At 39.3% G+C, this 72,089-nt stretch overlaps 4 pseudogenes; 3 read left to right on the forward strand and 1 right to left on the reverse strand.

Annotated features, from left to right (window-relative positions):
- Window positions 1-4,373: 4,373 nt before the first annotated feature.
- Window positions 4,374-8,250, forward strand: LOC130866870 (zinc finger protein 431-like; annotated as a pseudogene).
- A 6,649-nt stretch (window positions 8,251-14,899) lies between these two features.
- LOC130866871 (olfactory receptor 13J1-like) lies at window positions 14,900-15,774 on the forward strand (annotated as a pseudogene).
- Window positions 15,775-31,406: 15,632 nt separating this feature from the next.
- LOC130866872 (zinc finger protein 431-like) lies at window positions 31,407-36,489 on the reverse strand (annotated as a pseudogene).
- A 616-nt stretch (window positions 36,490-37,105) lies between these two features.
- LOC130866936 (protein L-Myc-like) lies at window positions 37,106-38,317 on the forward strand (annotated as a pseudogene).
- The last annotated feature ends 33,772 nt before the right edge of the window (window positions 38,318-72,089 follow it).

A 72,089-nucleotide genomic window follows, 5' to 3' on the forward strand; every position in this document is an offset into this window, starting at 1 on the left:
CAAGAAGACCTAATACCTATACTCCTTAATGTATTTCACAATATTGAAACAGAGAAGTCATTGCCAAATTCCTTTTATGAAGCTGAAGTTACTCTGATACCAAAACCACACAAAGACACAAACAAGAAAGAAAACTACAGGCCAATCTCACTCATGAACATCGATGCAAAAATCCTCAATAAAATACTGGCAAACCGAATCCAAGAACACATTAGAAAAATTATCCATTATGATCAAGTAGGCTTCATCCCAGAGATGCAGGGCTGGTTCAACATATGAAAATCTATCAATGTAATCCATCATATAAATAAACTGAAAGAAAAAAACCATATGATCATTTCATTAGATGCTGAAAAAGCATTTGACAAAATTCAACATCCCTTTATTATAAAGGTCTTAGAGAGATTAGGAATACAAGGGTCGTTCCTAAGTATAATAAAATCTATTTATGCAAGCCGTCAGCTAACATCAAATTAAATGGAGAGAAACTCAAAGCTATTCCACTAAAATCAGGAACACGACAAGGTTGTCCACTCTCTCCATACCTCTTTAATATAGTGCTTGAAATTCTAGCAATAGCAATAAGACAACATAAGGGGATCAAAGGGATTCAAATCGGAAAAGAAGAAGTTTCATTATTTGCAGACGATATGATAGTGTACATAAGCGATCCCAAAAACTCCAGCAAAGAACTCCTTCAGCTGATAAATACCTTTAGTAACGTTGCAGGATACAAGATCAATTCCAAAAAAATCAGTTGCCCTCCTATACACAAAGGATAAGGAAGCAGAGATGGAAATCAGAGAAGCATCACCCTACACGATAGCCACAAATAGCATAAAATAAATTGGGGTAACTCTAACCAAGGAAGTAAAGGATCTATTTGACAAGAACTTTAAGGCTATGAAGAAAGAAATTGAGGAGCATACCAGAAAATGGAAGGATCTTCCTTGCTCTTGGATTGGGAGGATCAACATAGTAAAAATGGCAATTATACCAAGGGCAATTTATAGATTCAATGCAATCCCCATTAAAATCCCATCAAAATTCTTCACAGATCTTGAGAGAACAATAATCAACTTTATATGGAGAAACAAAAACCCCAGGATAGCCAAAACAATCTTATATAATAAAGGATCATCTGGAGGCATTACCATCCCTGACCTCAAACTCTATTACAGAGCCTCAGTATTGAAAACAGTTTGGTATTGGCATAAAAACAGAGAAGTCGATCAATGGAACCGAGTAGAAGACCCTGATTTTAACCCACAAACATATGAATACCTGATTTTTGATAAAGGAGCTAAAAGTATTCAATGGAAAAAAGAGAGCATCTTCAACAAATGGTGCTGGCAGAACTGGTTGTCAACCTGTAGAAGAATGAAAATAGATCCATATCTATCACCATGCACAAAACTCAAGTCCAAATGGATAAAAGACCTCAATATTAGTCTGAACACACTGAACCTGATAGAAGAAAAAGTGGGAAGTACTCTACAACATATGGGTACAGGAGATCACTTCGTACGTTTATCCCCAGCAGCACAGACATTAATGACAACATTGAATAAATGGGACCTCCTGAAACTGAGTAGCTTCTGTAAAGCAAAGGACACTGTCACTAAGACAAAAAGGCAACCCACTGACTGGGAGAAGATCTTCACCAACCCTGCAACAGACAAAGGTCTGATCTCCAAAATATATAAAGAATTCAAGAAACTAGACTTTAAAATGCTAATGAACCCAATAAAAAAAAATGGGGCACTGATCTGAACAGAGAATTCTCAACAGAAGAAATTCAAATGGCCAAAAGACACTTAAGATCATGCTCAACCTCCTTAGCGATAAGGGAAATGCAAATTAAAACAACTTTGAGATACCATCTTACACCTGTCAGAATGGCTAAAATCAAAAACACCAATGATAGCCTTTGCTGGAGAGGTTGTGGAGAAAGGGGCACACTCATTCATTGCTGGTGGGACTGCAAACTTGTGCAACCACTTTGGAAATCAGTGTGGCGATTTCTCAGGAAATTTGGGATCAACCTACCCCAAGATCCAGTAATACCACTATTGGGAATATACCCAAGAGATGCCCCATCAAATGACAAAAGTATGTGTTCAACTATGTTCATAGCAGCATTGTTTGTAATAGCCAAAACCTGGAAACAACCTAGATGCCCTTCAATGGAGGAATGGATGAAGAAAGTGTGGAATATATACATATTAGAGTACTACTCAGCGGTAAAAAACAATGACTTCTCGAATTTTGCGTGCAAATGGATGGAAATAGAAAACACTATCCTGAGTGAGGTATCCCAGAACCAAAAAGAGGAACATGGGATGTACTCACTCATAATCGGTTTCTAGCCATAAATAAAGGACATTGAGCATATAATTTGTGATTCTAGAGAAGCTAAATAAGAAAGTGAGCCCAAAGAAAATCATATAGTCATCCGCCTGGAGAGGGGAAGTAGACAAGATTGCAAGGCAAAAACTGGGAACTTGTGGGTGAGGTGGCAAGGGGCAAAGGGGAAATGGGATGAGAAACATGAGAAGGGGAGGATGGGAGGAGCTCGGGGGATTGGGATGGTTGGGATATAGGAAGGGAGGATACGGGAGCAGCAAAGTATATATCCTAAGAGAGCCATCTTAGGGTTGGCAAGAAACTTGACTCTAGAGGGGTTAGCAGGTGTCCAGGGAGATGTCCCCAGCTGGTACATTGGGCAACTAAGGAGAGGGAACCTGAAATGACCCTATCCTATACTGATGAATATCTTACATATCACCTTAGAACCTTCATCTGGCAATGGATCGAGGTAGAGACAGACTCTCAATTTGGAGCAATGGTCTGAGCTCTTAAAGTCCAAATGAGGAGCAGAAGGAGGGAGAACATGAGCAAGGAAATCAGGACCACGAGGGATGCACCCACCCACTGTGACAGTGGAACTGATTTATTGTGAGCCCACCAAGGCCAGCTGGTCTGGGACTGAATAAGCATGGGTTGAAACTGGACTCTCTGAGCATGGCGGACAATGAAGGCTGACGAGAAGCCAAGGACAATGGCACTAGGTTTCGATCCTAATACATGAACTGGCTTTGTGGGAGCTTAGCCTGTTTAGATGCTCACCTTCCTGGACATAGATAGAAGACCTTCGTCTTCCCGCAGGGCAGAGAAGTTGGACTGCTCTTCAGTATCGAGAGGGAGGGGGAATGGTGTGGGGGGAGAAGAAGAGGAGTGGGGATAGGGGGAGGGGACTGGGGAGAGGGGGCAATATTTGGGAGGAGGGGAGGGAAATGGAAACGGGGAGCAGGTGGAAATTTTAATTAAAAGAGAATAAAAAAATAAAAATAAAGAAAAAAGAATAATCAGGTCCTTTAGATATATAAAGAACATAATTTGCATAGATAGGTAATCTTCAACCACTTCAAAGAGCTGTAAAATATGGAATATAAATAACTTAGTGCATTGTTGAAATGAGACATGATTACTACTGGTAGCATTGATCTATTTCCCAGAGAATGTTAAGCACCAAAGACACTCAGAGCTTGTTTTCTTGTTGTCAAAACTGACCTTTGGGAAAAGACATGGTCATGTCTCAACCACTGACAAGATACATGGTATCCAAATATGGATAAGTAAATCTGTGAAATCTTGACAAGACAGGGTAAGATGGTTTTGAAAAATTTCCTTCCTCTGAAAATGGTCTGTCAGTTATTCTAGGTCTTAGCCAAAGATCGTTTCTTCAGTGTTGTAAATGAGAATTTGGATGATTGCCCAGGTAGCCAGTTGTCTGTAATTTGTTGCACATTTTGAAAGTTGCTTGATTAAACTTTCTGCTTGCTCAAGTAATATTATGTCCTTTCTCAGATCTTCAATGGGGTTGAAGACTAGACAGTTACAGTTAATTTCCTCTCATGACTTGGCCAAGTTATTTATTATACAAGACTTAAACTAATTAGGATAGGATAATTATTGAATATATTGTTCTTCTTGTATATAGTTGTATACTGGGCTTAGAACTCTTCTTTAAACAAAAAGGGGAGGTGCTGTAGGAAGACTTACAGCCAGTAGTTTCCCACCCATTGGTGCATGGCCTCATATACTATATATGCCAATATAGAGCATAAGTCTGGCCTCTTTTCTGGCTGTGTGATTCGGTTTTTGATCTCTGTTCAAGCATATGATTCTGATTTATGAGTCTACCACTAAATAAATAAACATCTATTTCTCAATTCTGAGCAGGTGTTGAGTTTCTTTTAAGCATCATTCTTCAAGAATCATTAAATGTGAATCATTGCAATGACTAAATGCATTATTTCCATTGTTGACCATGAGCCAATAGTGACTGAGTTCAGAATGTACTTGACCGAATGAACAACCTCCCAGAAATGATCATGTATTTGAACAAATTTCTTTCCTTAGTGGTTTGCTTTCAATTTTCTGTGGATTTTTAGTGGAGAAGCCTTTCTAGATAAAATTCCTCATTGTATATTATGAGTCTCAATACCCTCAAGTAATTTCCTGACATTTAAATCTACCGTGTTGTGCTTGACATTAATCAGCCAACTTTCTACTTATACTGAAATGCTTTTACCATCATTATAGGCTCAATCTCTAAATCACACAAGGTATAGCAGAAACAGTTGTTGTTCAGTGCTCAGGAGTTTGGTAACCTAGTGTTTTAATTGTTTTGTTTGCTTATCTGAGTCATTTTGTGGCTATAAATTCCTGAAAGTAAAGGGAGGCATCATTCCTGGATCTATTTGTTTTTATGTTATTGGATGATGGCCCTGGAATGTAGGTATATTTTATGTCAAGTATATGCTGCTGTGCTGAGCTTCATGCTTATCTTGAATTTTAAATTTGACAGAGAGTATCACTCAGATTGCTAGGATGCCATTCCATGGATTGATAACATTAATACTGCCTGAGTATTTTGAGTCATTAAATTGCAGCTGTATGAACATCTTCTAGCTTGTTATGCTTGCTTTGATTTTTTTTAAATCAATATGACTGTTTTATATGTCTGCATGGATATGTACTATATAGATATCTGGTCATGAGGTGATCAAAAGATATCAGAAATCCTGACCCTGGAAAAATGGAAAGTTGTAATCCCCATAAGTATTGGCAAATGTGTCCACCTCCATTGAAGATCAGCAAGAGTGCTGTATTACTCTGCCCTCTCTGCAGCTCGGTGTTGATTATTTGTGACCAACATTTATATTTCTAATGCTTTCATCTGTCCACCTGTAACTGTTTTATACAGGCAGTTCTTTTTCTACAAAATGTTATTGATATTGCAGTTTATGTTAGGGTAATTCAGGTGTCAGATAGATGAATACAGACCAGGAGTGAAAACAATTCTTTGTAGAAACTTCAATAAAAGCTTTTCAGTTTTTCTATGGCATTGTTTGTTTCATTGACATTTGCAATGGAGACAGGGTCTTAATGTGTACTTCTACCACTTCTGGACCTGATTGCATAGACTTGACCGTCATTCATCTCAGAGACAAATATACCCACCTCTGTTTTCTGAGTGTTGTGGTTATAGGCAAAATACATCAATACACCATGTTTGTCCATCTATTTTTTCTTTCTGTAGTCATTAATTTTCTATATAAGTTTCTCATGCATACAATGTACTGTTTATCTTTTCTCTTTTTCTCTCCATGTGAATAGATATTGCTCTTATAAGGTAGTATCCTATACAAAGGATATAGAAATAACAGAATTGATTCTCCTTTTCAATTTCCTTCTAAATTGGCTGTCTAAGCCAGGCGATGGTGGCACATGCCTTTAATCCCAGCACTTGGGAGGCAGAGGCAGGCAGATCTCTGTGAGTTCGAGGCCAACCTGGTCTACAAAGGGAGTTCCAGGACAGGCTCCAAAGCTACAGAGAAACCCTGTCTCTAAAAACTGAAAAAACAAAACAAAACAATAAAGTGGCTGTCTATGTTATGGAATAATAATGGGGAACACCAGAATCATAAAACTATACTTTCACAGAAGTATGCATTTCACTGTCATGCTTACATTGTACACATGTGTGGCATATTTTTGAAGGCAGTGACCTATGATGATGTGCATATCAACTTCACTCAGGAAGAGTGGGATTTGCTGAATTCTTCTCAGAAAAATCTCTACAAAGATGTGATGATGGAGACCTACAGGAACCTCACTACTCTAGGTAAAAATGAATTTCCTTCATGTTTCAAAATATGGAGACAACTTTTCCTTGGTTTATGATTTTGTTCTGTAATTTGTTTTAGAGAAAGAAGAATGAGGTGAATAACACAGTCATAGTTCTTAGGTGCACTTAAGATAAGCTAATTGTTAAACAATTTTAAATAATATAACATAAATATTCTGTACTGTATTTTAGGATACATTTAAGAAGACCTTAACACTGAAGAACATTATCAGTGTTCTAGAAGACATGCAAGGTAATTTTCTTGTGCAAGTTCATAACAATTTCCCTTGAATAGTTTGTAATGTGTTCTGGAACTTTTAAACAAAAGCAACAGTGTAAATAAGCACAGCTTTAAATGCATTAATGGTTATTAAATTCTCACAAATCCATGTACCTCAATTTCATGTATGTGAATTGCATCTGCAAAGCCTTCATTTAAGAAAAAGTCTAGGTAGCAATGCCTAAACAGATATCACCATTTGATTCATAGCACCATGAGAGCTATGTTGTAGAACTGTTGGTTCATTTGTTTCATGACAGAAAATGTATACTTATTTCAGTGATGATAAGTATAGCCACAAAACTTTCTACTAATAGCCCAAGGTAAGCCTTTTATTACTCATATACTTTTGGTGACTGTGCTAAGTTTAATGCGAGCAGGTGAGTCAAGGGTCAAGGGGCAGTTGTTGTAGAGAAACCTTAATATCTATACCACAAGTCTGTGAAAGCCAAACCTTGAGGATTCATTGTGGAAATCTTTTATTCACTATTCTTCCATATATATCATATGTCACTCCTGACACAAGTGTATGAGCATAGGGTTATGGAAAGATTTAGCATACCACTCCTTAAGAACAGTTAAGAAAAAGTGTAGTTCCCATGTAGAGTGTACATATTCAATTTTATCCAAAAATACAAAGTTAATTTATATTCTACTATCATGGCTAATATATAAATACAAACTTACTTTACAAAAAAATGAGTTCTAGGTCTATACAAATACTTCCAGATGTCTAGTTCAATTACCATATGTATAATGATTCATAGTTTAGTAGAATTATGAAGTAGTAAAGTTGGTAAATTACTCAGTGTATGCAGTTCTCTTCAAAAATGTAAAAAATATCCTAGAAGAAATATAGGTATAGTTATACACCAAAAGATAAACCATGGTACAGTGGAATTTATCATCACAAATATTTTTCTTGATGCAAAATAACTCCTAATGAGAGAACAAAACATGATTTTAAACAAAGTTATAAAACCTTGATATTTGATTCCTTTTTATAATTGGAAAAATATGAAATTAATTCATATAGATATGAGGTTCAGCAGTGTATTGAATGTGGTAAAGCTTTTACATGTGTAAATTATCCTTGCAGGATTGAAAGAAATCAAACTGGAGAGAAGTTTTCAGTATATTCTCACTGTGGTAAAGTCTTATTTTATAACTCTTATCTCCTAAGGAATGAAAAACACATAGCGGAGAAAAATGCTGTGAAATTAAGCAATGGGATGAAGTCTTTTCTTATCACAATCATCTTGAAATGCATAAAAGAACACACACTGGAGAGAAACCCTATGAATATGGTCAAGATGATAAAGACTTTCTTCTTTATGAAACTCATCAAAGTCATAAACGAACACATACTGGAGAGAAACCTCATGAATGTAATCAGTGTGGTAAGGCCTTTGCACATCTCAGTCATCTTCAATTGCATAAAAGAACGCATACTGGAGAGAAACCCTATGAATGTAATGAGTGTGGTAAGGCCTTTACACAGACCATTGCTCTTCAATACCATAAAAGAACACATACTGGAGAGAAACCCTATGAATGTAATCAGTGTGGTAAGGCCTTTGCTCGACCCAGTAATCTTCAAATACATAAAAGAACACATACTGGAGAGAAACCCTACAAATGTAATCAGTGTGGTAAGGCTTTTGCTTGTCACAGTACTCTTCAAAACCATAAAAGAACACATACTGGAGAGAAACCCCATGAATGTAATCATTGTGGTAGGCTTTTGCTTGTCAAATTATTTTCAATTGCATAAAAGAACACATACTGGAGAGAAACCCTATGAATGTAATTACTGTGGTAAGGCCTTTGCTCACCACAGTGATCTTCAAAATCATAAGAGAACACATACTAGAGAGAAACCCTACAAATGTTACCAGTGTGGTAAGGCCTTTGCAGTTCAGAGTAATTTTGAAAGCCAAAAAATAACACATATTGGAGAGAAACCCTATGAATGGTATCAGTGTGGTAAAGCCTTTGGTCATCACAGTAATCATCAAAGCCATAAAAGAACACATACTGGAGAGAAACCCTATGAATGTATTCAGTGCGGTAACGCCTTTGCACAACACAGTAATCTTTAAAGCCATAAAAGAACACATACTGTAGAGAAACTCTATGAATGTAATCAATGTGGTAAGGCCTTTGCATATCAAAATAGTCTTCTCTGGCATAAAAGACAACATACTGGAAAGAAGGATACCCTATGACTGTTATCGATGTGGTAAGGCCTTTGCACAACAAGATTCTCTTCAAATATATAGAAGAACACATACTTGAAAGAAACCATATGAACGAAATCAGTGTGATAAGGCCTTTGCAGACCCATGTACTCTTTTTTTTTCCCATGTACTCTTAAAAGGCTTAAAAGGAATCATACTTTAGAGATACCTGTGATTGGAATCTGTGTAAATCCTTTTTTACAATCATCTCCAAATACATAATATGAGCCCTCCTGTAGAGAAATTCTGAAGTTAATTTGTATATTCTTCAAAAACATGAGAAAAAATCATACTTTAGTGTGACAAAACAAGGTCATTGGTTAAATAAGAAACTGCTTTTGGCCTGATAGGACAGAAAATTAGGTAGGCAGAGTAGACAGAAGAGAATGCTGGGAAGAAGGGAAGTGAGCTCAGATGCCATGCCACTGCTCTCCAGAGCAGACATGATGATGCAAGCTGCCAGGTCAGACATACTGAATCGTTCTTCGTAAAACTGGTGCTACACAGATTACTAAACATGGGTTAAGATAAGATGTGTTAGCCAGAAGAGGCTAGATATAATGGGCCAGGCAGTGTTTATATGAAACAGTTTGTGTGTTATTTCGCAGCATAAACTAGCAAGACGGCCAGGAGCCAAACAGCAAGAACGCAGCCCGCAGTTCCCTCAACAGTAGTGAAACTCTATATATTAATTCAGTGTCACAATGTTTTGTGCTTCATATAGGAGTAAGACTTTGTGTGTAATCATCTGAGAAAGCTTGTGCATATTATCATAATCTTTTGGACCTGAAGAAAAAACTGGGAGCTTATTTTAAATTGTTCTTTAATATGTTAAGCAACTTACAGTCAGTTAATCAAAATAAGGTTTTGTGTAGAAAAAAGTTTGATAGTGTGAACAATCTGTTTAAGCATCAGGATACCTCTTTTTATTTTAGTTTGAACCAGCAAAATAATGGATAAAACCTTATTGGTTACAGAAATGGTATTCCAACATTGGTTCTCTCTTTTTTTTTTTTTTTTTTTTTTTAGTTTTTTGAGACAGGGTTTTTCTGTAGCTTTGGAACCTGTCCTGGCACTAGCTCTTTTAGACCAGGCTGGCCTCGAACTCAGAGATCCGCCTGCCTCTGCCTCCCGAGTGCTGGGATTAAAGGCGTGCACCACGACCGCCTGGCCCAACATTGGTTCTCAAACCAGAGCCAAAGGAAAAACTTTGTCTCTCAATCTAGAACTAGATAAAGAAACAACATCTCCCTGAAAACAGCCAAAACATTAAAAAGGCCCCGTGAAAGAAACACAATTTGGCTCTCAAACCAGAACCATAAACTTCTAACAGTTTCAACAATGTGTTTAAGCTCCAAGGATAACATGAAGTGAAATATGAGAGGCATGAAGAGTCAAATTTTACTTTTATGCTTTGTATAAAAGTGCCCTTAGAAGTTGGGGTATAATTATGGTTATCAGGAGATTGGGAGTGGTCATCAGGAAGGTAGACAGAAACTGGTTATAATGAATATTTTTTGAAAAAGAAAGATGGCTAGAATTAATATGATGGAAACATCAGTCCTAGCAATAGCCACAAATATTATAAAATATTATGCAATAAATAACTAAAGTAGTGAAAGGACTTTAGAAAAAGAACATTAAATCTTTGAAGAAGACACCAGAGCATGGGAAGATGTCCCTTGCGCTTGTTATGTAGAAATCAACATAGTAAAAATGAAAACCTTTCCAAAAACCATCTACAGGCTCAATACCATTCCCATGTAAATATCAGAAAAATTCTTCACAGACCTCAAAATAAAAACACTCAACTTCATTTACGAAAGCCAAAACATGCAGGATAGCCAAAACAATCATATATAGAAAGTAATTTCTGAAGGCATTACATTTCCTGACTTCAGTCTACTATAGAGCTCCAGTACTGACGAGAGCCTGGTGTTCGCACAAAAGCAGATAGGAGGACCAGTGGAACTGATTCTAAGACCCAGATATCAATCCACTCACCTATTACACCTGATTTTTGACAAAGCACAAAAAATATAAAATGGAGAAAGAAAGCATATTTAACAAATGATGCTGGCATAACTGAATATCAATGTGGGGAAGAATGGAAGTAGATCCACATCTATCATCATGAACAAAACTCAAGCCCAAATGGAAGAAAGACCATAACATAAAGATAAACACACTGAACCACATAAAACAGAATATCAGAAGTACACGTGAACACATTGGTAAAGAAGACCACTTTCAAATTATAATCACAGAAGCACAGACACTGAGAAAAATCATAAATGAGATGTCCTGAAGCAAAAATTTCTGTAAATGAAAGGACATGATCAACAATACAAAACAGGCAGCCTATAGTATAGGAAAAGATATTCACCTACCCCACAATGGACAGAGGACTGATCTTCAAAACATACAAAGAAGTGAAAAAAATGGTCATCAAAAGAACAAAACATCCAATGAAAATGGAATACAGACCTAAATAAAAATCTTTCAACATATGAATCTAAAATGGCTGATAGATACTTAAGGAAATTTCCAAACTCCTTAGTCATTAGAGAAACAAAAATCAAAATAACTCTGAGATTCCCATTTACATCTGTAACAATAGGCAAGATCAAAACACTGATGGCAACTGGAGGGGATATGGCTGCTCCATTGCTGATGGGGTTACAAACTGAGTCAGCTACATTGGATATTAGTATGGTTATTCCTCAGAAAATTAGAAAGCCAACTGCCTGGTTGTGAGGCATGTATTTAATCTCTGCACTTGGAAGGCAGAGACAGATCTCTGTGACTTCAAGGCCAGCCTGGTCTACAAGAGCTAGTTCCAAGACAGGCCTCAAAGCTAAAAAGAAACTGTGTCTTGGAAAACCAAAAATTAAAAAAAAGTAATGAAAGAAAATTAGGAAACAACCTATCTTAAAACCCAGCAATACCACTTTGCATATGTACCCAATGGATGCTCAATCATACCACAAGGACAAGTGCTCAACTGTGTTCACAGCAACATTATTTGTTCAGAGCCATGACCTGAAAACATCCTCTCCACTGAAGAATGGACAAAGAAATGGTAGTATATTTACACAAGGGAGTACTACACAGTGGATAAAAACAGTTACATTGTGAAATTCCTGTGCAAATATATGGATCTAGAAAACATCATTAAAGAGTGAGTTAGCCAGGCGTTGGTGGCGCATGCCTTTAATCCCAGCACTCGGGAGGCAGAGGCAGGCAGATGTCTGTGAGTTCAAGGCCAGCCTGGTCTAAAAGATCTAGTTCCCTGACAGGAACCAAAAGCTACGGAGAACCTCTGTCTCGAAAATCCAAAAAAAAAAAAAAAAGAGTGAATTAACTCAGACCCAGAAAGAAAAATATAATGTGTGCTCACTCCTAAGTGACTTTTAGATGTAATAGAGGACATCCAGCCTACAATTCACAATGCCAGAGAACATAAACAAAGAGGAAACAAAGAGAGACATACATAAATCTATTCTATATAGGGCATAGAGAAAGACAATTTCTTAGTAAATTTGGAGCATGTGGATCATAGGAAAAGGAGAGGGGAGAGAAAGGGAGAGTAGTGGATAAATGTATAGTTGAATAAAAACACCGTTAAACTCTTGCTACACAGTAGTTATTGGGTGAAATAAACAAAGCGATAGTAAGAAATGAATAGCTGAAATTTGGAACTTTGCTTTATTTTGTACCTGAATAAAATAATTCCTCTTGCTAAGCCAAACTGATTTATGATATTTAATTAAAAACAATCCACTCATATTTTCCAAAAGTAAATTAAAGATTTGTACCATATCTCCCCATGTTCCTAAATCTATAATCATACATACACACAAACACATGAGAGAGAAGCGTTTGATTTCACTTAACATAACTGCATTCATTCTAAATTCAGCATTAAACACCGAGTTAATGTTTTTATGTTGTATTTTGAAGGCTGTACAAGTCAGAGTGACAAACCCTGAACTATGTGAGTACTAATTGAATCTTTAACTTTTGAAAATACCAAGTTAGAGTGTAAGAATATCTTGGGCTTTTATAGGTCCGATGAGAACCTACAAATGAATGGATCATGTATACAATAAATCTAGCAGCCAGAATCAAGAGTTGGAATCAAGAAAGTGACCACACACTTTACAGATTCATTTATAATATAAGAGACATGCCCAAGTGAATTGGTATCTTAAAGGCTTTTGCCTAAAGGAGCTCTCACAGCACCTACCCCTTTTGCTTAAATAAGAAATTCCAAACTCAATACAAAACTATGTATACAAGAAACAGATATCAAGTATAAAGTTAGAATGACAACCAGCATAATCCATATTAAACAAGGAATACATTCTAATGTTTTGATAAACATTTTATCCTAAGGAGTCTAAGATTGTAGTAGGAATGGCTTGATTAGATCGTAAGAGGATGGTCACTATGATTATCTGATCTTCAACCCCATCAAAGACCTGAGAAGAACAATATTACTTGAGTAGGTGGGTAGTGAAGTCTGACAAAATAACTTTGCATAAGTATTACAAATATTCTAAACAAAATAGGCATATATTCTATATAAGTTTAATTTGAATTTGTATCAATATACAAAATCTATACCAAGGTAAATTATCCATAAATAATAGCTCACAATTATTCTATTGTTCACTACTATTACTGTGAATAAGTAATCTACCTATTATCCCATTCAATTTTTCCTCTTTTTTGAGATCTCTGGGTATACATAATTTCACCCAACCCCCAACCCTATATGAATAGTAATCAACTCTTAAATGTTGTCCCTGACCGTGAAGACAAACTTTGTTGGGAGAGGGGATGGCATCTTCTAGAATTGCTTCCAGATGTCATGGGGGTGATGTTCTTTCTATAAGATATTATAATATAAAATGATGGTTAAATTTCAAGATTGCTGTTTTGGATAATTGCAAATGGTTTCTGAGTATTTGATAGGGTTGTTCTGAAGTTCTTATTTGGAATTCTGGCCAGAACATTGTAAGAAGGTGAACCATATCTGCAGCTTGTACCCATAAATCGGTCTCATATTAGTGCTATCAGCATCATGCCATCATATCAACCAGGTAGAGACATTGTTGGGCTCCAATATCTTCCTCTTGGAAGCTGTTCATTGTTGAAAATGTAAACATTGTTCATGTAGACATATTTTCAGTTAAGGATAAGATACAGAGAAAATGGGCATGAAGGAAAATAAAATATTCCTTTAAAATCTATCTTCTTTCTGTCCCAAACCAGAAAGCTGTTGACATGAGACAGAAACTCTGAATTTCTTTTAACATCATGCTTGGATTTAGAGAAGGATAGTCATAGTCTAAATCTAAAACCATTTCTGATTCTGAAGTAGAGATGTAAACACAAAGGAGACAACTTCTAAAGCTGTAGCCAATACAAAGCACCTAACAGATTATCTCTCTGGGGTTTGCCTCCTCACAGGTTTACAGGTCAGTAACTGCCCCCTTCCTGAGACACAAAGCATGCAGTGTGACAGCCAGAACCAAGAGACAGATCAGCTACTATTCCAGATAGTGAGAACAGTGCAAGCCATGGCTTAGAGGCTGCAGCAAAGTCAGCAGGATCTTTAGAGACATTCATCCCTGTGCCAGTAGAGCAGCAACAGCACACATCTGTCCTAAGCCAGAAACTCTGAAAAACACACTGTTTTGACAGTCTTCCAAATAATTCCAGTATGTGTGTAAGTTTTAGGACCTCTGATCCAGGCTATCAACTCTCAAATGCTGTTTGCAGGTCTCTTCTGGGGGATAGGACAAGAAGTGAAGTGGACGTAAGTTCAGATATGTTTGCAAGTGCATAGTCTACATTTCTTTTGGAGAGCTACCAGTAAACATTAGCCATTTAAAGGTTTCAAGAAGTCCTACAGTAAAGACCTTTATTTCTCCTTCAGCATTGGCTCTGTATGATTCTTCAGTCTGCCTATTCATACTTCCATAAATACCCTCTTAGGGATATCATCCTCACCGTTCACATGGATGCGCTGTAACCTACTGAAGATGAGGAGACTGTCCCCAAGTCACAGAATTTGTTTCCATGTTAGAAAAGACCTTAACAATTTTTCTGTTCTCAATACCCTGCATCCTCTGTCCTTTTACTGTACTGTGTATCCAGGCATAACTCTGTGTTATGTAGCTCAGAAGCAGGACAAAAGTCTCTGCATTTATCTTGAAGGAATTTTTTGACTACTCATCCCTGGAGCACCTACTCTTTCTTCTGTGCTCAGTTATGTACCTGGTGACCCTGCTTGGAACACTGCCTTCATGGCCGTGTGCTTGTTGGATCTCTACCTACACACACCTATATACAATTTCTGAGTAATATTTCCATTTAGAGAATCTGCTACACATCTCCTTTGTGCCTCTGATGCTGTTCCACCTTCTCTAATCCCAGAAGACCATCTTCTCTAATGGCTGTGACATCCAGATACATCTGAGACATTCCACAGGCTCCACAGAGTACCTGCTGCTTGTCATCATGGCCTGTGATCACTACCTTGCTATTTGTCAGCAACTCAGGTACCCGTGCACATGAGCCAAATCTTTTTCTTCATGCCTCCAAGAGTCTTCTGGGTACTCTACCTCTTCGGGTTGTTGACAAAAACAGTCATTGCCATGACACTGCCATTTTATGGCCAAAACGTATTCAGACACTTCACCTGTAAGGTCCTGGATGTGCTGAAGCTGGCCTGTGGTGACACATCAGTCAGCAATGACTTTGTCCTTGTGGGTGCCATCCTTCTGCTGCCTCTACTCAAGTTCCTCATTTGCCTTTCTGACATGCCAATCCTGGTCACCTTCCTAAAGGTGTCCTCAGCCAGCAGGCCCTGCAAATGCTTTTCCACCTGCTTGGAGCACCTTGCTCTGGTCCTATTTTTCTATAGCATCATCATGTTCATGTACATGAAACCCATGATCACAAAGGGCTATATCTCTTACATGGTCCTCACAGTCCTATTTTCATTCCATAATAAATTCTTTTTCTCCCAGTTCTTGAGTCCCTAGTCTGTTGATGCTACAAATGTTCACTCACTATGCTTACCTGTCACGGCCCCCTCATCCAGCAAGGAAGACGTGCAACACCGGAGCTCTTCTTGCTAAGCAGTTTATTTCAGGACTTTATTTATAACAATCTTTTCCCTTCTCTTTCTCTCCCTCTCTCCCCGGGCAAACCTCTCCCAGCCCTTAAGTAGGCCTGGGCTGCCAACCTCAGATTGACAGGTAAGCACTGCCCATAGGTCCACGCATATGCAAGCTGACAGTCATTGCGTGATAATAGCATAAGTCAGGCTTTAGCCATAGGAGTTGATTATCACAGAGAGCATTCGCTTTCGGGATCGCGGAGGGCGGGATCCAGCACCATCAGGTGTGACTCCACACAGCTCTCTATATTGCCATCAGGTGTGGCTCCATGCAGCTCGCTATATTTCCCCCTTTTTGTTTTGTAAAGCTACAGGCAAGAGTAGAGGTCTGATCTCTGTTAAAAATGGAACATGTGCTAGTGTCCGTCCAGGTGTCATCCACCCAGAGAACACTAGACCTGTCCGGTGTCTTTTTACAGAGGTGGGAGTTAGACACCAACCCGCATGCAATCAGACTTGCTCTTCTTGAGGTTGATGTATGCTTACCTCAAGTGCAGTGTGCAAGCCTCGCATCCTGTGCTCACTTCTATCTCTTTTAAGGTAGATAGCCAAACTTGGGGAGACTGTCCTGCTTCAATGGCCGTGAAGGCCTGAATGATCATAACTGCATTGCGATGCTGTGAAACCCTTATGTGACAGACGCACCACAGGCATACCAGGGAGGCAAGCATCATTAAGCCTGCTAGGGCTCCTATTCCCACCCACTCCTTCAGATGATTCATGGCTATGATAATCCAGGTCATGGCGAACTGGCATCAGCTTGGGAAAGGCTGACAGAATCCCCCACTGCAGCTCCGCCATCACTTTCTTCGTTGGGTGAGGAACTGGCACAGGATCCTTTTCTGCCTCCATCTGCACTTGCACCTTCCTCACCAGGCGTTCTGGCACCCAAAAAGGGTCCAAATGATCCTGTGGAAAAACACAAACAGCACCTCGTGCCCATGCCAGCACGGGATCGGGTCCATGCCAGACCCCTGTTAAAGCATCCTTCCAGGTCACCATTCCTTTTGAAGGACTGGACGGACACAAATGCCTGTCTACGGCAGACTGATTGGCTATTCTTAGGGGTTTGCTCATGGCCTATTCCCCCTTTTTGTTTTTGAAGTATCACAATAATAAGCCAGGAGTCAGGCAAAGAGGATAGTAATGGCAGCCCGCGTTGTACCGGTCCCATGACTTGCATTTGATTGTTAACAGCTCGCAAATCATGTAATAGGCACCGCTTTCCTGATTTTTTTCCTGATTACAAAGATAGGTGTGTTCCAGGGGGAAATGGATGGTTTAATATGGCCTAGAGTTAACTGTTCCATTATTAAATCATTGGCAGCCATGAGCTTCTCAGAGGAAAGAGGCCACTGAGGAACCCTCACTGGCTCCTCTGTTTTCCAAGTAATGGTAATTCCTTCCCCAGCGGCCCCTAAGAAAAACCCATCCCTTGTCTGGGTTTTCTTAGTTCTGCCACTATCGGATCTTTCTGTTCTTGTCCAAAATTCAGATGGCAGCCCATATTTTTCATAATGGTTTGAGCTTTTTCTGAATATTCGTTACTTAATTTAAATCCCATAGATTTCATGAGATCTCTTCCCCATAATGATACTGGAAGTTCAAGAACGTAAGGTTGAATTACTCCGGATTGGCCCTCTGTATCTTGCCAATTTAACAAATTTGCACTAACATTAGGAGCACCTGCATATCCTAATCCTTGTAAGGTGTGTGATGAGGTCTGTATAGGCCATCCTCATGGCCAATCTTTACTAGCTATGATACTTTTATCCTCCCCTGTATCAAAAAGGCCTGTGATCTTGACTTCATTAACAGTTAGTTGTAAAATAGACCTTTGGTCCAAATCCAAGGATAAAAATGTTAAGTCTGTACCTGATGAACCAAATCCTTTATCTCCTCTTTCAATGTTTTTAGCTGGATGTTTATCATGTAGACTAGGCAAAATAACAATTTGAGCTATCCTATCACCTGGAGAAATTGCGGTAATGCCTTTAGGTAACTCAACCATGATTTTAACAATGCCTGTATAGTCTGGATCAATTATCCCTGGGTGAACTCGTAAGCCTCTTAAGGTAGTAGATGATCTCCCTATCAATAGACCAACCATGCCAGGCTGAAGGGGGCCCTGAAAGTCAGAATCTACAGCTTGGACCCCCATTTGAGGTGTTAATACGAGTCTGGTAGTGGCACGGAGGTCCAATCCTGCTGAACCTGTAGTAGCTCGCCGCGGTCCTTGGGATGTCTGAAATTTGGCCACTGCTCATGACTCCCTTCTCTGCTCTGATCTTCCATTGCCCCATATATTTGGGGGCCCTGAGGCCGGGGCCCCGCTGTCCGTTTTTTGGCACAGTAACATTTACTAGAGGTTGTCCATTAGTATCTTTTACTGATCTACACCCAATCACCCAATGCCTTCCTTTTCTACATCTGGGGCATAGTTCTGGAATTGGGCATTGACCATTTCCAGCTTCCTGGGCATGTCCCTGCTGAGTGCTTCTTCCTTGAGGGCAGTTATGCCTTTATATGGCCTGCCTTGCCACAACGAAAGCAAGTTCCCATAGTGCCCGGGTTCTTACTTAGCTGGAGTACAGCAGCAGCTAGCCCAGAATTGGTTAACGGGCCTCCTAGCTCTCTACATGCTCTCATCCAATATTCCAACCCTCTGTTCTTGTAAGGAGTGATAGCTGCCCTGCATTCTTTAGTACATTGTTCATACGCTAACTGCTTGACTAATGCATAGCCGTGTCAGGATCACCAAATATCTTTCCTGCAGCTTCCACCAGTCTAGCTACAAAATCAGAAAAAGGCTCTGTAGGTCCTTGGATAATCTTTGTCAAATTACCTCTTACTTCCCCTCTATTGGGTAAAGACTTCCAGGCTCGAGTAGCAAGATTGTTAATTTGCTCATACACCTGAGGTGGATATCCATTTTGCTGATTGGCAAATCTACCTTGTCTGAGTAGCATATCCGTATCCCATTCTGCTTGAGCTCCTCCAGCTGCCAAATTTATCGCAGCCTGGCCATTGGCAAATTCAATTAAAGAAGCTTTCCAATCCAAATATTGACCAGGGGATAAGCAAGCCTTTGCAAGATTCATCCAATCAGCTGGAGTCATAGCATACCTATGCAAAGCCTCCACCTGAGCTACCGTAAAGGAGGCTGAAACGCCATAGGTCCGGACAGACTCTGCCAAAGTTTTAATAACTTTGAAATCTAGGCCGGGCGGTGGTGGCGCACGCCTTTAATCCCAGCACTTGGGAGGCAGAGGCAGGAGGATCTCTGTGAGTTCGAGACCAGCCTGGTCTACAAGAGCTAGTTCCAGGACAGGCTCCAAAACCACAGAGAAACCCTGTCTCGAAAAACCAAAAAAAAAAAAAAAAAAAGAAAAAACTTTGAAATCTAAGGGCTCATGGTATCTGTTGCCTTGCTGATCTTGAAACACTGGGAAAGCATTCATTTTCTGGGGAGCAGCCATCATTTCCGCACTGACTTCCCTCCATACTCCAGGGCTGAAAGAAGTCCCTCCTTCTGCTCCCATGACCTCAGGATACTGAGGGGGGCTGAAGGAGTTACACTCCTTCTTGTACTTTCAAGTTGTTTTTTCTTCTGTTCCTCCCTTTCTTTCCTTTTGATTTTACGGATAGATTCTAGGGGGACTACATAAAAGCCCTCCTCTTCCTCCTCATCATCAGGCTCTGAGTGAGTGGAAATATCCGACTCCTCCATTTCTGACAGATTAGTATGTAAACCTGTTTTTCCTTTCCCTGGGTCCTTTTTCCTCATTCCTTTACCTGACCCAGCATCAAACATAACATTTTTAGAGGCTGCTCTCTCAGATCTCTCCTCCTGTTGAAGCTCTAAGGCAGCCTGGCTATTCTCTATTGCTTCATTATACCTTTGATCTTTCAAACAACGCCACACTAGCCTCCAAACTGTTTTTTTTTTTAAGATTCATTTATTTATTATGTATACAGTGTTCTGTCTGCATGTATGCCACTAGACCAGAAGAGGGCACCAGATCTCATTATAGATGATTGTGAACCACCATGTGGTTTCTGGGAATTGAACTCAGGGCCTCTGGAAGAGCAGGCAGTGCTCTTAACCTCTGAGCCATCTCTCCAGCCCCTCCAAACTGTTTTGATACCTTTAAGAGCTAAAAAAATTGGATGTGAAGATGAAGTGCCCATCTTGAACAAATGTTAGATTTGTACTTTTTCACTTTTAACCCGTCCGCTTCTTGTCGCGGCTCTACTTTTATCCTGCTCTCCCTATTTCTACCGGTGAGAGCAGAAAACCCGCTTTTCACGGTCCTCTTACCTCAGGATATCGGTGTACCCCCTGACTGCAGCAAGTTCTGGGTTCCACGGAGAGAGGTTTGGAGGTTCCCCGTATCGGCCACCACTTGTCACGGCCCCTTGTTCACCAAGGAAGATGCGCAAAACCAGAGCTCTTCTTGCTAAGCAGTTTATTTCAGGACTTTATTTATAACAATCTTTTCCCTTCTCTTTCTCTCCCTCTCTCCCCGGGCAAACCTCTCCCAGCCCTTAAGTAGGCCTGGGACGCCGACCTCAGATTGCCAGGTGGGCACTGCCCATAGGTCCACGCATATGCAAGCAGCTGACAGTCATTGCTTGATAACAGCATAAGTCAGGCTTTAGCCATAGGAGTTGATTATCACAGAGAGCACTCACTTTTGGGATCGCGGAGGGCGGGAGCCAGCACATCAGGTGTGACTCCACACAGCTCTCTACATTGCCATCAGGTGTGACTCCACACAGCTCTCTACATTGCCATCAGGTGTGGCTCCATGCAGCTCGCTACACTTATCAATTTTTAATATGATATTTTGTTCTTGTTCAGACAAATAAATCTTGCCTGGATATTAGAGGGCAGAGCTAACAACCACTAGTGGACCATAGGATATGGCAGGAAGTGGATCATGACTTTAATCCTAGCATTTGGGAGTTGAAAAAACAATCTAATCCCCCCATTTGGTTTGGTTTTGGGGAGGTAAGAAGTGAATGTGGCTGCTCTGTTGCTTATCTGTTCTGCCATGTTTACCCAAAAATCTGACTCTGGGATTTTATTAATAATACTAATTAGAATCTCACTCTAATTTATTTGAATAATGATTTCTTTACTTTTACTTTTTAAAAGAAAACAAACTATCTTTATCCATTATACATATCAATCCAAGTTTCCACTCCCTCCCCTCCTCTCATTTTCTCCAGTTAGCCTCCCACCCAATCCCATATTCATTCCACAGAGAGAGTAGGCACATTGCTTTGTAGAAGGTCCAAGGCCCTCCCTACTATATCAAGGCTCAGCAAGGCATCCATCCAAAGAGAATGGACACCGGATTTTTAACAAAGTAGCTAAAGTTATACAATTACAACCTGTCTTCTTCAAAAAACACCCATTGCTCATAATTGCTCAGCTACCTCAAGCCACATTTTTATTAAAATGTTATTCTTATACATTGTCCTATCTATAAGCCTTTCCAAATTCTTTCAATTTCTTGCTTGTTAAGTGTGAGCGAATAGTGAGTAAAATCTGCTGGGACCATTTCTGTTGGCTGTGTGTTATAGTTTCAAGACTGAACAGGCTGTTTTGAATACACAAATAAGGAGATCATCCATGCATGTGGCTAAATCAACCACTTGTAGTAGAATTCTTATCTTTATTGAGCAACATGAGTTTGAGCTTTATGTTATCTAGACTGCCTTTGACAGAAAATATTAGTAAGAATAGGAAACTTGGAAGAGTGATTACCTAAGCCAACACTTGCCATGCCCTTGAAGTTGTACAGCTTCAGAGAAGACTATGGACCACTGTCCTCCACCAATCACAGTATTCCCATGCCCCAATGGTCTCCAAACATACATACCCCATTGACCATTCCCACCTCAGATGACTTTGAAATTATGATTTCCCTCCAACTTTCTAAGTATCATGGTTATATGCCTATCCTATTATGCCCAGCATAGCTGACCTCAACTTTATTTAGTGAATCACTTGAATTTTGGAATGGTTAAGATGATTGGTTATACTTAAGTATATCGAAATCACTTATCTCTGTGTGCCTGCATTTCACTATCTGTAGCAAAAGGACAGCACACTGCCCTAGTCACTTGATGAATTATAGCACACTCAAAGATAAAGAAAAGCAATATTGCTCAGACTTGAAAATCAAGGGACTTTGTGGCAAGAGGGCAGCATTTGATGGGAGCCTTCTTCTGTTACTGAAGTGAGGACACATCCTGTTTCCTGGATACCATAACCAGCAGGCTTAGCAGTTTATATTTATTAAGTCAACTAAAAGAACAAACCTACACTGCATGGTGGTGGTGTATGCCTTTGATCATAACACTTGGGAGGCACAGACAGATGGATCCCTGTAAACCCAAGGCAATCCTGGTCTAGATAACTAGTTTCAGAAATGTCAAGGCTAAAAAATAATCTGTCATGAAACTAAAAAAAAATTACAAATTAGTTGTCTGTTATGAACCCTCCTATATTTCAGGTACACTGGGAACAAGGTGGACAAATCTCTCTGATCTAGTAGAAATGCAAGTCTATACAGTGAGTTCCAGGCCAGCCACAGAGGGTGAAGACCCAGCACAGCTGAGTGGAGGAAGAGAACAGTTCATGCCAGCTTGTCCTCAGGTGCACCTTAAACACTGCTCTCTGGCATTTGATCCTTGGGCTTTCACAAACCTTCATTCCTATCAGTTCACTCAAATTCCACAGCTCTTTGTGGATGCCTGATCACCTGAAACTAATAGTGACTTCAGTTTTTTGTCTCTGGAAGCCCTCACAACCTGGATGTTATCTTGAGTCATCACTACTTAGAGCTCCTAACTGAATGTTTTTCAAGCACCTAGGAAACAGATTATGGTACCATTTCTACAAGACAGCCTTCATGCCTGCAAGTTATGATTTTCTCTTTAAAAGAGGAATGAACTCAAGCAGTGTTACACCTGGTATGTGAGCTTCAAGGCTGATGGAGGTGGGTCTTATATTAATCTGTTGTTTTCATTGGTTAATTAAATAAATAAACTGCCTAGGCCCATTTGATAGGCCAACCCTTAGGTGGGTGGAGTAAACAGAACAGAATGCTGGGAGAAAGAAGCCTAGTCAGTGAGTCACCATGATCCTCTCACTCCAGACAGACACAGGTTAAGATCTTTCCTGGTAAGCCAGCTCATGGTGCTACACAAAATATTAGAAATGGGTTAGATCAATATGTAAGAGCTAGCCAATAAGAGGCTAAAACTAATGGGCTAGGCAGTGTTTAAAAGAATACAGTTTCCATGTAATTATTTCATATAAAGCTAGCCGTGTGGGCGACCAGGTGCCAGGAATGTAGCCCACTGCTCTTATTACTACACAAGGCTCCAATTGTGGCCAATTGCTTTGATTAAATAGTTAATCACCTTTTAAAGACTGTCAGTTTGCATCTTTATTACTTTTTATACTTTTCCCTCATTTTGGGGAGACTTGGGCTCAGAAATTCTTTAAAAAGCAAGACTAAGTTAGTTTCCCATGCTATCACTCTTTTATTTCTCCTGGGTCATCAAGGCTGTGATAAAGATGGATTTAGATCAGCCATTTATACCACACTGTTACTAATGACATGTTCATGAGACTCAGCACTTAGAAAATTGGTAACACATCCACAGGGACTAACATTGATACCCAGCACCCACAACTGTGTGTACTTCCAGTCAGAAGGGATTAGACACTGTCTTCTAGTCACCCTTCCACTGACAGCCTTACTTGAAAAATATGATCAGATATGTTCTAATATTTTAATAACCAATGGGACACTTCAATGATGGGAAGGACATTCTATATATTACATCACAAAAATACCCATTACTAGATAAAGGCACAATAGAAACTGAACAAAAGTCATAGAAGGAATAAAATGACTACAAAATAAATTTTAGTAAATGGAGTTGCCACAATATACAACACTTTAGTACCTACCTCAAATGTTTCAAAATAGAAACCAAAAAGCAATGATTTACAGCATCAGTCTTGAGTGAATGTGTTACATAATTTACTTCCTTCAAAGCTATGATAAAAATACTTTTTCTTCAAGCTGAAGACAATTTTGATGGCTAAAGTCACTAAAATTTGTTTTCATGAATAGGGCTTTCTGCTTTATGAGTTCGTTGCTATTTCCAAAATTCAATGAGATATAAATAGACATTAAAATATTTATAGCACTAGAGTCATGGCTAGGTGACTAAGAAATCTTCATTCCAAGGACTCAGGTCAGATTTTTAACAGCTTTCTGTAATTTCTACTACAAATTCTAAAGTGTTTAACTTTTCCAGGATACAGAATGCACAATTACATCCCCCCCCACACACACACATCACACCATTACAATAAAAGCAAATTTTTAAACAATTTTTCACTCACGAAAATTTTTCTCCTGTAAGCATTTATTAATGTAAAATAGGAGTCCAGGCATCTTACAGCTCACCTACAGTTTTTCTTTTTTTGGTTGTTTTTTTAAAATATTTATTTATTTATATGTTATATATTCAATATTCTGTGTTTATGCCTGCAGGCCAGAAGAGGGCACCAGACCTTATTACAGATGGTTGTGAGCCACCATGTGGTTGCTGGGAATTGAACTCAGGACCTTTGGAAAAGCAGGCAATGCTCTTAACCGTTGAGCCATCTCTCCAGCCCCCAGAGTTTTTCTTCATGAATAATTGGTTCATGTAAAGAGAAAGCAATTTTAAACTTGAAGTAAGAGAAATTAATAAGTTGATGGTATCATGTGGGAAGATTTAGGCTATGAGAATTTACATCCATACACCAGTTGCAGTTCCAACACTCTACTTCACGTGGAAGATTACAGCTGGGAGTTCTTAAGTTCCAGTTTTAGTGCCATGTCTGACACTTTTTGTCATGGTTCTTTCATGATGATCCTGTTATCTAATAGAACCATGGCCAGAATAAAATGCTTTTATATTATGAAATAGACATCATATCACAAGCAAAAAGGAGGTAGTACACATCCATAAATATTTGCACCTGAATTACATATTCCATGCAGTTGAAAGGTTACATTATTGTTCAAATTTATCTTGCAAGTCTTAAAACTCTGGAAGGAAGGATACGCTGACTACCAAAAATTTGGCGATACTAACAGCTATGAAAAGAAGTTTGCCCCACTAGATGTAGCAATTCTCTTCCACTCGGAGAGACATTCATTACAGCTGGGCTCTGCTCCATTCTTCTATGAAAGCTTCCCAGCAGAAATGTCTGTTGTAGATCTGCTCCACTCTCCTAAGGGAGTCTCCCATAAGAGGTGTCCATTGCTGCTGTGCTGTTCTGGGTTAAGTGAGTTTCCAAACAATGGTGTCAACTGTATCTCAATTCAACTCCAAGAGATTTATGTGGCAGGGAAGAATCCAGACTGTGACTTCCTCTGCAAGGCTGAAAAGGGGCAACTACCAACTGAATGAGCAGATGTCTCATATAGGGCTTCTTGGAGCCAGAGCACTTCTAAGGAGATTTAGAAGGTGGGAATTGGTCAGATTTAAATGCCTTGGTTGAACAAGCTCAGAGATGGGCTGGATTTTCTGCTCCAGGATTGGTTGGTTTTGAACTCAGAGAGACAAGGGTAGATTGTATTTCTTTGGTACTGGTTTGAGAGCCAAAGCAGAATTCTTTCACTGTCTGTTTTTGAATATTGACTGCATTTTCAGGGTGATGTTTTACCTTTCACTAGTTCTGGAGTTAGGGTCAAAGCGTTTTCCTTTGTATCTCATTTCAGTACCAGGTTGTGATTCTTAATATGGCTCTATCTCCTTCCCATAAGACTTCATAAAAATCACAGATTAGGTTTTGTCCACCAGTTTCTTGGTGCAAATAAAATAAAAGCTGGCATCATAATGCTTGAACAGATTGTTGACACTATCATTTTTTTACAGAATAAACAATGTTGGTTAATAAAGAAACTGCTTGGCCTCTGATAGGGTAGAATTTAGATAGGCGGAGTAAACAGAAGAGAATGCTGGGAGAAAGAAGCCGAGTCAGGAGTCGCCATGATTCTCCCACTCCAGACAGACGCAGGTTAAGATCTCCCTGGTAAGCCAGCTCATGGTACTACACAGAATATTAGAAATGGGTTAGATCAATATGTAAGAGCTAGCCAATAAGAGGCCGGAACTAATGGGCCAGGCAGTGTTTAAAAGAATACAGTTTCCGTGTAATTATTTCAGGGCATAAGCTAGCCATGCGGGCAGCCGGGTGTCGGGGACGCAGCCCCGCCGCTCCCACTGCAACAGAGTGGCGCCCAGCGTGCTAATGAACTCCACGTAAAACCTGAGAGGGCTTAAAAAGGACACAGAGAGAATTTAAGACAGCTTTTTGCTGTTTGTGGGTTGCATGCAGCAAAGAAATTGTCCTGACTCAGCAGCAGGAAAAAAACTGGCTGTTTTAAAATGCCGGCTTTCTGGGCTGTGCGGCCATTGCGATCTCTGTCTGGCTCCTGCGGGAGACAGAGCTTTTAAACGGAGCATTTGGAGTAAAGTGCTACGATTTGTTTGATGGCAACTAGACTCACTGTGTGCCTAAAAGGAAGTCATTTTGTGCTGCGGCTCAGAGGCACAAGCAGCTCCACCATGCTACTGGTGCAATGTGCAAGAATCAGAGGCACGAGCGGCTCCGCCATGTTGGACTGGGCGGGGCAAGCAGGCAGTACCTGTTTTTGACCTAGGAATGTCACAGCTTAGATTCTTAAGCGCTTAGTGATTTAAAAGCACAAAACAAAGTGCTCCTGGATACTAAAAAAATTACAGATTCACAATAGAACTGATTCAGACACTGTTGGATGAATATACGTAGGCTTGAGAGAGAGAAAAAAATATATATAAAGAACAAAGTTAATGTCTTAAAAAAAGGGTAAAGTCTTTAAAGAGACAGAGTACAGATAGTTGTAGATTAAAAGAAATAAAGAAAAATAAGCCACGTAAAAATGGAAAATTCACAGAGAGTCTGGATTCTTTGTATTATTGTGTTTTCTTTAAAATTTTTGACTGTAAAGGAGCTAAGTGCAGAGAGACATTTCATTATATGGGCTGCCAAGCTAAACCAGAATGGACATAAGGGTATTATGATTTCAGAATATGGGTCTAAGGATATGATGCTTTGGAGAGGGTCTTCTTTTGTTTTCACAGAGGATGCGACCCTGTGGATTTCTTCTATCCCAATATGGTATGATAGACCACGCCCTCCTGAAAGGTTGCTGTGAACACCTTCAGAAAATTACTTCACTCAACTGCCGACTGAGATGACCCTGACACACAGGTTACACCATGAAAGATCTGAATACAGTGCCCCCATTCAGCATGAAGCAGTTTGGAGAGAAAAACTGCACCCATGTTCCCAAATATGGTTTATAAATGTTCTTTTTTACATTTAAAGGGGGATATGATATAGATATGAATAATTTGCATTGGTGTGGATTTGAAGGTCAATTTTGTTATATGTATATGCATATTTCTAATCTTGATTGAGGTATTGTGATTGTGTAGTTCATTTAAAAATGTAATGTATAATTAGGAAATATAGGTTGCTAATGGATAATTATAAATAATAGTCAAGCTTTTAGTCATGTTAGTTAGATTTTCTAGATATGCATAGATATATTTCAGCTAGGGATATATATTTCAGTTGGATAGGCATTCTTCATATCTTTCAAAGACTACAGAATATGGCATTTAATGTTTTAATAACTTAGGGCTTTTCATGACAATGAGACACTCTGCTTCTGGCAGCACCAATCTACTTCAAGAGGAAGATGGGCATCGAAGAGGCTCCTTAAGGAGTTTGATAGCCATTTGGGCAAGAAACTGTTCTTGCCTGGACTGTTGCATAAACTGGACACAAAGAACCTACAGAGAGAGGACTACTGAACTTGCCTAAAGGTGAGACGGTCTTTCGGGGTTCCTGACTCATAAAAGAGTCTGCGAGACATTCTGCAGGACACAGCAAAAAGTGACTGAACTGTCTTTGGAATTTTCCTGATTCATGGAAATGTCTGCTGAAAACTATGGGCCTGTAGGCTGAAGATGGATGCCCCAACGGTACAGAGGAACTTTGGGTGACTGTCCAGGCAGCAAGATGTCTCTGTCATTTCTAGAATTTTCTTATTTCTTGTTTACTTAGGTAATATTATATCCTTCTGGAGTCTTTGATGGAGTTGAAGAATAAATAGATAGTTATAGTTTTCCTTAGTTATGATAAAAGATAAAATAGATATAAATATTGTAACTGTAATTCTTGCTTGATAACTGTTTTGCTATATTTAATTTTACTATGTTAAAGTTAAAGCCTTTCTTTTTTGTTTAAACAGAAAAAGGGGAAATGATGGAGGTGGGTCTTGTATCTTATCTGTTGCTTTCATTGGTTAATTAATAAAGAAACTGCTTGGCCTCTGATAGGGTAGAATTTAGATAGGCGGAGTAAACAGAAGAGAATGCTGGGAGAAAGAAGCCGAGTCAGGAGTCGCCATGATTCTCCCACTCCAGACAGACGCAGGTTAAGATCTCCCTGGTAAGCCAGCTCATGGTACTACACAGAATATTAGAAATGGGTTAGATCAATATGTAAGAGCTAGCCAATAAGAGGCCGGAACTAATGGGCCAGGCAGTGTTTAAAAGAATACAGTTTCCGTGTAATTATTTCAGGGCATAAGCTAGCCATGCGGGCAGCCGGGTGTCGGGGACGCAGCCCCGCCGCTCCCACTGCAACAGAGTGGCGCCCAGCGTGCTAATGAACTCCACGTAAAACCTGAGAGGGCTTAAAAAGGACACAGAGAGAATTTAAGACAGCTTTTTGCTGTTTGTGGGTTGCATGCAGCAAAGAAATTGTCCTGACTCAGCAGCAGGAAAAAAACTGGCTGTTTTAAAATGCCGGCTTTCTGGGCTGTGCGGCCATTGCGATCTCTGTCTGGCTCCTGCGGGAGACAGAGCTTTTAAACGGAGCATTTGGAGTAAAGTGCTACGATTTGTTTGATGGCAACTAGACTCACTGTGTGCCTAAAAGGAAGTCATTTTGTGCTGCGGCTCAGAGGCACAAGCAGCTCCACCATGCTACTGGTGCAATGTGCAAGAATCAGAGGCACGAGCGGCTCCGCCATGTTGGACTGGGCGGGGCAAGCAGGCAGTACCTGTTTTTGACCTAGGAATGTCACAGCTTAGATTCTTAAGCGCTTAGTGATTTAAAAGCACAAAACAAAGTGCTCCTGGATACTAAAAAAATTACAGATTCACAATAGAACTGATTCAGACACTGTTGGATGAATATACGTAGGCTTGAGAGAGAGAAAAAAATATATATAAAGAACAAAGTTAATGTCTTAAAAAAAGGGTAAAGTCTTTAAAGAGACAGAGTACAGATAGTTGTAGATTAAAAGAAATAAAGAAAAATAAGCCACGTAAAAATGGAAAATTCACAGAGAGTCTGGATTCTTTGTATTATTGTGTTTTCTTTAAAATTTTTGACTGTAAAGGAGCTAAGTGCAGAGAGACATTTCATTATATGGGCTGCCAAGCTAAACCAGAATGGACATAAGGGTATTATGATTTCAGAATATGGGTCTAAGGATATGATGCTTTGGAGAGGGTCTTCTTTTGTTTTCACAGAGGATGCGACCCTGTGGATTTCTTCTATCCCAATATGGTATGATAGACCACGCCCTCCTGAAAGGTTGCTGTGAACACCTTCAGAAAATTACTTCACTCAACTGCCGACTGAGATGACCCTGACACACAGGTTACACCATGAAAGATCTGAATACAGTGCCCCCATTCAGCATGAAGCAGTTTGGAGAGAAAAACTGCACCCATGTTCCCAAATATGGTTTATAAATGTTCTTTTTTACATTTAAAGGGGGATATGATATAGATATGAATAATTTGCATTGGTGTGGATTTGAAGGTCAATTTTGTTATATGTATATGCATATTTCTAATCTTGATTGAGGTATTGTGATTGTGTAGTTCATTTAAAAATGTAATGTATAATTAGGAAATATAGGTTGCTAATGGATAATTATAAATAATAGTCAAGCTTTTAGTCATGTTAGTTAGATTTTCTAGATATGCATAGATATATTTCAGCTAGGGATATATATTTCAGTTGGATAGGCATTCTTCATATCTTTCAAAGACTACAGAATATGGCATTTAATGTTTTAATAACTTAGGGCTTTTCATGACAATGAGACACTCTGCTTCTGGCAGCACCAATCTACTTCAAGAGGAAGATGGGCATCGAAGAGGCTCCTTAAGGAGTTTGATAGCCATTTGGGCAAGAAACTGTTCTTGCCTGGACTGTTGCATAAACTGGACACAAAGAACCTACAGAGAGAGGACTACTGAACTTGCCTAAAGGTGAGACGGTCTTTCGGGGTTCCTGACTCATAAAAGAGTCTGCGAGACATTCTGCAGGACACAGCAAAAAGTGACTGAACTGTCTTTGGAATTTTCCTGATTCATGGAAATGTCTGCTGAAAACTATGGGCCTGTAGGCTGAAGATGGATGCCCCAACGGTACAGAGGAACTTTGGGTGACTGTCCAGGCAGCAAGATGTCTCTGTCATTTCTAGAATTTTCTTATTTCTTGTTTACTTAGGTAATATTATATCCTTCTGGAGTCTTTGATGGAGTTGAAGAATAAATAGATAGTTATAGTTTTCCTTAGTTATGATAAAAGATAAAATAGATATAAATATTGTAACTGTAATTCTTGCTTGATAACTGTTTTGCTATATTTAATTTTACTATGTTAAAGTTAAAGCCTTTCTTTTTTGTTTAAACAGAAAAAGGGGAAATGATGGAGGTGGGTCTTGTATCTTATCTGTTGCTTTCATTGGTTAATTAATAAAGAAACTGCTTGGCCTCTGATAGGGTAGAATTTAGATAGGCGGAGTAAACAGAAGAGAATGCTGGGAGAAAGAAGCCGAGTCAGGAGTCGCCATGATTCTCCCACTCCAGACAGACGCAGGTTAAGATCTCCCTGGTAAGCCAGCTCATGGTACTACACAGAATATTAGAAATGGGTTAGATCAATATGTAAGAGCTAGCCAATAAGAGGCCGGAACTAATGGGCCAGGCAGTGTTTAAAAGAATACAGTTTCTGTGTAATTATTTCGGGGCATAAGCTAGCCATGCGGGCAGCCGGGTGCCGGGGACGCAGCCCCGCCGCTCCCACTGCAACAGGTTAATAGACTGTAATGGCTTCAGGTACCTAAAAACTATCATATTGATTACACGCAAAGAGTTTTACTCCTATAACAACTGCAAAACATATACCACACTAAGTTTATTTTTTCACTACAGTATGATTATTCTCATGTTTTTGAAGACTACACTCCTTAAGTTTACTTTCTCATGAGGATGGTTTGTTTCATGTATTTGGAGATTATTATGACAAAGGATTTGCCAAACAAATTCCATTCACAAGTTTCTCTCCAATCTGTGTTCTCTTCTGCATTTGAAGATGAATAAGACATGAAAAGACTTTTCCAAACTCATTTCACGCATACTGTTTCTCTCCAGTATGTGTCCTTTCATGCCTTTGTGTGTTCTTTGATGCCTTTGAAGAGCTCTGTGTTGAACAAAGGCCTTACCACACTGATTACATTCATAGTGTTTCTCTCCAGTATGTGTCCTTTTATGCAATTGCAGATGACTGTGACGTGCAAAGGCCTTACCACACTGATGACATTCATAGGGTTTCTCTCCAGTATGTGTTCTCTTATGATTTTGGAGAATACTGTTTTCAGCAAAGGCCTTACCACACTGATTACATTCATAGGGTTTCTCTCCAGTATGTGATCTTTTATGCAATTGCAGATGACTGTGACATGCAAAGGCCTTACCACACTGATTGCATTCATAGGGTTTCTCTCCAGTATGGGATCTTTTATGGCTTTGAAGATTAATGTGTTGAGCAAATGACTTACCACACAGATTACATTCATAGGGTTTCTCTCCAGTGTGTGTTCTTTTATGCGATTTAAGATTGCTGTGTTATGCAAAGGACTTACCACACTGATTACACTCATACGGTTTCTCTCCAGTATGTGTTCTTTTATGCTTTTGAAGAGTACTGTTTACAGCAAAGGCCTTACCACACTGACTAGATGCATAGGGTTTCTGTCCAGTATGTGATCTTTTATGCCTTTGAAGAGCACTGTGGTGAGCAAAGGCCTTACCACACTGATTACATTCATAGGGTTTCTCTCCAGTATGTGTTCTTTTATGCTTTTGAAGATGACTGTGTTGAGCAAAGGCCTTACCACACTGACTACATGCAAAGGGTTTCTCTCCAGTATGTATTCTTTCATGTATTCGAAGAGCACTGTAGTGAGCAAAGTCCTTACCACACTGACTACATGCATACGGTTTCTCTCCAGTATGTATTCTTTCATGTATTCGAAGAGTACTGTAGTGAGCAAAGGCCTTACCACACTGACTACATGCATACGGTTTCTCTCCAGTATGTGTTCTTTTATGCTTTTGAAGAGTACTGTTTTCAGCAAAGGCCTTACCACAGTGATTACATTCACAGGGATTCTCTCCAGTATTTGTTCTCTTATGCAATTGAAGCATATGGGGCCCTCCAAAGGCCTTACCACACTGATTACATGCATAGGCTTTCTCTCCAGTATGTGTTATTTTATGTAATCGAACATTACAGGACTGTTTAAAGGCTTTGCAACACTGATTACATTCACAAGGTTTCTCTTCAGTATGTGTCCTTTTGTGCATTTGAAGAGAATTGTGATGAGCAAAGGCTTTATGACACTGATTAGATTCATAGGGTTTCTTACTATCATGTGTTTTTTTATTCCTCTGAAGATGACTGTCATATACCAAGGCTTTAACACATTGAAGATGCACTGAAACTTTCTTTCCAGAATTGTTTCTTTCAATCCTGCAAGCATAATTGGAACATATAAAAGCCTTACCACATTCAATACTGAATTGAACCTACATATCTCCATGTATTACTTTTGCAATTGAGTCCAATTGTTAAAAGAAATCAGATATTAAGGTTTTATAACTGTATTTTAACTCATGCTTTCTTCTTTAATTAAGGGTTGTTTTGCATTTTTGAAGACACCTGTCATGGTAAATTCCTTTATTACATGGTTTACCTTTTCACCTTTACAGAAATATTTTTTTATTTGACATATTTCTTATATTTGAAGAGAATTGGATAACCTCAGAACAACTTTATTACATTCATAAACTGTCCTATACTGTGAATCACAGTACATTTGCTAACTAAACTAGGACAATCAGAAGTATTTGCACAATTCTAGAACTCATGTGGCTTCTCTGCACTCTGAGTTTGTTTATGTATTAACAGTGATGTGTGAAAATCAATTATTTATATAGTTGAATCAATTTCAGCAAGGGTACTCAAATGGGGACTAATGCTTACCTTCTAATTGTTTTTAGAGAGAGGTATGCAGCATTTTCCCATATTCCTATGCTCATAGGCTTGTATCGAGAGTAATATGTGGTGTACACAGTAAAGGAAGAATCACAAACAAAAAATTTCCACACTGAATTATCACGCTGTGACTTTCTATTTCTCGTAGATGTGTGGTAGAGGTATTAAAGTTTCTTCACAATCACTGCCACTTAACTCTAACTGCTTCTGTCACCAATCTTAATATAGTAATAAGAAGTATATGAGTAATACAAGATTTACGATGTACTCTCGGTTTAGTAAAAAGTCTTGCAGATATACTTATCATCACTTCCATGTGTACACATTTTGTATTATGAGTAGCAAGAAATAAATTGATTGGCAGATATACAGCATAGCTTTCATGGTTCTGTGATTCAAATGGTGACTTCTGTTTAGCCATTTCTCACTTGTCTTTTTAATTAAAGAATGCCTTGATAATGCAATTCACCTATATGAAATTTTATAAGGATTTTTCAGAAGTTAATAATCAAAAATGCACTTAAAGCTGTGCTTATTCACACTGTTGCCTTTAATCTTCTAGGACGCATTATCATTTCATCAGAGGATCATTATTTTCAGCATGCACAAGAAAATTACCTTTCATGTCTTCTAGAACGTTGACAATGTTCTTTACTATTATGTTCTTCCCAAATGTATCCTAAAATATAGTACCAGAAAATGTATGTTATAATATTGAATACTGTGCAACATTTAAGTGGCTATTTTAAGTAAACTTTAGAACCATGCCTGCTTTATTCACCTCATTCTTCTTCTCCTCTCTAAATCAAGTTATTGAAGAATATCATTAACCAAGGAAAAGTTGCCCCTTTATTTTGAAACATGAAGGAAAATCATTTTTACCTATAGTAATGAGGTTCCTGTAGGTCTCCAGCATCACATCTTTGTAGAGATTCTTCTGGGAAGGATCCAGCAAATTCCACTCTTCCTCGGTGAAGTTGATATGCACATCATCATAGGTCACTGCCTTCTAAAATATGCCATATATGATAGTGACATGATAGTGACAACATTGTAAATGTATACTTCTTTGATAGTATAGTCATGTAATTCTGCTGTTCCCTAATCATATTCCAAGACATAGATAGTCAGTTTAGAAGGTAATTGAATAGGAGAGTCTTCTCTGTCATTTCTGTACTCTTTGAATGAGATATCACTTTACAAGAGAAATATCTATTAGCAGAGAGAAACAAGGAAACAGATCAACAGTTCATAGTACAAATGAGAAATTTTTATGAAGATTAACTAACTACAAATATAAAAATAAGTTGGACAAACTGGGTGTGTTGACTCATGCCTTTAAGCTAAGACCTTCAAAAGCAGAGGCAGGTATATTTTTCTCTGAGTTAAATGCCAGACATGTCTATGCAATCAGGTCCAGGACAAGTACATAGTAAGACCTTATCATCCAAGAAGTGGTGATGCATGCCTTTAATCCCAGCAATCAGGAGGCAGAGGCAGGTGGGTCTCTCTGAGTTTGAGGCCAGTCTGTTCTATGAGAGCTAGTTCCACTACAGGCTCCAAAGCTACAGAGAAACCCTGTCTCAAAAATCAAATAAGCAATAAAAAACAACAAATAAATAGAAAGGCACTGTCTCCATTGCAAAAATCAGTGAACCAAGCAAGAAGAATAGAAGAATTCAGAGGTTTTTACTGAAGTTCCTACAAAGAAGTATGCATTCACTCCACTTCTCTATTTATCTTCCAAATATCCGAAGTGCCCTATTTAAACTGTAATACCAATAAAATAGAGCTTTATGTTTAAAACAGTTACAAATGGACAGATGAAAATATTAGCAATATATATCTTGGGCATAAATTATAAACCCAGGCTGGGAGAGAGATGACTGAGTAGTACCTAGCTTTTGTTGATCTTGAATAGATGTGGCAGAATTGCCAGTACTTATTTGGGAATCATAACTATACATTATTCCAAGTTCACAAATTCTGAGATCCTTTGATCATGCTGAGGACCAGGTACCCATGTGGTGCATAGTCATGCTGATACATAAAATAGTTATATTAATTTTAAAAATGTAAAGTAAGCATAACAAGCAGGAAGAAGTTCATGCACCTACAATTCAATGACTCCAAATGCTTAGGCAGTACTAAAGTCATGCCTGCTGAAAGTCTTCCAGACCCCAAAATGGAGAAAAAATTCTACTTCTGTTATAGGTCACCTCAAACCCAGAAAGCTGACAAGAGCACAACATGATCAACAACAGACAGAGCAATGTGTCACTACCATATTCACACTCTCCTATGACATCACACCCTGAGTATTCCAACACAGTCAAAGTACAATTAAGTTAGATCAACTATGAAGATGTTATATGTCCTTATGAAGGAAGTGAATGAATTCTTTAAAATAAGCAAGGGAAAGATAAATGAAATCTTGGAGAATAATAATAAACCCCTTAAAGAAAGCCAAACAAGCAAACAGTTGACAGAAATCAATAGATCAGTTCAAACTGAAAATTGAAATAGAAGCAAGTAAAAAAAAAAGCAAGCCGAAGGAATTCTGGAGATAAAAAACTAGATAAATGAAAAGGAAAAAACTGGCAAATTAAGGTGAAGTCTATCCTATCTGTTGCTTCTATTCTGAACTGAGGTAGAAACCACTCTCCACATGCAAATCCTTTTCCTTTTCCTTTACCTGCAATGGATATTCAGTTTCATAACTCAAATTTATAACTTTGAAACTGGTGGTAGAATCATTTAAGATTATAAAGGTGTTATGTAGGACAAGTCCTACAGAGAAACACTGTTTCAAAAAATTTTAATAAAAGGAGTAAAAAAAGAATAGCATCTTGGATACTTCCAGAGGGGAAATGGGAGAATTATAAGAAGTCAATAAACAATATCATATGAATTTGGGAGGAGGTCAGACAATTCTACTCAATTGGAAGGTTATCTGAAGAACTTTACTAAGAGCACAGTGGTCTGGGGACTGATAACCATAGCTCCATATGATGAAATGGTTGGGTTCTTAGGACCCAAAGGAACCCCTCCACAAAGGCCTTGGCACCAGACCATTACCAACTCTCCAAAGGATATTTCTGGTTTTAGAGAAGGAGCTCCATTTTATTATCACTACATCAGGTCTCCAGGAAATTCATAAGGATTAGCCCCCAAGCTGTTACTAGATCTCCTAGGAATGTCCCTGATCCTTGCAAGAGGGAATAAATAAAACCCTTGATTGATCAGGTAACTCCTCTGTCCAACAATGTTTTGCATTTCAAATATATGTCTCCTGGTGTCCTATTGCCCATCTGGAAGAACTGTGCTTTTCTAAAGAAGAAAACTGGAACTTTGAGCCACATCAGGCCTTGAGGTTGTTTAGGAACCTGTAATGCCTCCTTGAAAAGCTTGCTAGAGGTTTTTTCTTATATGAGGATGTGCCTGATGTCTGGTTTTAAATCAATGGTGGCTTCTCTGTAGTAGTTTGGAGTTAAATATCTGGACAATCCAGTTGAACAAAGTGTGCCCTAGCATCCTAAATTCCAACAGCCCTGATTAAAATAAATTTATTGGCAGATGGCGCTCCAGCGTCGATCCCGGGAGCATCCTGGCTGCCCTGTGCGAGCAAGGTGGGGGGAGCACGCGCAGGGGGCGCGCATGTGAGTGCGGGGCCGCGCGCTCAGTGGCGCGCATGTGTGTGTGTGTGGGGGGCTGCTGGGCTTCCCCGAGCCAGCATGGAGCTGCTCTGCTCCAGGTGGCAGGCCACGGGAGCAAGGGAGCAAGGGAGCAGACATGGATTTCGACTGGTAGCAGCACTATTTCTACGACTATGACTGCGGGGAGGAGTTCTACCGCTCCATGGTGCCCAGCGAGGACATCTGGAAGAAATTTGAGCTGGTGCCGTGGCCCCCATTTCGCCACCCTGAGGCTCGGGTCCTGGCGTTGGGGACCCAGCCTCTGGGATTAGTCCCGGGGAGCCTTGGCCCGGAGGGGGTGCTTGGGTTGAGGTGGAATCTCAGGGCCATTTGAAAGCTTGGGGCAGGAATTATGCTTCGATCATCCCCCGTGACTGCATGTGGAGCGGCTTCTCTGCCCAGAAAGCCCTGAACGGCTGGAGAGAGTAGTGAGCAACAGACTCACCCCAGGCGTGCCCCGGCTGAACTTGCCCAAAGCGCCCACCACCCCGAACTGCACTCCCAGCCTGGAAGCCAGTAGTAACCTGGCGCCTGCCACCTCGTGTCAGCTGGGCAAACCCAAGACTCAGGCCTGCTCCGGGTCGAAGAGCCCCAGCGCCTCCGAGGGCGAAGAAATCGACGTGTTAACAGTGGAGAAGAGGCGATCTCTGGACATCCGAAAGCCAGTCAGCATTACGGTGAGAGCAGACCCCCTGGACCCCTGCATGAAACATTTCCACATCTCTATCCACCAACATCAGCATAACTATGCTGCCCGCTTTCCTCCAGAAAGTTGCTCTCAGGAGGGGGCTCCAGAGAGGGGTCCCCAGGAACCAGAGGCTCCAGAGATGGAAGCTCCCAAGGGCAAAGGGGAGGAAGAGGAGGAGGAAGAGATTGTGATCCCTCCACCTGTAGAAAGCGAGACTCCCTAGTCCTGCCACCTGAAACCTGTCAGTTCTGACACTGAGGACGTGACCAAGAGGAAGAACCATAACTTCTTAGAACGAAAAAGGAGGAATGACCTCTGTTCACGGTTCCTGGCCCTGAGGGACCAGGTGCCCACCCTGGCCAGCTGCTCTAAAGCCCCCAAAGTCGTGATCCTAAGCAAGGCCTTAGAGTACTTGCAAGCTCTGGTCGGGGCTGAAAAGAAGATGGCTACAGAGAAAAGGCAGCCCCGGTGTCGGCAGCAGTAGCTGCAGAAAAGAATCGCGTACCTCAGTGACTACTAACCTACCAAAAAGCCTGACTTCTCTGTCACACACATGCATTCACGCACGCACACGTTTATTTTCTATCTTCTCTCTCCCTTTTAGTAATTTGCACATTTTGGTTACAGCGGGGCAGGCTGGACAGTCGATCCCAGAATGCATTGCAGCCAGTGCACACACAATAAGTGCTTGCATTCTTGGAAACCTTGAAACCCAACTCGCCCTCTTGCCTGACTCATGGGAGTGCTGTCTTCTCTGGCACCTTTGGCTTCTCAGCTGGCGGCTGACTGAGGAGACTCGGGGTCTGCCTAGCTCACTGGCTTTGGAGGAAAGACCGATGGATGCTATGCAACAGGTGGTGGACGATGCCAGGGGCTGCAGCCTGCGTGAAATCTCACTGTGTTAGAGCTTTAGGCTAGAAAAGGATGCTGCTCCCATTGGTGTCTCTGGGGATGACACAAGGACACCTGGGCCTGGATACTGTCCCTGAGGCCCTGTTTTCCAGGACACAAGCGAGCTGTCCTAGGTGAAGACAAGCTTGCAGTCTTGATCAGCATGGACCATTACTTCACTGTCAGACACTTTACAGTAGCTGAGGAGTAGAAAACTTTAAGATACATTAGGACATTAGGCCACACCCTTCCCTCTACTCTCAATGGTATGACTTTGAAAACATTTAAAGGGCTTGGCCTATAGAGTCTTTGTCTCAGAGCTCTCTGAGCCTTCTCAGAGAGAGACCTGCCTATCTTTACAAGGTATTTTGTTTGTTTGTTTGTTTGTTTCTGCCTCTGTTATGCAATTGGCACCACAGCACCCTTTCACACAGATCAGAAATATTTCTGCAGGACGTGGGAAAATGACTCATGGGAAAGCCTTGGCATCCTGGCTCATGAACATCTTCCTTGCCTGGGTGTTTTCTGCAGTGCCATTTGACGTCCAGCTTGGAACCTTCTCTCAAGGGAGACACAAAGAACCCAGGAGGAAGTGCCTGACCACTTCCTCTTTCCCTCCAGCCTCTCAAATCAGTTCTTGATTTTTGTTGAAATTCTGCAGGAACAGTGTAAACCTGTCCTTCTGAAGTAACTTCAAGGAGTTTTCTGACTCCTAAGCCACCATCCTTGTTCTCTGGGTCACCTCCTTCTCCCCGAATCTGGGCCTGATACTCTGGGGGGAGCTGCTGAGATTCATTGGGTGCCCCAGAAGGTACAGGTGGGTTGTCAAGGTGCCCTAGGAGCAGAGCTCAGCCAAGCCCTACAGGTTTTGCTCCAGTTGTGTTCTGCAGCACCAGGTGGAATCTAGGTACAGCCCTCAATAGGGAAAGTGACCCAAGCTAGCGGTGGTCATGTGGGCGAACTAGGGAGATCCTAAACTTTGCCTGACAAAGAGTCAACCTTTTTGGAACTCTGCCCAGAAAGGCCAATTCCTTCCTGCTGGCCCTGCATTTGGAATTAGGGGAACAGTGTGGGGGGCAGACAGATGGTAAATACTACCTGTGCCTCTCAAAGACCAGCTGCCACTTCCAGATCTGCCCATCAAGATGGCTTGGCATTGCTTCCTGGCCTCAGAGAAAGCTTTGGAAGTAGCCGTTCTGCCTGCTGGGACAGGACTTTCAGGCACCAAGGGGCTCCTGGGACTCTGCTGGAAGGGTAAGTGGGAAGCAGGCTACTGAAGACTCATTTGAACAGCTTGTTTTCTATAAGCTACTGCTGGGTTACGTGCTTCGCGAGTTTTTTTTTTAATACTGTATTTTTGTATGCTTTTTGCAAAGTGGTGTTAACTGTTTTTGTACAAAAAGAAACACAAAAAAATAAAATACATTTATCTTCTGGGTGATTTAGAGGCAGTCCTCTCTCAGCTAATTCTACTCTGTGAGACTGAACTATTTCCAAGGCACCGGCAAATCCTTTATATCAGCAATTCAACTCTTCTACGTGGCAGCTTAGAAGTGCAGTGCTACCCAACAGGTGAGCTGCCTTGAGACCGTCCTCATAGTTAAACACAAATGGAGATTGTATGTAAAGTTAAATGCAAAGTGCTCAATTTTGAAAAGATACTGGAGAAACTAGGCCTCTCGAATATGGCATATTGAAGTTGAGCAGAAAGATTTTTGTACACACAACACCCTGCTCCCAATTCTCTAAGCAGATTAAGCCCACAGCACTAGGTCTACGAATTAACAGGACCACATGGGAATTCATGAGGCAGAGAATATGGTGGCAGATTCCCACACAGATCCCGCAAGGATGCACCATGCTGTTTGCCGCACCTCTCCCTCTGCTCCTCCCCATCTGGAGACAGCATTCCCTCGCTCACCATGTTGTGGTTCCTCAGATCGCCAAAGCTCTCAGATCGTCCTCTCCCTGCAGCAGCAACTTCATCACAGCACAGGAAACAACTGGCACAAACTCCTCCACAAAGCCGAGTCTGAAGGCGGTGCCTGGAAGAGCCCAGCACTGTTTCTGACTGGCAGGTCACCTGGAGGACCTGATTGGCTGGTGCGGTCTGAGTGGCAAGAACACTCTCCACAGGGCTATAGTGTGCTTAAAGACACAGTACAGTAGTTCCTGGCCATTCCTTCCACCTGAGTCAAAGATCTTTTCTAGATTGGCCAAGCTTTGCATTTCAATAGCACTTGCCCCTTGCTCCAAAAGGAGACACTTTCACAATCTTGCACTCCATAGGAACTTTTCCTTTTTCCTCCGGACACAATGTGGCTAGGTAGCTTGTACTGTGTGAAAGATCCTACAGACCCCTCCTCAGAACCCTCAGCTAACAGGCTCCCCGGGAGAACGTCCTGTTTGCTTGAAAGATTCTCAGGATCAGCAGCTAGCCTGCTCTCGTGAGAGGAAAACAGGATATCTATAAGATAGGACATCTACAAAGCAGGATGACTTCAAAGTAGGATACCTATAAGATAAGAGCAGGATGTCTGCTGCCAGACATCCATGCTGGGAGAGGAAAACCATTCATGCCCCCCACCTCATTCTGATAACCACGCTTCTGCTTCTGTAAATTGCTTTTTGCTGTCCTCTTTCCTATAAAAAGTCCTCCTCCCAGTCTGCAGGCGCGCAAGTCCTCCGAAAGACTTTGCCGCCCGCAGGTACCTGTGTCTACCTAATAAACCTCTTGCAGTTTGCATCCGACTCGTGGTCTCGGCCTGGTCTGTGGGTCCGGGGTCTCCACCTGAGGGAAGGTCCCTACTGGGGGTCTTTCACTGTGCACTGTGCTGTGCTAGGTGTGCGCAGTGATTTCTTGTCCTACAGGGGGACGGGTGCACAGAATATTAACAGCTAAAGATAACTTTAAGGTCACAAAAGATGATTGTTCTCAGGCTTCCTGCTGAGGTCACATGAATATAAGGTACTTTTTACATGGTTTTCACAGGGATTTTACACAACAGGAAAAAAGAAAAGAAGGAACCAGATCTTAAACAAGATGATTAGTCTTTCCCCAACTGATGGCTGGATGATGGCTCCATTGCTTTATGGATTCTATTCCTGAAATTCAAAGCAAATTCCAGGCAAATGAATAATAATAAAAAAGTGTAGTGTTCATAAAAATTTGAATACATAGATAATAATGGAGCTAGGAAGAATGTCTCTTGAGAACTATTGTTAGCCAGCACATCTCTTTCCTTGGTCAGGTAAATAAAATATACAACTGCAGTATTCAAGATTCTCTACATGAGCAGAACAGGTAGAATGAATCTCACCATGATTGTAAGAAGTGGGCTTATTAGAATGTCTCACAAGCTGTGGTCCAGGTAACTTAAAAGTAGCTGCCTACCATGGTAATTGGAAAAATCCAGGACATCACTTCTCAATGTTTTGTCTAAGATCAAGTGGAGAATTCAGTAATTATTCAGTCCACGAGACTGGGTATTGTGTGTGTTTTGTTTTCTGCTATGAATTTGAGTAGTGTGCTTTCAAGGTCTGGGAAGAAGACTTTGGTATATTGATGGAGATTACATTAAATATATTAATTGATTTTGGTAGGGTTGCCATTTTTATTAGGTTGATTCTACCTATGCAAGAGCATCTTTCCATTTTCTTGTATTTTCTTCAATTTCTTTCTTTAAAGACTTAGAGTTTTGAAATAACAGGTCTTTCACTTCTTTGGTTATTGTTACCTGAAGATATTTTAAATTATTTGTGGCTATTATAAATGGTAATACTCCTCTGATTTCTTTCTTAGCTTCTTTTTTATTTGTATATAGGAGGGCTACTGATTTTTTTGAGCTGATCTTGTTTCCTGACAAATTACTGAAGGTATTTATGGGCTGTAGGAGTTCCCTGATAGAGTTTGTGGGCTCACTTATTTATACTATCATATCATCTGTGAGTAGCAAAAGCTTAACTTCTTCCTTTCCAGTTTGGATCCCCATGATCTTCTTTTGCTTTCTTTTTTCTCTAGCTAGAATTTCAAGAACTATGTTTACTAGATATGGTGAGAGAGGACAGCCTTGAATTGTTCCTAATTTTAGTGGGATCATTTTGAGTTTCTCTCCATTTAATTTGCTCTATGTTTTCTGTATATTTCTTTTATTATGTTAAGATATCTTCCTTGTATCCCTTATGTCTCCAAGACCTTTATCGTGAAGGGGTGTTGGATTTTGTCAAATGCTTTTTCAGCATCTAATGAGAGGATTATGTTTTTTCTTTCAATTTATTTATATGGTGGATTACATTGACAGACCATATACTTCATATGTTAAGCCATTCTGCATCCCTGGGATGAAGCTAATTTCATCATAGTGAATAATTTTTTTGGTGTGTTCTTTGATTCAGTTTGTCAGTATTTTATTGAGTATTTTTGCATTAGTGATCATGAGGGTGATTGACATATAATTCTCCTTTTTGATTCTTTGTGTGGAATTAGTATCAGGATAACTGTACCATCATAAAATGGAAATGTGAGTATGGAAACGTTCCTTCCTTTTTTATTTTGTGTAGCTATTTGAGGAGTATAGTTGTTACCTCTTCTTTGAAGTTCTAGTAGAATTCTTCACTGAAACCATCCAGTCCTTGGCTTTTTTTTAGGTAAAGGGAGGCTTTTGATGTCTGTTTCTATTTACTTGAAGGTTATAGGTCTGTTTGAATTGTTCACCAGGTCTTGATTTAATTTTTTTTTTTTTTTTGGATTTTTGAGACAGGGTTTCTTTGTAGCTTTTGGTTCCTGTCCTGGTACTATCTCTTGTAGACCAGGTTGGCCTCAAACTCACAGAGATCCGCCTATCTGCCTCCTGAATGCTGGGGTTAAAGGCGTGCGCCACCACCGCCTGGCTTTTGATTTAATTTTGGTATGTGGTACCTATTCAGAAAATTATCCATTTACCTTCATTTACCAGTTTTGTGGAATACAGGATTTGAGATATGATGAAATGATCCTCTGGATTTTCTCAGTGTCTGTTGCTATGCCCACCTTTTCATTTATGATTTTGTTAATTTGGATGTTCTCTCTCTGCTTTTTGGTTAAGTTGGATAATGTCCTTAAATGTCTCTGCTTTTACATTGTGATTATGGTTAGAAGTGGATTTGTTAACCGAGCATGCTTCAGGAAAGGGAGAACATTGCATGAGCATGTTCAGACTCCCTATGTAAAATCCCCATGCTTCATTTGTTGAGGAAAAACACTGTTTTGAAAACAACTCCCAAGCTCTTTGTGCCTCCTGCAGGCAAGAATTTTTCTTTCTCATTTCTTCTGTCTTGGCTATTGATATGGCTATTTTTGGTAGTCAAAACTGACTACCCCTGGGATCATCTTATACGTAAAGAATTAATTATACCTGAGAGATTTTACTTCAAGGTTTTGAAATGGGAAAGTCCTCCATTTATCGGTATAATTTGAAATGATCAGACCCACCCTAAGCTGCTTTGTGTCTGTGCACACTTAACCAGTGAGCCATCTCTCCTGCCTGTGTCTGTGCACATTTTTAACACCATCACTCATGAGCAGAGGTAGTGGGATTTTCTGGTTTGAGATCAGTCTGGCCTACAGAATGAGTTCTCCAAATACACAGAAAAATCCTGTCTTGAAATCACAAAAAGAAAAAAAAACTAAATCAAACAAAGACTATGACCCAATTTTGATCAGCATCTCCCGTTCTGGTAGCAGCAGTCACATAGAAAGTATTTTGAAGAAGAAAAGTCCTTTTTTGGGCTGGAGAGATGGCTCAGTGGTTAAGAGCATTGCCAGCTCTTCCAAAGGTCCTGAGTTCAATTCCCGGCAACCACATGGTGGCTCACAACCATCTGTAATAATGTCTGTTGCCCTCTTCTGGCCTGCAGACATACAGACAGAATATTGTATAATAAATAAATAAATAAATAAATAAATAAATAAATAAATAAATAAATAAATAAATAAGAAAAGTCCTTTTTTGCCTTTGTGCTCTAGCTCTGGTTACCAAACTCATTCCTTTACTAGCATTAGTACCTACTTCATTGTAATTTTGGTGAATACTTAAAACCAGCTGAGTCACAGAGCCTTGTGGGTAGAACAATAACTGGATTCTTCACCTGATCTTAGACAAAAGGCAGAGAAGCAAGCTATTGGATTCTTCAATTCCATTGGTAAGCAGCTGTTCTTAAGTTACCTGAACAACAACTTGTCAGACATTCTAATAAGCTCACTTTGTACATAATGGTGAGATTTATTCTACCTGTCCCGTCGATGTAGAGAATCTTAAATACTGCAGTTGTATATTTTATTCACCTGAATGGAAAGAGATGTACTAACTAATAATTGTGCTTATGAAGACATTCTTTCTAGCTCCATTATTCTCTATGTATTCAAATTTCCATGAACACTACTCTTTTTATTATTATTCATTTGCCTGGAGTTTGCTTTGAATTAAGGAATAAACACATAAAGTAATGGAGTCATCATCCAGCTTTCTGATGGGGGAAAGACCAGTCATCTTTTTTTTTTCTTTTTTTTGGTTTTTCGAGACAGGGTTTCTCTGTGGCTTTGGAGCCTGTCCTGGAACTAGCTCTGTAGACCAGGCTGGTCTCGAACTCACAGAGATCTGCCTGCCTCTGCCTCCCGAGTGCTGGGATTAAAGGCATGCGCCACCACCACCCGGCTAAAGACCAGTCATCTTGATTGAGATGTGGTTCCTGCTTTTCTCTTTCCTGATGTATAAAATCCCCGTGAAGACCATGTAAAAAGTACCTTCAGTACATCTGATCTCAGAATGAAGCCACAGAACAAATGTTTACTTTTGTAACTTTAAAACTCTCTTTAGTTCTTAGTATTCCAGGCATTTTTCTCTCTGTGGGATAGGAAATTACTCCACCTACCTAGCACAGTGCACCTTACAAGTCACATAGTGTGCTGGAAGAAAAAGGGAAAGTTCCTAGGAGTGCATGGAAATGACATTGATTGCTTTTGTAGCCAGGGCAAGTGCTATTAAAATGCATATATTCTCAGACCTGAAGAAGTTCTCTGTTGGTGTGAATGGATTAGACAGGAAACAGTATTCTGTCTCTTTAAGCACACTATAGCCCTATGTGAGGTGCTCGTGCCACTCAAAACTCATTAACCAATCATGCACTCCAGGTGACCTGCCAGTCAGAAGCAGTGCAGGTCTCTTCCGGGCAGCCGCCTTCAGTCTCTGCTTTGAAGAGGAGCTGGCGCCAGTGGATTCTTGTTCTAGGGTGCAGTTGCTGTTGCAGAGAGATGATGAGCTGAGAACTTTGGCAAAATGGAGAAGCACAACATGGTGAGTGAGGAAATGTTGTCTCCTGATGGGGAGGAGCAGAGGGCGAGGTGTGGAAGACACTATGGTGTTACCTCCATGGGTCTGGGTGGGAACCTGCTATCATATTCCCTGTATTGTGAAGTCCCTCATGGTCCCTGCTAACTCATGGGCCTAGGGGCAGGCCTCTGAATAACTTTGCTCTGTGGCTTCATCTCCTTAGAGTATTGGGAGCAGGAAGCTCCCAAACTCCTTCCTAGTCAACTTCAACAGGGTTCATGGATTCATGGACACAAGTTGGCAAACTCAGAGAAGCCTCGTTTCGCCAGTATCTTCTTGATATTGAGCACTTTGCATATAAGCTTTAAATATAATCTGAATCTATATTAAATTTGTGGAGGTTATCAAAGCATCTCATGTGTTGTGTAGCTTTCCACTACTCTACCATAATGTTGAAGAGTAGAATTGGTGATACAATAGATTGACCGATGCTTAAAAAATAATTAAGTCCCACAAAGTAGAATTTAGCAGAGGGAGAACTGCATCTAAAACACCCAAAATGTAAGTATATGCTAATTAGGGCTGGAAGAAATTAGAATGCCCGCGTATGCATTGTTCACTTGAATTGTCCAGATATTTGACTCCAAACCATTTCAAAGAAGCCATCACTGATTTAAAGGCGGTGGTTGTGCACACCTTTAATTCCAGCACTCTTGAGGCAGAGGAAGATGGATTTCTTTGAGTTCAAGGGCAGCCTGATGTACAAGAGTTCTAGGACAGGCTCCTCAGGTACTGAGAAACCCTTTCTTGAAAAGTGCAGGGATTAAAGGCGAGCCCCACCACCGCCAGCAAAGATGCTATTTTTCTTCAGAAGCTTACTAGGCATGGCACGTATCTTCTGCAACACCTCTCCACCCTATCTATTTTATCTTTTACTTGTCCAGTCCAGTATTTCTACTCCCTTGTGATCTTCACCTTAGAACCCTGTCAGTGTAGAATGACCTGCTGTAACAGGTCACGGGCATACTTGAGAAAATAGTCTGAGAATATTTTTGCCTAAATATTTAGACTGACAAGTTGCTTGTTTCCATTTCAGTTGTTCAGAGTATAATCTGGACCATTATCCTAAGGGATACTTATGGATAGCAGCATATATTGTATGGAAAATCTATCTAACCTAGCTCCCCTTGAGCATTGAACAGAGATCAATGCATAACATCATTAAAGAGGCTATTCTTTGTTAATATTCTAAGTGTATGATATGATTTCTCAGTGGAAAGGAATATTAATTCTAGAAGAGCTGCATTTCCATCCAGATAGAAATATTGTTTCTGAGACAACTTCTGTTATGTTGACTCAGGTGGCCTTGGTCCCTCTCTGTTGCTTTCCTGGACAGTGACCTTGAGTGTCTTCTATATTAAACCATCAAAGTTCCTTTTTTTTTTTGGTTTTTTGTGACAGGGTTTCTCTGTGGCTTTGGAGCCTATGCTGTAACTCACTCAGGTAGACTAGGCTGGCCTCAAACTCACAGAGATCCACCTGCCTCTGTCTCCGGAGTGCTGGGATTAAAGGCATGCATCACCACCGCCTGGCTCACCATCAAATTTCTTAAATGACTGTACCAATTCACAGTTTTAAAATTATGTATATGTCAGACAGTGGTGGTGCATGCCTTTAATCCAAGCACTTGGGAGGCAGAGTTAGGCAGATCTCTGTGAGATACAAGCCAGCATAGTCTACAAGAGCTAGTTCCCAGATAGGCACCAAAGCTACAGCGTTACCTGTAGAAGGGAGGCGAGCAGGCCTGCTTTTCATCCCTGTCTCAAACCAAACCAATAAGATAAAATAAAATAAAATAAAATAAAATAAAATAATTCATTCGATTCATGTAGTTGACTACCCAATGCAGTCGCAAGAAAAGGATTTGCATATGGAGCATTTCTTCTGTCTTCAGACCACAATTGGAAGAATAGATTATTGTGTTCACTGCAGGGGCACAGCATAGGCAATGAAGTGTTGGAGCCATCACTATGGAAAAGGGCCTGACTGAGGTAGTAGTAGTGGTTTGTAATTGCCCAGCATGTGTAAATTAATGTCATGTGAATGAACACAGACCAGATTGTGTGGGTGTCCAGATTAGGAAGGTTATCTTGAGTGAAGAAACATTGAATTTGCAATTAGGCAACTATCCTCTGCAGATATGATAGATCTTTTTTTTTAATTGAAATTTACTGAGCTCTACAATTTTCTTTGCTTCACTCCCTGCCTCTCGACTCCCCACTTCAACCCTCTCCCAAGGTCCCCATGCACCCAATTTACTCTGGAGTCTTGTATTTTTATACTTTATACTTCCCATATAGATTAGAGGTATGTCAGTCTCTTTTAGCATCCTCATTTTTGTCTAAGATCTGGGATTGTGGTTTGTAGGCTGTTTTTCTTTGTTTTATGCTTACAAACTGCCTAGGAGTGAGTACATGTGATAATTATCTTTCTGTGTCTGGATTAACTCACTCAAAATAATGTTTTCTTTATCCATTCATTTTCCTGTAAAATTTAAGATGTCATTATTATTTTTTCTGCCGTGTAGCACTCCATTGTGTAAATGTACCACATTTTTTTATCCATTCTTCTATGGAGGGGCATTTAGGTTGTTTTCAGGTTCTGACTATGACAAACAAAGCTGCTATAAAAGTAGTTGAGCACATGCCCTTGTGGTATGATTGAGCATCCTTTGTTACTTATCCCAAAGTGGTATTACTGGTTCTTGAGAAAAGTTGTTTCCTAATTTTCAGAAAAATTGCCACACTGACATCCAAAGGGACTGTACCATTTGCATTACCACCAGTTGAAGTTACTTTCCTGTCATGACTTGGCCAAGTAATTATACAAGACATAAACTAGTTAAGATAGGATAATTAATGAATATATTGTTCTTATTGTATATAATTGTGTATTGGACTTATTACTCTCTTATTTAAACAAAAGAGGGGGTGCTGTAGGAAGGCTTAACAGCCAGTAGTTGCCCAACCACTGGGGCATGGCCTCTTGTACTAAAAATGCCAGTATAGAGCATGAGTCCAGCCTCTTTTCCAGCTGCATGATTTGGTTTCTGATCTCAGTTCAAGCATAGGATTCTGATTTGTGAGTTTATCCCTAATAAATAAACATCTATTTCTCAGTTCTGAGCTAGTGTTGCATTTCTTTTAAGAGTCCTTCTTTAAGGATAATTAAATGTGAATCTTTGAAGTGATGAAATGATTTCTTTCAGTTTTTGACCATGGACCTATAGTGACTGGGCTCAGAATGTACTTGACTGAATGAACAACCTCCCAGAAAACATAATGTGTTTGAAGAACTTTCTCTCCTTATTGGTTTTATTTCAATTTTCTGTGAATCTTTAGTAGGAGAAGCCTTTCTAGATGAAATTCCTCATTGTATGCCATGAGTTTCAATACCCTAAAGTAATTTCCTGACATTTATATCTACTGTGTTGTGCTTGACATTAATCAGTCAACTTCCTACTTATACTGAAATGCTTTTACCATCATTATAGGTTCAATCTCTAAATCACATAAGATAGAGCAGAAACAGTTGTTATTCAGTGCTCAAGAGTTTGGTAACCTCCTGTATTAATTGTTTTGTTTGCTTATCTGAGTAATTGTGTGGCTCTAAATTCCTGAAACTAAAGGGAGGAATCATTCCTGGCTCTATTTGTTTCTATGTTATTGGATGATGGCCCTGGAATGCAGGTAATTTTTATGTCAAGTATATTCTGCTGTGCTGAGCTTCGTGGTTATCTTGAAATTTAAAATCTGACAGAGAGTATCACTCTGATTCCTAGGATGCCATCTTGTGGGTTGATAGAATTAATACTGCCTGAGTATTTTGAGTCATTAAATTGCAGTTGTATGAACATCTTCTTGCTTGTTATGCCTGCTTTGATTTTTTTAAATCAATATGACTGTTTTATATGCCTGCATGGATACGTACCATGAGAGTGATCAAAGGATATCAGAAATCCTGACCCTGGAAAAATGGATAATTGTAATCCCCATGTAAGTACAGGCAAATTTGTCGAACTCCATTCAAGATCAGCAAGAGTGCTGAATTAATCTGTTCTCTCTTCAGGTCTGTGTTGACTATTTATAACCAACATTTATATTTCTACTGTTTTCATCTGTCCACTTGTAACTGTTTTATACAGGAAGTTCTTTTTCTTCAAAAAGTTATTGGTATTGCAGTTTATATTAGGGTACTTTAGGGTCTGAAAGATGACTACATAACTGGAGTGAAAATAACTCTTTGTAGAAATTTCAATAAAAGCCTGTTAGTTTTTCTATCCCATTGTTTATTTTATTGAGGTTTGCCATGGAGACAGAGTCTTAATGTGTACTGCCACCTCTCTTGGACCTTATTGCATTGACTTGACTGGCATTCAACTCAGTGACAAATATACCAACCTCTGTTTTCTAAGCGTTGTGGTAAAGGCACAATACACCATTACACACATTTGTCTATCTTTTTTCCTTTCTGTAATGAGTAATTTTTCATACAGATTTCTCATGCATGCAATTTACTGTTGATCTTTTTTTCTTGCCCCACCCTGTTAATAGACATTGTTCTTAAAAGGTGAAATCCCATTCACGGTGCATAGAAATGACAGAATGGTCTCTCCTTTTCAATTTTCTTTTAAGTAACTGACTATATCATGGAATAAGAGTGGGGAACACCAGAATCATACAACTATACTTTCAAAGAAGTATGCATTTCCAATGATGTCACTGTCATGCTTACATTGTACACATATATGGTATATTTTTGAAGGCAGTGACCTATGATGATCTACATATCAACTTCACTCAGGAAGAGTGGGATTTGCTGAATCCTTCCCAGAAGAATCTCTACAAAGATGTGATGCTGGAGACCTTCAGGAACCTCACTACTGTAGGTAAAAATGAATTTCCTTCATGTTTCAAAATATGGAGAACAACTTTTCCTTGGCTTATAATGTTGTTCTGTAATTTGATTTAGAAAGAAGAAAATGAGATGAATAACACAATCGTAGTTCTTAGGTGTGATTAAGATAATGAGCTAACTGTTGTACCATATTAAATAATATAACATACATATTCTGATACTGTATTTCAGGGTACATTTTGGAGGACTGTAATACTGAAAAACATAGTCAATGTTCTAGAAGACCTGCAAGGTAATTTGCTTCTGCAAGTTTATAACAATGTGCCTCTGATGAGTTTGTAATATGTCCTGGAACAATTAATCAAAAGCAGCAGTGTAAATAAGCACAGTTTTAAATGCATTGATGGTTATTAAATTCTCACAAATCCATACTCCCAATTTCTCATATGTGAATTGCATTTGCAAGGCATTCATTTAAGAAAAAGTCAAGGAAGCAATGACTAAACAGATATCACCATTCAAGTCATAGCAACATGAGAGCTATGTAGTAGATCTGCCAGTTCATTTGTTTCTTGCTACATATGAGAAAAAATGTATACACATTTTAGTGATGAGTATAGCTGCAAACTTTCTACTAAATCAATAGCCTGTGGTAAGACTTGGATTACTCATATATTTTTGTGACTTGTTAAGTTTAGTGAAAGTAGCAGTTAGAGTCAAGGGTCAAGGGGCTGTTGTTGTGGAGAAACCTTAATATCTATACCACAAGTCTATGAGGAACAGCAAGTCAAACCATGAGGATTCAATGTGGAAATCTTTATTCACTATTCTTCCTTCACTATGTATATCATATGTTACTCTACACAAGTATATGAGAATATGGATATGGAAAGATGTAGCATACGTCTCATTAAGAACAATTAGAAGATAAACTGTACTTCCCATGGAGAGTATACTTGTTCAATTAAATCCAAGTATACAAGTAATTGGTTTTGTACCATCATTGTTAATACATAAACAACCTCACATTACAAAAAAGCCTTATGAGTTCTAGGTCTGCAAATACTTCTTGGTGTCTTAGTTCACTTAGCCAATGTATAATGATTCATAGTATTGTAAAATTTATGAATGCAGTAAAGTTGGTAAGTCACTCAGTGTATGTAGTTCTTTTCAAAAATGTGAAAAATATCATAGAAAAATATAGGGATAGGTATAAATGAAATAGTAAACTATGACACAAAGCAATTTATCATCACAAATATTTTTCCAGATGCAAAATGACCCCTAATGAAAGAAAAAAACATGATTTTAAACAAAGTTATAAGACCTTAATATTTGATTCATTTTTACAATTTGAACAAACTATGAAATTAATTCATAGAGATATGAGGTTCAACAGTGTATTGAATGTGATAAAGCTTTTACATGTGTCAATTATCCTTGCAGGATTGAAAGAAATCAAACTGGAGAGAAGTTTTCAGTATATTCTCAATGTGATAAAGCCTTGTCTTATGACACTCACCTTCTAAGAAATGAAAAAACACATACTGGAGAAAAATGCTGTGAAATGAAGCAATGTGGTAAAGCCTTTGCTTATCACAGTCATCTTCAAATGCATGAAAGAACACACACTGGAGAGAAACCCTATGAATATAATCTAGATGTTAAAGACTTTGTTCTTTATGGAAATCATCAAAGTCATAAAAGAACACATAATGAAGAAAAATCATATGAATTTAATCTGCTTGGTAAGGCCTTTGCTAATCACAGCCATCTTCAAAAGAGTAAAAGAACACATACTAGAGAGAAACCCTATGAATGTAATCAGTGTGGTAAGGCCTTTGCACATCACTGTGAACTTCAATTGCATAAAAGAACACATTCTGGAGAGAAACCTTATGAATGCAATCAGTGTGGTAAGGCCTTTGCTCAACGTGGTAATCTTCAAACACATAAAAGAACACGTACTGGAGAGAAACCCTATGAATGTAATCAGTGTGGTAAGGCCTTTGCTTACAACTGTGCTCTTCAAAATCATAAAAGAACACATACTGGAGAGAAACCCTATGAATGTCATCAATGTGGTAAATATTTTGCACGTCAGGATCATCTTCAATTGCATAAAAGAACACATACTGGAGAGAAACCTTATGAATGTAATCAGTGTGGTAAGGCCTTTTCTCAACACAGTAGTCTTCAAACCCATAAAAGAACACATACTGAAAAGAAACCCTATGAATGTAATCAGTGTGGTAAGACCTTTGCTCAACACAGTCACCTTCAAACACATAAAACAGAACATACTGGAGAGAAACCCTATGAATGTGATGAATGTGATAAGGTCTTTGCTCAGAACTGTGCTCTTCAATTGCATAAAAGAACACATACTGGAGAGAAACCCTATGAATGACATCAATGTGGTAAAGACTTTGCATGTCACAATCATCTTCAATTGCATAAAAGAACACATGCTAGAGAGATACATGTGAATGGAATCTGACGTGAATCCTTTTTCCCAATCATCTCCAAATATGTACAATAAGACATCCTATGGAGAAACTCTGAGTTTAATGTGTGTGTTCTTTAAAACCATGAGAAAAATCATACTGTAGTGATACTCTATGAAAATCAGTCTCAGAATGTTTTGTGCTTCATATAGGTGTAAGAATTTTTGTGTGTAACCAATCTGATTAAGTTTGTGCATATTACCATAATCATTGGACCTGAGGAAAAAACAGAGGGCTTATTTGAAATTATTCTTTAACCAAAAGCAGTTATTGTATAGAAAAGGATTTTATAGTGTCAACAATTTGTTCAAGCATCATGATACATCTTTTTATTTTAGTGTGAAGTGGCAAACTAATGAAAAAACATTTTATGAGGCATTATTGGTTGGAGAAAGGGTATTCAAAGAAACATGCATTGGTCCTGAAACCAGAGCCAAAAGAAAGCACCTTGTCTCTGAATCTAGAAGTAGTTAAAGAAACAACATCTCTCTGAAAACAGCTAAAACATTAAAAGGGGCCAGTAAAGAAACACAATTTGGCTCTGAAACCAGATCCATAAAAACAAACTCTATCCTTGTCCAATTGAGCACAAAAGCAACGAATCCCTTGGCAGAAAATCAAGCCCATCTCTGAGCTTTTTCAGGATCAGGGATTGAAATTCAGCAAATTCCCACCATCAAAATCTCCTTTGCTCTCTGTTATTAAGAAGTCTTATTTGAGCCATATGCTCATTCAGTATACAGCTGCCCCTTTCCACACTTTGCAGAGGTATTCAAGGTTTAATGGATGCGATGGGGCTGTTGGAGCAGCCTACTTTCAGGAAACTCACAGGCTAGCTGGCTAGGGAAGCTGAGGCCACTGGGGGGGTGTCCTGGGATTTTGTTCTGGTATGGAGGACATAGAGAGTGGAGTGTCCTGCTGCATGGGTAATCACTCACCTCTTGGTCCCCTCTGAGTAGTAGCAGGCTGTGTTTCAGAGTTCCATTGAGGTTGTGGCAGGGGGTTTGTAGGGATGTAATAGGAGATTTGGGGCAGAATGGGACCTGTAGAATTCAGGGTCCAATGGATCATGAGTATATTTCTTAAACTTTAGTTTTTCAGTTTCTTCACTTATAGTTTCTTTGCTTTTCAGTTTCTTGAGACAGGGGTTTCTGTATCTTTGAAGTCCTTTTGTTTTATGTTTTTGTCTGTTTTGTTTTTCTTACTTATTTATGTTTAAGCAATGTCTCCTGTAACTTAGGCTGGCCCCACACAATACCATTGAGAATTCCATTGCACACCCTATCCTGCTTCTGCTTCCAAGTGCTGAAAAGTCCTCCATTTGCTTCATGGCTGGACCTTAACTGGTCAGTGAGAAAAAAATAAACCGGTAAAAAAATAAACCTCCTACTTTTCTGGGTTATAATGCAAACTTAAAAATAAAGATAGATTGTGTACAAATTGAGTTCAATGACCAACTTAAAGCATGCATAGCCCCAGCACAGAAAGGGATGGACAAGAAGAAGCATGAAAACTTACTAAAGTAGTCTACTTTAGAAATAAATAATGAGGTGATACATTCTAGATGATTGATTGAAGGGTGATTCTATTTAGTAGTATTAACAAAATCCCAGAGTCAGATATTTGGGTAAAGCTGAGAGAACAGAGAAGCAACACAACAGCCACATTCACTTCTTGTCCCTCCAAATCCCTATGGATATGGGGAATAGAACTGAGATCATTCTTTTGGGCAGGAAGTGATTTTAGCCTCTCAGCAATCTCCCCAGCTCAAGGCTGAGGGCCTTAAAACCAATTAGAGCTTGACAAATGAGACAGATTTCTGCTGGGCACATTGTTCCCCACCAATAATCCCAACACATTGAATATGGAGACAGGAGGATTTTTTGCCTTTCAGGTCAGGCTAGTCTACATAGCAAGAACTGTCTCAAAAGAAAACATTAAACAAACATTCGTGCTGATTTTGGTGGTTCATACTTTAGATTTCATTCAGTACATAGCAAGTTGATGCAGGAGTATCACCAATAGATTCAAACCAGGCTAAGGTATCTTGTGAGACCCTGGTCAACAAAATTTCCCCTCCCCAAACGTTTCAGACGGCTGTTCTTTTTAACATTTCTTAAACCTAACAAAGGTCTACCCATTTGTTTGGAAATGCTGAAACCAATACCCAAAATGAAAATGGAGAACTGATTAGCACTTACTGTAGATTCTAAATCATAATTCTCAAGGGGAGAAATACTAGCTAAGCACTCTTCACTCTTTTAAATAAGTGAGCCTGTTAAAATAATCTTAAAAATGTTTGTATTAAATATGCAATGATTTACTAGCTAGGGACTTGAGAAATTATGAGGAAAATCTATCTTGGAAAAAAACTGCAGATTGTTAATTCAACAGATCCAATACATAATGTCAGTGGATTTTACCTTGCTGTGCTTCTCCTTTAAAGGTGGTATATCCCTTTTAAGCATCCATTTACTTAATTTAAAATTTTAATAGACATGAATAAATGACAGCAAGATAAAATTTAAAGAGAAATAGATTTCTACTAATAAGCACCTTCAACTTGATCAAAACAAATGATTAAATCTTCCATACATCTAATGGCTCATACTGTTTGATAAATTTTTCATCAGAAATAACACTCAATTTATTACAGTTTATTTTTCCCATACTCTTTGGACTATTACTGCATGAAAGGTTATTTTCTTCATATGTATATAATGTGATACTCAAGTATTAGCTAAAAGTGTTTCAGGTGTGTAATTATGACATAAATAAAAAATTGGAAACTAGAAGTTTAAAAATTTAATTGACTAAAAAATAACAGTATATTAGTCAGGATTCTCTAGAGTAACAGAACTTAAGGTCTAAATCTCTCTCTCCATCTATATATCTGTCTGTCTGTTGTCTGTCTGTCTCTCTCTGTGTGTGTATGGGATTTATTGGAATAACTTAAAGGCTGCACTCCAACAATTGCTGTCAGTGACTAGAAAGTGCAAGATCTCATAGTTACTCAGTCCCACCAGACTGGGTGTCTAAGCTGTTTAGTGTATGTGCTGGAATCCCAGAGAAATAGACTTCAATGACAATGAATACATGTGCTGACAAGGTGAGGGAAAGCAGAGAGAGCAATAACAGCCCACATTCCTTCGAGCAGAATATGAACTCAGACTAAACATGTACCTTCCAGCCTCAAGGTCTAGATTAAAGGCAGGAGTCATCCATCCTCAGTATCTGGGTCAAAGGTATGTTTTCCTGCCTTAAGGTCTTGATCACAATTTTTTTCTCCATTTTGGAGTTATAGTTCATTCCAAGTGTAGCAAAGTTAACAACCAAAAGCAGCTTTCATAATCATTTGTCAACTTGGCATACAGTCATATCAACTTATTAATTTCCAAATTGAAATCAATAAATAGGTTGTAATTATGCCTAAGCATAACATAAGTATACCAAATACAATTGCAAATGCATTATCTATTTAGAATAGTGGCAATGCGGGCGTGGTGGTGCACGCCTTTAATCCCAGCACTCGGGAGGCAGAGGCAGGCGGATCTCTGTGAGTTCGAGACCAGCCTGGTCTACAGAGCTAGTTCCAGGACAGGCTCCAAAGCCACAGAGAAACCCTGTCTCAAAAAACCAAAAAAAAAAAAAAAGAATAGTGGCAATGTCCCTTGGATCACATTTTTTCCTATTATTTCAAAATTATTTCTAATAACCACAGATATACTCATGATTCATATTGCAACATATGTTTAGAAAATTAAAAGAACATAGAAGTAACTGTACAAATGCATTATCAACAAAATACAACAGAAGCACTCATATCAGTTAAAAGTCTGCTTTCTGCAATGGTCACGTGCCTTAGATGGTATGTATAACTGCCATCTCTATTACACATTCTGTATTTCTTTTACCCTCTTCAAGCACTTTACATGGTCTTGGGCCTTTTCCTAGAGAAGTGACCTATCCCATATTCCTGATGGATATGTGACCTTTGCCATACTTATTGTATTAGATTTTTGTCATTTCCCATTAATTTTAATCACGAGGTACAATGTCAGATTGAGACACCCCAAAGGATTTGTTGCATTCAAGACATAATCCTTCTTATTTTCATCATGCAGAGGCAATTCAATTTCCCCAAAGTAATCTGGATATATCACCCTGTCAAAGGTTGTTATTCCTTTCTAATTTTGTTGGTTTAAGAGTATTTGAAGCCAAAGTAACCAGAGGAAAGTCTGCATTGAAAGTTCAATACAATATTTGTTGTGTCTCCTGACAGGAGTCCCTTCATTTTTGTAACAACACTTCTAGGCCAGGCCAGCAGAACTTAGGGTGGCAGAAACTGGAAGCAGAAATTTTCCTAGATGGTTGCTGGTGGCAAAAGTGAGCGGAAATATTCCATTTTCAGACCTTGATTCCTGGACTTATCGATCCTGCTTACAGGAAAAACCATACCATATATTGCATGCAGATTCGGTGCTTATAGTACTTTCTGGAGAAACTTGCCCCAGTCCTCACAATGCTGAGACCTTATTGGTACTATAACTGTTTCTTCAAAAGAACAAAGTTCATTCAGTCTTTCTCTGAGGTGAATTTCTTCAGGATGATGGAGAATGCCAGGCCATTCTCTATTATACTTTCTTTCACCCTCTGCTAGCACATCACGTGGTCCTGGGGCTTTTCCTAAGAAGTGACCCATACCTTCTTTTTTTATCCTTCCTGGATAAGGTGTTATAGTTTCCCATTAACTTTAATCACAAGGCACAGTACCACAAAGAGATGTCCTAAAGGATCTCCTGCACTCCAGACATAATCCTTCTTACCTCCATTGTGCAGAGGTAATTCAATTTCCGCATGGAAATTTGGATATATTACCATGCCTCAGGTTGTTTTTCCCTTCTTTGTCTGTGGACTTAAGCGCATTTGAAGCACATATTATGAGAGGGAAGTCTGCTTTTAAAGTTCAATAGAATATTTGATGTGTCTCTTGACAGGAGCTCTTCCCCTTTCGTAACAAAACGTCCAGGCCATCAGAACTTTGGTGGCAGATACAGGAAGAACAAACTTTCATAGATGGACCCTAGTAGTAATAGTGAGTGGAAATATTTCCTTTTCAGCCCTAAATTCCTGGACCAATGGATCCTGGCTACAGGAGAAACCATACCATATATTGTGTATATTCAGAGCATATATGGCTTTCTGGAGAAACTTGTCCCAGCTGTCAAGACGCTGAAAGCTAATTGGTGCTGTAACTCTTTTTTTCAAATGAATAAAGTTCTTTCAACATTTCTATCAGTCCAGCTTCTTCAGGATGCTGGAGAACATGTTAATAGCAGAGGATTCCATGATTGTAGGACCACTCTCAGGGTTCTCTGGCTGGGAAGAGAGATCCCTGTTCAGAAGCAATACTGTAGGGAATACAATGTCCATGGATAAGGCATTCTGTAAATACATTGATCAGGGTTTTATAGAAGCATTACTTGTAGGAAAGGCAAATCCATAACCAGAATAAGTATCTACTCCTATAAGGACAAAAACTTGTTGCTGAGGGACAATTGTCTTCTACCCTATAAAGTTTTGTTGCTTGTATTGCTTTAATAGAAGGCTGATTGGCCAGTAACCAGGCAGGAAGTTTATGTGGGGCAACCAGAACAGGGGAGTTCTGGAAGAGGAATGGCTGAATCTGCAATCTCACCTGAGTAAATTGAAGCAAGATGATAAAGCCTCACTGATGAAAGGTACCAAGCCACGTGGGTAACACAGCAATATTTATGGGTTAATGAATGATGTAAGAGTTAATAAGAAGCCTGAGCTAATAGGCCAACCAGTTTATAATTAATGTAAGCCTTTGTGTGCTTCATTGTGACTGAACAGCTATGGGGAGAGGTGGAAATAAGCCTAAGTCAAAAACTTGTCCTTTCTATGGAGAAAGTTGTCCAGTGTAGTTAACCTCCCAGTAGGTTGATGGCTGGTTACTGCAGCAATGGTGTCATATCTGAGGCTTAATGTTGGTCTCTGCTGTTTTGTCATCTGACAATCAGCAGCAGCTTTAGTCAGGTCAGCCATTGTGAATGCAAGTCCATGTTGTTGAGCTCATGCCTATCCCCTGTCTTTGCCACTGTGAACACGATATTGTCCCAGGTTTCAAGTGATTCATTTCTTGTATGTTATTCAGTTTCCTTCTTCTTTCTCTGTCTCTTTCTCTCAGTATGCAGTGCTGTTAGGTGACTTTACCTTGAAGTTTTCTGGTTTTGTGTTCTCTATCTTTTGTTTCTGTGAGAATTCAGGTATTGGTCCAGTTATTATTTTAGATCAAACATTAAGGTTGACAATCAACTTTTCACAGTGTCATTTACTGGATTTTCAAATAAAACATTGTGGTGCAATATGAACATGCCAGAGACATTTCTTTCCACCATTTTTATAATGTATATATGTTCCAGCATGAGTGAGGTAAGAATGTCACTAAATGTCTTTGCTTTTACATTGGGATCATGTTTAGAAATGGATTCGCTGATGGAGCATGCTTAAAAAGAGGAAGAATATTATGTGAGCATGTCCAGACTCCCTATGTAAAATTTCCATCCTTCCTTTTTAAGAAAAAAAGACTTCTTTGAAAAAAAAAACTCCTATGCTTTCTATACCTAATGCAGGGATGAAAATTTTCTCATTTCTCTATCTTGGCTCTTGAGTTGGCTATTCTTGGTAGTCAAACTGACTACTTCTGGGATTATCAACTACACAAAGAATTGATTATACCTGAGAGGGATTTTATTTAATTAAAGGTTTTGAATAGGTAAACCCTTCATTCATGTGGATCATCTGAGGTGGTAAGCTCCACATTTTTTTTGGTGTTTTGCAACAGAGTTTCACTGTAGCTTTGGACCCTGTTTTGGAACTATTTCTTTCTTTTTTCTTTTCTTTTCTTTTTTTTTTGTTTTTTGTTTTTTGTTTTATCGAGACAGGGTTTCTCTATCGTTTTGGAGCCTGTCCTGGAACTAGCTCTTGTAGACCAGGTTGAACTCAAACTCACAGAGGTCCACCTGCCTCTGCATTCAGTTCCTGGTTTTAAAGGCATACACCATCACCACCCTGCAAGCTCCACTTTTAGCTGCTTGGTGGCAGTGCACACCTTTAAGATTATCACTCAAGAGGCTGACACAGTGGGATTTTTTGAGTTTGAGACCAGTCTGGCCTACAGAATGAGTTTCAGGTCTACATAGATAAATCTTATCTTGAAAACACCATTCCAAACAAAACAAAAACAGAAATAACAAACAAACTGCTGTTCTTTTGGAGACAAGGCCACGCATGCGCAGAAAATACAGTCTCCAAGTGGACTACAAATCCCAGTGGTACAATGGAAAGCCACGCATGCCCAGGACATTTTCTCCCAGACACACCTGAGCTCCCCCTTAAAACGGAGGGACACCTTAACCCGCCCCTTTTTCCCCCTCTCCTTTTCCCTTCCGTCTCTTCACACCCGCTCCTTGTATGTTACCCTCCCCCATTAAAGTTTACCCACGTGGGACCCCGCGTGTCTCGTCTCTCCTTCCCCAACCCCGCGTGTCTCGTCTCTCCCTCCCGAACAACACCCCCACATAAAAAATAATAACACAAACAAAAATCCAAACAAAGACTATAATCCACCTTTAACCTAGATCTTACCTTCTAGATGATTGCAGCTGGAATAATAGAAAGGATATTGAAGAAAGAAGCTCTCTTTTTGCTCTGGTATCAAATTCTGGCTACTGAGTTCATTCCATTATTAGCATTAGAGTCGACTTCTTTGGAATTTTGATGTATATTGAAAACCAGGTGAAACATTGAACCTCATGGACTGAACAACTACTGGATTCTTCACTTGATCATAGACAAAAGGCTGTGCAGAAATCGACTGAATTCTTCCAAATTCCATTAATAGACAGCTATTTTTAAGATGACCTGGACTACAGCTTTTGAGACTTTGTCATAAGCCCAATTTCTACTAAAATGGTGAGTTCATTTGCCCTGTCTTGTTCATGCTGTAACACAGCTGTATATTTTATTCACAGCAGTGCTCATAAAGACATTCTTCCTGGCTCCATTATTCTCTATGTATTTAAATTTCCATGAACCCTACTCTCTTTAATATTTTTCATTTGCCTGGAATTTGCTCTGAATTTCAGAAATAAAACTTGTAAAGCCATGGAGCCACCACCCAGCCTTCTGTTGGGGGAAAGGTCTTTTTAAAGATCTGGTTCCTGCTTTTTTCTCATGATTGTCTGAAATCCCTGTGACAGTGAGGTAAACCGTACCTTTAGTTCATCTGACCTCAGCATAAAATCACACAACAAACATTTCCTTTTGTGATCTAAAAATCGTCTTTAGCTGTTAATATTCTGGGCTGCCTTCTACCTGTGGGACAGGAAATCACTGCACCCACCTAGCACAGCTCACTGTATAAGCTAGCTAGCCACATTGTGTCCTGGAGGAAAAAGGCAAGATTCCTAGGGAGTGCAGGATTGTGGCAGTGTCTGCTATTGGAGGCTCAGGCAAGTGTTATTGAAATGCGTGTTTTTGCAGATCTAGAAAAGACTTTTGATGGGAGCAGAAAGGAATGGCCAGAAACCATTGTGCTGTCTCTTTAAGCAAACTATAGCCCTTTGGGAAGGTTCATCCCACTCAGGCCTCACTAGCCAATCAGACCCTCCAGTTGACCTGCCAGTCAGAAGCGGTGCAGTGCTCTTCCTGCGACCTGCCTCCATGTGAGGCTTTCCAGAGGAGCTGGCACCAGCGATTATGTGCTGTCTGCCTTTGCTGCTGCAGGGAGATGATGAACCGAGAGCTTTGGCGGGCTGGAGAACCACAACATGGTGAGCAAGGGTATGCTGTCTCCAGATGGGGAGGAGCAGAGGGTGAAGTGAGGTGCGTTTTCCCCAGATCTGGGTGGGAACCTGCCACCAGTTTTCCTGTGTTGTGAAGTCCCATGTGGTCTTTGCTAATTCATGGACCTGTGGGCAGGCCTCTGAATAACTCTGCTCTGTGGGCTTAATTTGCTTAGAGAGTTGGGAGCAGGGAGCTTTGTGTAGAAACGTCTTTCTAGTCAATTTCTGCAGGCATGATACATTCATGGAAAACCATTGGCAAACTTGGAGAGGCCTAGTTTCTCCAGTATTTTCCTGACATTCAGTAGTTTTCACTTAACCTTCGCATATAGTCATCATTAATTTTAAATTTGTGGAGGTCATCCATGGCTTCTCACGTGTTGGGTAGCACTCCACTGCCAATGCTTAATGCATAGGCTAACAAAGTAGAATTTAACTAAAATTCTACTGCATCTAAAACATTCAAAACCTAAGTATTTGTTAACCAGGGCTACTAGAAGTTAGAATGCTCGTGAACACATTTTTCAACTGAAATGTTCAGATATTTGGCTCCAAACTACGACAAGGAAGCCATTAAAACCAGTCACTTGGCCCTTTGCCATATCAAAAGCAGGCTTCTAACAAGCTGCTCAAGGAGGCATTACAGGGTCACAACCAACCTTAAGGCCTGGTGTGCCTTAAAGTTCCCCTTTCTTTTTAAGAAAAGCATAGTTCTGCCAGATGGGCAAAATGACATCAGGTAACAAATATTTGAAAAGCAAAATACTGTTTTGGTCGCCAGGCGGTGGTGGCGCACGCCTTTAATCCCAGCACTTGGGAGGCAGAGGCAGGCGGATCTCTGTGAGTTCGAGACCAGCCTGGTCTACAAGAGCTAGTTCCAGGACAGGCTCCAAAACCACAGAGAAACCCTGTCTTGAAAAACCAAAAAAAAAAAATACTGTTTTGGTAAGGACTGACCTGGTCAGTCAAGGCTTTCATTTAGGACGTCAGGCAGGGAGAAAGGACATTCTTGGGAGCATTCCCTAAGGGCCCGATGTATTAATAAAACAGAGCTTCTTATCTAAAACCAGAAATATGTTTGGAAGAGCTGGTAATGGTCTGGGGATAAGTCCTTTGTGGAGAAGTTTCTTAAGGTCCTGAGAAACCAACTCTTCCCAGCATATGGAGTTAGGATTTTTAGTCCCAAACCAACTCAGCACGTAGGAAAGTTCTTGAGATACCCTGTGTTCCCCTTGTGTAAAATTGTTTGAATAGCCTCCTCCTAAATTTTTCCCATTGTGTAATAGTTTCTACTGAGTCATAAAATTCTTCCATTTCTTTCCATTTACTCCCAGGATGTATACAAGATATAAGATGCTTTTCTTCTTTTCTCTTTTTTATGTTGTTTTTATTTTTTGGGACAGAGTTTCTCTGTAGGACTGACCTGACTATCCTAGACTGTCCTGACTATTCTAGAACTCATGCTGTAGACCAGGCTTGCTTCAAACTCACAGAGATTACTTGGCTCTGCCTCCTTAGTCTTGGGATTAAAGGCCTGTGCCACCATTGCCTGGCAAGAGGCTATTTTTCTTAAGAAGCTTACAAAGTATATGACATATCTTCTCCAAGACCATTTCACCATAGCTTCTATACTTTTACGTTTTACTTGTCCTCTCTTTCTCATCCCCTGTGATCTTCACCTCAGAACCCTGTCAGTGAAGAATGCCCTGCTGTTTCAGGTCACCCTTGTACTTAAGAAATTATTCTGAGAATAGCTTTGACGTGTAACTCTCCTATTTGCCTAAATGTCTAGCCTGGAAAGTTGTCTGTTTTTATTTCAATTGTTCAAGTTGTAACCTCAAGCCTGAACCTAAAGGACATGTAAGGATAATAGCATATGTGGAACTCAAAATCTATCTTAGGTTGCTCCTCTTTGAGCATTAGCCAGAGATGGATGCATGCCATCATTAAACAGATTTTTCTTTATTAATTCCCTAAGTGAGTGAAGTGATTTCTCAATGGAAAGACATATCAGTTCTAGTACAGCTGCATTTCCATCTTGTTAGAAAAATTGTTTCTGAGACAACTTCTGTTTTATTGACTTAGGTGGCCTTGGTCTGTTGCTGTCCAGGGCAATTACCTTGCTGTCCTCCATATTATAGTTTTAAAATTCTTAAATAAAAAGATGTTACCTCCTCACAGCTTTAAAATTATGCATTTGAGTCATGTAGTTAACGATCCAATGGAGCTACAGGAAAAGGATTTGCATATGGAGCATACCTTCTGTCTTCAGACCACAATAGGAGGAATAGATTATTGTGTACAGTGCAGAGGACACAGCATAGGCAAACAGGTGTTGGTGCCACCATTATGAAAAAAAGGGCCAAAATGTGCTAGGGGAAGTGATTTTGTAATTTCCCAGTATGTTTTATTTTAACTAATGCCCTGTTAATGAATACGGAGCAGATGGTGAGTGGTGAACACCTTGGGATGGTTATCATGAGCCAATGAACATTGAATTTGAGATTAGGAAACAATATTATGAAGATATGAATGATCTTGCTTGACACAGTTGTTTCTGCTCAGAGATTTGAAAGAGGGTATCACTCTGATTCCCAGGATACCATGTATTTATGACATAAGTACTGCCTGAGCATTTTGAGCCAGTGAATTTCAGGTGCATGAACTTCTTCAGGCTTGTTATGCTTGATTTGAATTTTTTAAATCAATATCACCATTTTATATGTATGCATAGATATTCATTACATGGGTACCTGGTCATCAAAGTTATCTAAAGATCTCAGAATTCCTGATCATGGAACAATGGAAAGTTGTGATCCCCATGTAAGTACTGGAAAATGTGCCCACCTCCATTCAAGACCAGCAAATACTCTGAATTACTCTGCCCTCTGTCAAGCTCTGTGTTGATTATTTATGACCAACATTTATATTTCTAGTGCTTTCATCTGTCTATTTTAACTGCTTTATATATGAAGTTCCTTTTTACAAAATGTTATTGGTTTTACAGTTTAAACTATGGCACTTCAGATGTCTGGAAGATAGAGAACTGGAGTGAATGCAAATTTATTTGTAAGAACTTCAATAAAAGACTTTCAGTACTTTCTATCCCATTTGTTTGTTTCACTGATTTTTGCAATGGAGAGAGTGTCTTAATGTGTACTTCCACCTGTCCTGGACCTAATTGCATAGACTTGACTGGCATTTAACTCTAAGACAATTATACCCACCTCTGTTTTCTGAGTGTTATAGTTAAAGGCACAATATCCCAATACCCTCAGTGTGTTCATATTAAGTTTTTTGTGTGTGGTCTGTAACTCTTCATACAATTTTCTCATGCATACTATATACTGTTGATCTTTTTGTTGTCTTATGAAGTACTATCCCATACAAAGGGTATAGATATTACAGGGTTCACTCTGCTTTTCAATTTCCCTCTAAAGTGACTATGTCATGGCATAAGAGTAAGGAATACAAGAATCATATTTCTATACCCCGAAGGAAGTATGCATTTCCAACTTTGTCATTGTCATGCTTTCCATTTTACACATGTGTGGTATATTTTAGAAGGCAGTGACCTATGATGATGTGTATATCAACTTCACTTGGGAAAAGTGGGATTTGCTGAATCCTTCCCAGAAGAATCTCTATAAAGATGTAATGCTGGAGACCTACGGGAACCTCATTTCTGTAGATAAAAATGAACTTCCTTCCTGTTTCAAAATATGGAAACAACTTTTCCTTGGTTAAGGATGTTGTTCTGCACTTTGAATTAGAAAGAAGAATGAGGTGAAAACAGCAGTCATAGTTCTAAGGAGCACTTAAGAAAATAAGCCAAGGGGGCTGGAGAGATGGCTCAGCGGTTAAGAGCATTGCCTGCTCTTCCAACGTCCTGAGTTCAATTCTCAGCAACCACATGGTGACTCACAACCATCTGTAATGAGGCCTGGTGCCCTCTTCTGGCCTTCAGGCATACACACAGAAAGAATATTGTATACATAATAAATAAATAAATATTAAAAAAAGAAAATAAGCCAAATCTTGCACATTGTCCAATGATATAACACATGTTCTGGTCCTGTATTTAGGATACATTGTGGAAGACCATAACACTGAAGAACATTGGCAATGTTCTAGAAGACATGCAAGGTAATTTTCATGTGCAAGTTGATAACAATGTGCCTCTAATGAGATTGCCCTTTTTTCTAGAACTTTTAAATAAAAGCAACACTGCAAATAAGCACAGCTTTAAGTGCATAGATGGTTATTAAATCCTCACAAATACATATACCACAATTTCATGTATGTGAATTATTCTTCCTTTCCTATGTGTATCAGACACTACCCTTTATATAAGCTTATGAGCATAGGGATATGGAAAGATTTTACATACCTCTTCTTAACAACAAAAGGAAGATAAGCAGTAGTTCCCATGTAGAGTATACTTGTTGAATTTGATTGAAGTATAAAATACTGATGGTTTGCTACCATCATTATTAATATATAAACATTATAAAAACGTCCCATGAATTCTAAGTCTGTGCAAATACTTCTGAATGTCCTAGTTCACTTAGCAAATGTATATGATTAACAGTATAGTAAAATTTATGAATGCATTAAAGTTGGAAAAACCTTCAGAGTATTCAGATGTCTACAAAAATGTAAATAATATCACATAGAATTATTGTTGTAAATGTGAAAAGGTAAACCATGAAACAAAGAAATTTATCATCATACTTAATGACCTAGATGCAGACTGACCCCTAATTAAAAAGCAAACATGTTTTTAAACAGAGTTATGAAATCTTAATAACAAATTCCTTTTTAGAATTGGAACAGGTTATGAATTAAGTCATATAGATATAAGGTTCAACAGTGTATCGATTGTGGTGTAAAGCTTTTAAAAGTGCCAATTATCCTTGCAGGAATGAAAAAAATCAAAATGGTGAAAAGAAACTTTCAGTGTATACTCACTGTGTTAAAGACTTGTCTTATGACACTGACCTTCTAAGGAATGAAAAAACACATACTGGAGAAAAATGCTCTAAAATTAAGCAGTGTGGTAAAGCCTTTGCTTATCCCAGTCATATTCAAGTGCTTAAAAGAAAACACACTGGAAATAAACCCTATGAATATAGCCAAGGTGATAAAGACTTTGTTCTTTATGAAACTCATCAAAGTCATAAAAGAACATACTGGAGAGAAACCCTATGAATGTAATCAGTGTGGTAAGGCCTTTGCATGTCAAACTTATCTTTAAAGGCATAAAAGAATACATACTGGAGAGAAACCCTATGAATGTAATCATTGTGGTAAAACCTTTGCACATCTCAGTCATCTTCAGTTGCATAAAAGGACACATACTGGAGAAAAACCCTTTGAATGTAATCAATGTGGTAAGGCCTTTGCCCAACATAATCATCTCCAAAAGCATAAAAGAACACATACTGGAAAGAAACCTTATGAATATAATCAGTGTTGTAAGGCCTTTACATGTCACAGTGATCTCCAAAAGCATAAAAGAACACATACTGGAGTGAAACCGTGTGAATGTAATCATTGTGATAAGGACTTTGCTGAAAAGAGTACTCTTCAAAAGCATAAAAGAACACATACTGGAGAGAAACCCTATGAGTGTAATTAGTGTGGTAAGGCTTTTGCCCAGCACAGCCATCTTCAAGTACATAAAAGAACAGATACTGGAGAGAAACCCTATGAATGTAATCAATGTGAAAAGGCCTTTGCATATCAAAATAGTCTTCAATTGTATAAAAGAAAACATAATGGAGAGAAGGAATCCCTATGAATGTTATCAGTGTTGTAAGGCCTTTGCGTGTCACAGTGTGGTAAGGCCGTTGCAATTCACAGTCTTCCTCAGTTGCATACAAAACACATTCTAGAGAGAAACCCTATGATCATAATCATTTTGGTAAGGCCTTTGCAAAACTCAGTCATCTTCAAATGTACAAAAGTTCACAGAGTAAAGAGAATCCCTATCAATGTAGTCAGTGTGGTTAGGCCTTTGGAGACCACAGTACTCTTCAAGATAATAAAAGAACAAACTTTTATTGTGTAGTGTAGGGAAACTTTATGAATGTGTATCAGTGGAAGGAAGACTTTTCACATCTTATTCACCTTCAAATGCATAAAAGAACACAGACTGGAGAGATAACTGTCAATGGAATCTGGTAAATCCTTTGTCACAATCATCTACAAATACATAAAATAAGCCGTCTTTTAGAAAAGATCTATAAATTTAATATGTGTATTATTCAAACCATAAGAAAAATCATACTACAGTGAAACTCTATAAGTGAATTTAGTGTTTTAATGTTTTGTACTTCTTACAGGAGTAAGACTTTTGTGTGTAATCAATCTGATAAAACTTATGCATTTTACCCTAATCATTTGAACTTGTGGCAGAAAGTATAGGTTTATTATAATTTATTTTTTAAAGATCTTAAGCCAACAAACACACAATCAGTTAACCAACATCAGTTATTGTGTAGAAAAAAATGGATAGTGTAAAAATCTGTTCAAGCACTATATCTCTTTTTATTTTGTTTGAACCAGCAAACTAATGGGCAAAACCATTTTGGAGCCGTAGGAGTAGGAGAAAGAGCTAGTGAAAGAAACACACTTCAGACCTGAAAGCAGAGCCAAAGGAAAGCACTTTTTCTCTGAATCTGGAACTAGTTAAAGAAACAACATCTCCCTGAAAACAGCCCAAATATTAAAAAGTGCCAGTGAAAGAAACAGACTCTCAAAACACAACCAAATAATAAAGCCCCACACTCTACCATTTTCCACCCTTCTCCAAGTGAGCACAAAAGTAACCAGTCCTTCAGTATGAAATCCAGCCCTTCTCTGTTCTTGTTCATTATCAGGAATTAAAATCTAACAAATTCCCTCATTCAAAATCTCATTTGTTGCCCCCTGGTCCTAAGAAGCCCTATATGAGCCATATGCCAATTCAGTATGCACCTGTCCCATTCAACACTGGCAGGGCTATTTATACACCTAATTTCTTCCCTCTCAAATAAGAGGACAGTGGAACATGTGCACGCTCACATGGGCATTTGTGTGAAGACATTCTTTCACTGGAATGCTTAAAAACTCCTCGAGTTGTGCCGATATACAATTATTACTTCCATTTGGAAAGCCTTATGAGAACTGAGCTCATCTCAGATGTGATGGATCACTTTTCTCTGACCACAATCAAAGATTTTTTTTGTTTCACATCCCTGTAGCTCTTTAACTGCAAGCAGACAATTCTTTACTGCTGCCCCATTTTCATGAGCATGTCTCTCTGTAGGATCTCTGTCCACGTGAGCATGTGCATCCACCCTCTGCCCACTATAGGAGCTGCTGGCAGACTGTGGGCCAGAGAACAACAAAGGAATGTGGTCATGTCATACCTCTCCTTAGAGAAGCTTTTCCTTTGGGACCCAAACTTCTGGAACTGATCCAATAAAAATTCACCAGACACTAAAGGCAGAGGTTTCCTGTGTCATCACTTTCAAGATAAAAAAGGTGAATAGACAAAAATGTACAGTAATGACAAACAGGTACTGGTGCCACTTACCATTTCTAGAAAGATAATCACACAAAACAGCAATGTAGTAACAGTCAAAACACAGACCAAGAAAACATGCACTCATTCATTCACATGCACACCTTTTAAAGCTCTAGATTTATATTTCATTCTGTAGGAAACTAGGAGCACACATCTTTTATACATTTCAAAAGCTGAAGCAATTATTGTTGTCCTTCCTTAGAACCCCTGACTTTTAAAATATCTATAAGTAATGTACAAACACATGTTTGCTATTTGTCTGTCCTATATTTACCTTTTAAAAAATATAGAGAGCTTACTTTTTTTTTTACAATTACTTATTTCACATTTATTCTCAGGTTACTTCTTACTTGTTTTTCATGTTGCGCAGCTAACCTCTTTTTTATATTTACACCATGCAACTATTGATACTCCCAGGATATCCTTAATACACCTCAGAGCACTCTTTGAATTTGCAGTGTCCCTATGAAGATGCCCCTCACCAGAAAGCTGCACAGCTGGATGTCACCTGTAGGAACTGCTCCTACAAGGTCAGCTAGGGTTCCTGAATAGGGGTTCCTTGAAGCCAAAGAAAAGTCAGAAGTAACAGAAGACAGGATAGAATCAGGAGGTGTGTCCAGTCATGCTGAAGCAGCCAAACAGCCCAGGGTTTCTCTCAGAACTTCCTTAAATACAAAAGCAAAAGAAAGCACAGCACAGATGGTCAGTCAGTATCTGACTATAAGGTCACTGTGGTCCTTGACTTAGCAGCCTCCTCTCCACATTTATCCAAACCCAATCCCAATTTTCCATACCCATTAAATTCTCCTCCAAGGAAAACCAAGGATTATATTCCTTGATAGTTTCAAGACATATCTCTATGTCTGATATAGATACATGGGTGCCATTAGTTTCCAGCAAATGCTTAGGCATAGACAGAAACAGAGAAAAATTTTCTTGTCCCATTACCCTGTAATTTTCTTATCATACACTCCTGATATTCTTTCAGGGTCCCTTCTCCAACTACCTCAGTTATGGATAACTCTGGGTATTGCCACAGAAATCAGAACACAAGGGATGCAAAGTAGAAGATACAACTGCATACTTTATGCAAAGCCAGTGCTCTTTAATAATACTCAAATCACAATCCAAGCTAGGTTCTTGTAATACTTGAAATAGTTACAGAAACTACCAACTTTGTTACAAATTATTTCAAGAGTTTTGTGCCCTAGTTAATCTAAACAAGAAGACTGTTGTTATGGAAATAACTTTAGCTGTAATATAATATATAAAAAAACTTCATCAGGAGAGAAACCACAACCTAATCATAGTGAGTGAACTACAGTGCACTTCTGTATACTCAAGGACTGACTATTGGCAGGGAAATCTACTAATAGAGGAGGTATGCTTCCTCCTTACTTGGCCTGCCAAGTATATCGGCAAGAGTGCCACCTCAAGTCACCCCTGCACAGAGATTCTATAAAGTTCAAAATAGCCCTCCACAGTGGAGTTGTGTTTCTGCATTAGCATAATCTTTGACTGGATCTACTGAACCTCTGATTTCTTTCTGTCCTTGAGTTGTTCTCATGGGTATCTTTGTCACAGTCACTGGAATCTAACCACTACAGCTATTTATTCTAGATTTATTTTCTGTCTTTGAAAATTTTTCATACCTGCACACCAAAAAAAAAGAAATGAAAGAGAGGAATTAAAAAAGAAAGAAAGTAAGAAGAGTCTGCAAAATTGAATGAAAACTAGGTAACTGGAAGAGTGGATAGGTAAGGAGAACCTTCAAATGTTGCCCAATTGCAGCTTGTGAAGAGGCAGCTTGTTTCAACTGAGATACTTAGAGCACTATATACTTTCTCTACTCCAAAATTTATTAAACAAAGTTAATACACTTAGTAAACAATATATGACTCTATTACACATTGAAGATACTCATTTTTCTTCTTTCTGCATTTCTGTTATGAGTGCCAGATTGCTTAAAATGTGACTTTGATTGCACCATTAATTGTGCCAGTTTGTTTTCTATTGTGATATCAATCACAATGTTCTTAGTAGCTTGAGGAGGAAAGCACTTATGTGGCTTACATTTCCCAATTGCAACCTGTCAATGAGGAAGTCACAGCAGGAACTAAAGAAGAGGAATGTTGACTGGTGCTTTGTTCCTCATTTCTTGCTTAGCCTGCTGAGGGGTGTCATAATGCACAATGGTCTGGGTGCTCCCATTTAAATCATTAATCAC

This window comes from Chionomys nivalis, chromosome 26 (genome assembly GCF_950005125.1).
Source record: "Chionomys nivalis chromosome 26, mChiNiv1.1, whole genome shotgun sequence".
NCBI lineage: Eukaryota > Metazoa > Chordata > Mammalia > Rodentia > Cricetidae > Chionomys > Chionomys nivalis.